This window comes from Brachypodium distachyon, chromosome 1 (assembly GCF_000005505.3).
Source record: "Brachypodium distachyon strain Bd21 chromosome 1, Brachypodium_distachyon_v3.0, whole genome shotgun sequence".
Lineage (NCBI taxonomy): Eukaryota > Viridiplantae > Streptophyta > Magnoliopsida > Poales > Poaceae > Brachypodium > Brachypodium distachyon.
Genome location: NC_016131.3, coordinates 38,360,506 through 38,432,594, shown reverse-complemented (window position 1 = coordinate 38,432,594; position 72,089 = coordinate 38,360,506). Strand labels below are relative to the sequence as shown.

The 72,089-nt window shown below is 45.6% G+C and overlaps 2 protein-coding genes and 1 long non-coding RNA gene across 8 annotated transcripts; all 3 read right to left on the bottom strand.

The window, feature by feature from the left end:
• Positions 1-18,578: 18,578 nt before the first annotated feature.
• On the bottom strand, positions 18,579-21,188 carry LOC100821586 (protein CUP-SHAPED COTYLEDON 1). Of its 2 annotated transcripts, none has more exons than XM_003563797.4 (3): positions 21,075-21,188; positions 20,402-20,902; positions 18,579-19,560 (listed from the first exon to the last, which is right to left on the bottom strand). In XM_003563797.4, exons 2-3 carry the CDS (start codon positions 20,873-20,875, stop codon positions 18,994-18,996), a joined length of 1,041 nt encoding a protein of 346 aa, XP_003563845.1. In that variant the 5' UTR covers positions 20,876-20,902; positions 21,075-21,188; the 3' UTR covers positions 18,579-18,993. The 2 variants fall into 2 exon arrangements, with proteins under 2 accessions (XP_003563845.1, XP_024313144.1); XM_024457376.1 differs by having other exon boundaries at positions 20,990-21,154.
• Positions 21,189-41,779: 20,591 nt separating this feature from the next.
• On the bottom strand, positions 41,780-43,399 carry LOC104581562. Of its 5 annotated transcripts, none has more exons than XR_002961807.1 (6): positions 43,092-43,399; positions 42,750-42,829; positions 42,528-42,657; positions 42,404-42,440; positions 42,262-42,330; positions 41,780-42,181 (listed from the first exon to the last, which is right to left on the bottom strand). It is a non-coding gene; the product is annotated as an uncharacterized LOC104581562 (long non-coding RNA). The 5 variants fall into 5 exon arrangements; XR_002961810.1 differs by having other exon boundaries at positions 42,262-42,327; XR_002961809.1 differs by having other exon boundaries at positions 42,528-42,624.
• Positions 43,400-43,880: 481 nt separating this feature from the next.
• LOC112268523 lies at positions 43,881-46,629 on the bottom strand. The gene is made up of 8 exons (XM_024457889.1): positions 46,468-46,629; positions 46,312-46,380; positions 45,018-45,784; positions 44,781-44,939; positions 44,388-44,692; positions 44,255-44,287; positions 44,074-44,163; positions 43,881-43,981 (listed from the first exon to the last, which is right to left on the bottom strand). Exons 4-8 carry the CDS (start codon positions 44,807-44,809, stop codon positions 43,881-43,883), a joined length of 558 nt encoding a protein of 185 aa, XP_024313657.1. The 5' UTR covers positions 44,810-44,939; positions 45,018-45,784; positions 46,312-46,380; positions 46,468-46,629.
• Positions 46,630-72,089: the final 25,460 nt, after the last annotated feature.

The following is a 72,089-nucleotide window of genomic DNA, read 5'->3' as shown; positions in this document are numbered from 1 at the left end:
GGTTAGTTGGAAATAAAACAACTATTTAGCAGCGGAAAGCGAAAGATACAAGGGCACATCAACACCACGGTGAGAGCGTGTTGGAATGTAGGCCCGTAACCCAAACAAGCAGAACGTACATCTTACTCGTCGTCGGAGCTTCCTGCATCATTAAACGATGCAGCCACTAGGGTCAATACATTGAATGTATTGGCAAGATTCACCAAGGGTTATAACAGACCTAACAAGTATATGCAGTATTTGGCAAGGTGGACTTCAGGCTGTTTGCGTGGAAACAGAACATAATATACCCTACTACAAAGGAATGTTATAATAATGTTAACTAATGGACACGGGGTAGACACACCCATCCTCCTATTAACCTAGAGCACATTGAAGTGGATTCATCAAGTGCTCCTACCCTGTTCAAACCATTCATTTTATTTAAGAAATTGGAATGAGTGAGACTTTCCTTACAGCTCCCAAATCTAGTTGCTCATAAATTGTCCATAACCGGGGACACGGCTAAATACTTAGTTTGACACTCTCGAGAGGTTGTACACTTTACCCACAAGAAATCAACGTGTTAATCCCTTGCTGTCCTCAGGGTAGAGTAGCAACGGCATCGATTACAAGAATTTTCAGACCATAATCACGTAGACCACCTGAGGGACCTACGTTCCCACCTACACGGCTACATCTGCACAATCCCTCGGATCCAGGATCATATGTCTTACATCCATCCTGGCAGAGCCCATATTACCATGTGGTTGTACTGGAAGCTACTAAACAGGAAACTAGTCCGGTCTCTGTTACCCCAGGTGGCATTCCACATTTGCAACGTAGGCGCTCCCTGAATCCACGGGAGAGACGTCCATGGACGATCCATTCCTGAATCCACTGGAACTCGACTCAGAGGGACCCATAGAAATGGACCTGACGCCGCTAATTCTCAAAAATCCTCAAAGCAGCCCACCCAAGATGGTTCATTGAATTAGTTGTTTTGCCTTACATCTAACAAAAACATTTCATATAGCCAACGTCATAACAATATCATAATGTAGTTATTTCCCCCACGATACTACCATAGCTTAGCATTCAACTACAATCGATGGCAATTTGGTGGCAAGGTAATGGCGAGGGTAAACTATACTACCTGAGATTTATAGCTAGCGTAGAGGTACGAGTAATAGTCCTATCAATGCATCTCTACCAACAACACTAATGCATAAGTATTTTAAAACAACAAAAATAATGGGATATGATCAAAGTGAACTTGCCTTGTCCAAGGTTGTCATAGTTCTCGCACTCTTCGCAACAACAAGGAAAACACTCCACACAATCTAAAATAAAAGAAACATGCACACAATAAACACAACATTCAATACCAAAAACCATGCCATGATGATGCACAAAAAGGTTACTTCTAAAGTGAAAAGTTTCGTTTCTGTTTTGAAAAGTTTTTCAAATGATTTGGACGGATTATACAACAACAAAGAGGTAATTAATATGCATGAACAAGGATAGGGTTTAAATCAAAAGACTGCGTGGCTTGAGCAAGATAGAGCAAGATTTAAGCTTGTATGCCATTATTATTCACAAAATAATTTCTTTTCTGGTCCTAATGGACAGAGAACAAGTTTAAATAATTTTACAGCAAGCTAACATGCACAAAACTATTTTGAAACAATTCATTTGAAATCCAAACCATATTCAACCTGGCGGGGCAGGCGGCTGCGGGCGGCGGCGCGCGCATCCGGCACGGCGGCGGGCGGCGCAGGCGGGGCGGCGGAGCAGCGCGGGCAGCGCGGGTTGGGGCGGCGGTGCACAGGGCGGACGGCGGCGCGGGGGAAGACGGCGGCGCGGCGACGGGTGGCGGGGAACGGCGCCCAAACGCGAAACCGAGCACGTCACGGTGTTCGCGCTGGAGAGAGGAGGAAGGGGAGAGGGTTGGCGCGGGCAGAAGCTCACCGAACGACGGCGAAACGCGAAAAACGGCGACGTCGGTGAAGAACTTCGGCGAGAAATGAAATCCTGACCGATGCGAAATTGGATGTGGGGTTTGGGGAAAGTGGAAGAGGAGTTCGGGGGCTTCGATATGACGCGCAGGGCGTCGGATTTGGAGTCGTGTGCGCGGAGGAATCGGAGTGGAGGTGTGGGCGGACTCGGACTGTGCCTGGCCGGTTTTCTCGGGCAGGCGGTTGGAGAAGACGACGCACGGGTCCCACTGGTCAGTGAGAGGAACCGGGCGGTTCGGGCGGGGCCGGTCCAGTTTGGTCCGGTCCGTCCTGTTTGACCGGTTCGGTCCGGTTCGGCCGTTTTTCTCCGGTTTTTCCTTTTCTTTTATCTATTTTCTGTTTTTGAACCTCAAAATTTATTCGAAGCTCCAAATCACTCCAAATAAAATGCAACAAAATTTGTAAAATCATATTTTCATATGATCTAACTTTTGGAACAAGAATTTCCTCAAAATAAAATATTTAAAAATACATTTGCCTATAAAATGGCTTTTGGGGCCCTTAGGTTATCAAAATAAATTATTTTTCAAAATAGTTTCAAAAGACAACTTATGGGATAGCTTTATATATGCATTAAATCTCTTTTTGTACCAATACCCTCATGGGTTAAAATGCAAATATTCAAAAGCCAGATCAAAGCCCAAATTCAAATAAAAGCATTTTTGCAAAAGGGTTTTCTGGGCAAATTTTTTGGGTTTTCGAATGTGGTTAATGCAGAGTGACATGATGCTTATGATATGCAATGCATATGAAGGGTTTTAAAAATTGGGATGTTACACTTAGGCTGGTGGATGTCTGCCTCATGTAGGGCAGGGAACTCAGGGATACTGTGAACAAACTGTGGAATGATAGCTCTACCCACAATCATATTGTGCTGATCAACATCTTCATTACCCTGGATCGCAGGAGGGACCTGAAAAGCAGCATCATTAACATCCATTTCAGGCAAATTAGGCTGTAGTGCAGGAAAGTTTTGGAGCTGATTGATGGATCCTTCTGATGCCTGGTCAGGAGCATTGTTGCTAAGTGTAAGAGTGATAGCACTCTCATCATCCTGGTCAGGGCCCTAATTAGGGACATTGTTAATCTCCTGCTCATTAGCTTGATTATGTTCCTCATTAAATAAATTCATGAGGTTCTGTGCCAAAAGTGGGTCCTCAGGGATATTCTGATGAGCATTGTTAGCATGTGGGGCAGGCCATGGCTGCCATTCCATCACATTTTCATTCAGATAAGGCAAAACAGGTGCATGCTGGCCATGATCTTGGTGAAATGGCAAAGCTGGCAGGGGGTGTGGTGTATCCCCATTATCAGGAGGGGCATCCTCTTCTGGTGGCTCCAGGCCCATAAGCCTCTGACTAAGGACGAACACAGGAACAGTCCATGATTCACCAGAGAAGTCATTTCAATGGGACACCTGGATACTGAATGGGATATCAGCAAGTGATTCAACTCTGACTTTGATGACAGCCCTAGTTAGATTGCTAACAGTTTTATCCCGGCTAATGAGTTTCCCCCATTGGGCCACATCAGCGTTAACATGAGCAGTTTCCCATAGGTCCAATGGCAGATTGAGGAGCATCAGCCAAACCTCTCTATTATATGCAAATGCCCTCCAGTTAATACCTCTGTTATGCTCAGTGAAGACATAGTGTATTCCATTATGCAGGTGTGGACCATGGAGAAGAAGCCAATCTCTATCGCTAGTAGCAGTGAATCGAATAATAGCATGACCTAAGGTAGAGCGCTGCATGTAATCGACACGGATGCCCAGGTGACCGTCAAGAAATGCAAGGAGATTATCTCTAGTATCATGAAACGAAGCATTCGGGTTTGGGGGAGGGAACATGCATGGTAACAATGCAGACATCCTCATTTTTGGCGGGAAGATTACCGATGACATGGTACCGGCATTGTTGTGGATGACCCGGGACTTCAACGATGTCGAATTGGCCTGGGAGGAAGGGAGCGGAGTCGATGGGGAAGTTCACCATCGCACCCGCCGCGCCGCCGTCGTTGGTGGTGAGCTTCTCTGCTACAGTGGTCTGGAGCTTCGACAGCGACGGAGAGACAGAGGAAGGGGAAGCGTCTCCCTGTTTCTTCGATAAAAAAATCCCCAACTGCGAGAAGGTGGTAAATGTTGGTGGTGTCCCCGTGCAGGTTCATTCTTAGCCGTCGATCTGAACCACGTGGCAATCTCACCAGGCTTCCAGTGTGAGATAGGAATGCCCGGGAATTTTGGCCGAAAAACAAAACCCTGATTTTTCTGAAAATGGGAATCATGCTGCTGAGTGATTTGGGCTTGCCTTTTTCTGCAGTACCTGTAAATGTGCCCCGAGATCAAGCAATAATGGCAGTGAATGGGATTAGGACAATTAGCAATGATGTGCCCATCCTGAAGATAGCGTGTGCAACTAGGCCTTGGGTTATGCTCCGCAATGGTCCTGGATTGGGCCAAATAAGTGGAAGGTTCAAATTTTGAAGTTGAGCCCCCCAAATGACTCTAACCGTAATTTGCGCCATAATCAGCATTATGTGTTCTACCAATAGCAGCATTAATCCCTGTTGAAGTGCCGGCGTAACTGTTAGGACCGTTGACCACGCCGGTCATCTTCTCCGTCGCCGGTGGCACAGGTTTGGCCGGGTCAGGCGCTGGAAGATAGTGTTGACAGGGATAGCTGACTGGTGCTTTTTCTTCAGTTTGTCAATGTGATCAAGCTTGCATTTCTCAATGTCCTCATCAGTGTAACCGGCGTCAACAAGATCAATCTCCTTGGAGCGAGACCAGGGGGACATGGGTGGAGATTCATCCAGGTCTTGTATCTCAGACGACGTCTGAAAATCCAATCGGGTGAAGACAGAGTTCTGAGAAACCGGAATGGCATTGGCCCCGGTGAGGAGGTCAGTGCCGGATTTGGCCACCTGCACGAACGACTTCTTCATGTCTCTAGGAGGCAGCGTCTTCTTGGGAGATTCCCATTGGAGATTTTCCTCCTTCTTCTAGCCAGTGAATTCCTTAACATAATCCGGTCCCCCAAAGCCCCAGAGATGGAAGAAAACCACGAAATTTGAAGAAGTAAAGCAATTCAATTTAGCAAGGTGGAAGCCAATCCTTTTGTTAGTAACTGAGAACCTGAATGTGCGATCCCGAAGGTGAAAAACCCTAAATTCTTCAGGAATGCCACCAAGACAGACATTGAGGAGATTTGCAACCGACTCAGTGAGACGAAATTTGCATCTCCCAAATGAAGCAACCATGAAGAAGTCCTGTCTTGGTGACGTCGGGACAGTGATAGGATGGTTCCATCGTCTCCACAATGATTGGCAAAGCTGCTCGCCAGAACGACGGTCAATGGAGATGTCCATACCTTTGACTGAGGCACCATCTGTTGAGCAGGGGTGGGGAGTGTCATCATCTTCAGAGCTTCCTTGGGCGCCGGACGTCGCTCCATGGTTGAGTGGTCCAGATGAGTTCTCGGTGGAGAGAGGCTCCGGGATTGTGGGTGGCGGGGGGAAGGTGGCTGCTGTTCCATGGTGGAGAGATCCATGGCGACTGGCAGGGAACGCTGCCTAGAGGGTTGCCGTCCGGCGAGTCCTAGTCCGCCATGTTAGAGGAGCGCGACGCTCACGGGCTCTCATTTGGCTCTATTCCGCTTGGGCTAACAAATTTATGGGACGTTTTGGAAGCACGTACGAGACGTTGCCGTTGTGCAGATGGATCGGATTGACCTGTTCCGGCGACTCGGCGAGGTATAAGACGATAGATTGGATGGAGTCGGAATGCCGTTGGATGCCCAATACCCATTCCCTTATCCATATCCAAACGATTGGGGCGGGTATGGGCAAGATAAAATTTACCCACAAGATACAGGGAGGATGATGGGCATTATCCATTGAAACAGTATCGCAGCTTCCTCATCCCGAAATCGCTTCGGATGATCCCAAAATCGTTCCATCCTCGAATCTCCCTGATCCCGAAATCATTCCATCCCCGAATCTCCCTGATCCCCAAATCGCTCAATACCTGATCTGGGATCTCACGCCAGAGGAGAGCTCCGCCCGTCGTCCGGGTTTGCACTGGGACGAGGGAGGTATCCTCGTCGCCGCCAACCATGGAGCTGTTGGTGCTGGCAGCCTTCTTCTTGCCCGTCCTCTTCGTGAACTTGTTGCCGCTGGACGGCGTCGGGGCGGGTAGGGTGGCTGGGTGAGGCGATGGCGAGGCTGAGGACCATGAGGAGTGTGGGTGCGCGAGGAGGACGAAGGGAGGAAGCGCAGGAGACCTTGCTAGACTCTTGGCAAGTATTGCTCTCACTACTCCAGAAAACCCCTCCAGTGGCGGTCAAAAAATTGGGTTGGTGGCGGTGATCACGCCCGCCACCAACTCTGCGTCACTTGAGATTTCGTCACTGTTGGCGGGATTTCACCCGCCACTGCTGCTCCGAGATCACCAATGGCAGGTAAAATACCCGCCACCGAAGACCCACAAACCGCCACTAGAACCTTTCCAGTGACGGTGGTGTCTAACTGCTGCTGCTATGTGTTCGGTGGCGGTGGCTTTTAACCGCCACTAGTACTATTTTTTCTGAAAAAAAATAAAAGAATTATTTATAAAAATGAATATTCCTGTAGCACAGAAATAGCAGGAATACAGCACAGCACAGATAATACCAGGAATACAGCAGCACAATATACAACACCAAAGAAACAGAAATAGCAGCAAATATATTACAAAGTTCCACACGAGTTAAACATTCAAGTCACATGCATGTGTATACAAAGTGTTTGAAAGAATGAGTCACAAATAAAAGTATTCCACACAATTTAGCCACTTTTGGCGACAATCCCACCGTCGTAGTAATCCCCGCTCGATTTGAGGATCTCCTTGTTGAGGATTTCGCCGATGTCCTTATGAGAATTTCAGAGTTGTGCCGGCGTTGGCTAGAAACCAATTCCTCACTTTTTCGAAGGTCTTCTTCCCCTTCGGCTTGAAGTCGTTGATCATCTGCTGAATAGTGTGCGCGCAATAGTAACCGCAGTAGACGGATCCTTCATGCTGTTGCTCGCAGGGGAAGTTGAAATTGTGCCTGAGGAGAGCGTTAGGACTGCGGCTGAAGCCACTCATCCCATACCATTTCACCGCGTCGCGATAGGCTGAGTCGATGACATATTTGATCGGCCCAAAGTCGCGTTGTGGTTCATTCCCCTTGCGTCTTAGTGGATCAAAATATGTGACCCGTCCCATATCGAGGCAGATGGCGATTGTCACCCAATGGCCGCTGTTTCACAAAAGGACGCACATTGTATTAGCCAAATAATATAACAAGCAATTCTTCTGACGGAAAAAGATTTATGTATTCACACGAATTGAAAACAACTTACTGTAGATCGTAAAATATCATTACAAAATGGCGGTCTCTGTGCTTCAAGATGAATTGAGTGAGGTATTCAATCGCCAACCTTGTACTTTCGGCCAACAATGGGTCTGGACCAAGCAAAGTGGCGTTGAAGAGAAGGAAGTCGGCGACGGCCATCCCATATTGCTTCACCCTATAGGCCTCCCTCGTGTAGTGTACACACCACAGTCGTAATATGGCATTGTCGAGGCACTTGCGGTTGAAGAGGTGAAACAAGTCGAGGAAGTCAATGCCGAAGGTAACGTCGTTTTCCTTCTGGATTTTCCCCGTATTGGAGTTGAAGAAGCCATAATGCTTTGGCACTCGAACCCTGATTTCCAGATTCTGGAGGTCTGCGCCTGATGATGCCACATTCATGTATTTATCATAGAGCTCTTGCATCTCCCGTGGCAGGCGATACAGGTCATCCTGGGTCACCATCGGTTGTCCGGGGTGACACAACAAAATTTGGGAGAAGCACCTGTCCACGAAATAAGACCCATAGGCAATCTATCTCCAACACGGGGGTGGGTGGGCATCTTCAGAATGTTTGGCCGCTCTTCCCAAATCCCATCTATTTGGGGCATGGTCTTTGGTTGTCTTCCCGTAGAAGACGACTCTTTCACCTCCTTCGAGGAGCCCTTGCTTGCCTTGCCGCCTGTCCCCCTTTTGTTTTTCCTGCGTCTCAGGAAATCGGAACTGTCCGATTTCTGGGGGACCTGCATTCCAGCAGGGGCACTTGGACAGCTCTCGAACGGGGCCGATTGTGCTGCAGCTCTTCGAGCGACGGGTCTTGGTGCGGATTGCTTCGGGGCTTTGGGTTTGGGCGGCGACGGAGGATTTTCGCCTGCATTATCGTCGTTGCACTCCGCTGCAGGTGAGAAGTCTCGTTCCGCGGGCTCGTAGTCGAAAGGACCGGGTGAGGCGCCAAGCGGCGACGGAGACGTCACGCGCCGGGCGGGTGGAGACGGACCGAGGCGGGGGGACGGAGATGGAGACGGCTCCGTAGCGAGGACCACCAACCTCCTAGGCCAGATGAGGTAGGAGTTGACGCAATCCCTTAGGGTCGTCGCCTCTTCGTGCGGAAGATAAGGGACCGATTCGTCCTCAAAGCCCCTGAGCACGGAGTCCACCTGCACCCTGTGTAACAGCCCGAGAGCAACTTTTACATTTAAGCCCTTGTTTGGACCTGTTTATAATTTAATTCTTGTTGCATAACATGTTACATTTTCATCCATGCCATGCCATGTCTATTTAATTGTGTCACATGAGTTTTAAATTTGCATCTCAACTTGTGGTTTGAATTCTTGTTGTGTGATTTTGCTAGAAGATTCAAATATGAATCACCCTTCTTTGAGTTTGAATTCCTTTCTCTCTATTTTGCAAATGAGATTCAAATGGATTTTGTTTTAAACCTTGAACCCCATTTGAATATTTCCAAATAGTAGTGCCATATTTGAATTCTTCTACTTCTCGGCTTTTCAAAATGGTATTTGAAATTTGAATCCAAAAGCATTTGCAAAAACAGAAAACAGAAAAAGGAAAAAGAAAAAAGAAAAAGGAAAGCCTTACCTGCTTACCGGCCCAGCCTCGCGCATTGTGCAGCCCCGCAGCACCGCGGCCCAGTAGAGCGGGACGCGGCCCAGCTTCCTTCGTGCAACGCCAGTTTTCTGTTTTCCCGCAGCGAAGGCGCATTCTCAGGAGTACGCTTTGTCTCACAGGTTTTCTTCTTCCCCTCTGCTTTTCGTTCTCCCGACCGGTGAGCCCCCCCCCCCCCCCGCGCGCCACGTCGACGCGACAGCGACGGCTCCCCTCCGCCTCGCCTACTTAAGCGCCCCCAGCGCCTCCTCCTACCGCGCTGTCACCAAGAAACCCTAGCTAGGGTTTTCTTCTTCCCCTTCTGTGCAGCGCCGTCACCCCGCTCCTTCAGCCGTGGACGCCACTGCGTCAAGCCGCCGTCTCCGGCCAAACCACGACGCCCCGAACACATCACGAACTGCGCCTCGTCGTCCTCAACGCGCACGTACAAGGAATTGGACGGAGGTCTCCTACATCGACGCCTAGGTCTTCTTCCCCATCTCCGACGAAATTCCGGCGAGCTCATCCGTGCAGTCCTCACCAGCTTCCGCTCACGTCACCGGGGTGAGCTCCTCTTCCTCCCTCTTCTTTCCGCGCTCGATTTGGGCATCGTAGCGTCGTAGCCGTGCGCCCGCGCCCCGCCGTGCCACCGGCGAGCTTCTGAGCTCTTCCGCGCCGCCTCCTCGCTGGGAGTTGCGCGGTGACCGTCGTGTCACCTAGTTCTTCTCCGCGCGCCGCTTCCGTTTTCCGTGTTAGGAAGCCCCTCCGCCGCTAGCTTGGTCGCCGGCGTCCATGCTCGCCGTGGCCGCCGCGCGTGCTCCCAAGCCGCCCGCTTGGGTTGAGTTAAGAGGGCTTACGCCCTGGATCTTGTAAGATCCAAATTGCAACCCGCCTGGTTACCTTGCTCGTCCGTTCGCTTCACACCGACCCGACCCGGGTTCGATCCCCCACGCCCGCGCGGAATAAAACCCCCCTTTTTAGCCTCTGTCCGAGACTGACAGGTGGGCCTGGTTGGTCAGCGAACGCGGGCTCCCATCCGTGTCAGCGCCACGTCAGCTAGGTCCCGGTCTCGCTTGTCAGTGACCGTGGCTAGCTCCCCTTCGGTGTAAATTGTTTTGCCTATTTGGTTTTCGTTTATAAAATCCCAGAAAATGCTTTGATCTTGTTTTATTTGTGGAATATTCATTCTAGATCCAAATACAAAGTCTATATGTTTTGGAATCAGAAAAATGCAAGGAATTTAACTGTGCAATTAGAATTACATTTTTGAGGTTTCAAATTGTATGAACTTGTTTAGTCTCTAGTTTAAAATTGGTAACCCTTCTGTAATAAGTGTAAACATCAAAGTTGATCACTGTAACTTGTAGAACACAGTAGCATACTTGGTTAGGCCACTGGTGTAGTTTAAAGCTACTGTTTACCATGTTCTAGTCACCTAATGGTTAACTTTGATGCTAAATGGAATCCTTTCACTTGCATCTTGTTGCATCATGTTGTCACATGCCATCTCATGTTGTATTGTGCATTGCACCTATGAATTGTTACTTATTTGCGTATTATGTGATTTGGATCTTTACGATAGCGACTCCGACTTACTCCGTCAACGATCCGGGTTCCCACATTTCTTCGGATCCCCTCTCTCGGTGCCCAGCGATCGGGAATCCAGACAAGCAACCATTCCTTGAACATGTTGATTACACCCAATGCCTCTCTCTCATTCTTGCATTAAGTTACGTTTTCGGTTATTGTCACGATGCCTCTAGAATTGCATAGCTTTAGTCAGCTCTACTCAACTGCCTGTTGTCTTGTTCCTTATCCTATTACCATGTCACATGTTTGTTATTGCCCTAGTTGGTCATTAGAAGTTTGCTTAGCTTGCTAGTCCAGTGTCCTTACTTGGGGTTTTACAATTGCTACATCCACATGCTACTTTTCTGTAATTAATTGCAATTATTGAACTGTGACATGTTATTACCTGCACAAGGCAACGATGGAAGGTCGTGCTAACGCATTGGTGTTTTGTTCCATCGGCGCCGACCTAAGGACTGAGTTCTCGTTTTCGCCGACCCAAGAAACTTCGTGCTAATCGCTCGTGGGAGAATATATGGGTTCCCCCTCGTCTTAGTACTCGTTCATAGCTCTTCCAGGGGCCACATAGTTCGGGCGTTCCATTTGGCATATCCCATATACACTGGTGTTGTGTTTGGAGATTTGTTGGTACTTTGCATTCATATAAGATTGCGGCACTAGTCTGGAGTGGTCATTCTGCGGACACTGAACCACTACCAGCTGTCCACGCAACTCTTGAGTCCGTACGACCCTTTTGCCGGGCTCTCATTTCGGATTAGACTCAGTTGGGTTGGTCCCCTAGATTAGTTGTGGGGTTTGGAAACGTCGTGTTCCTACTCGAGTGGCAATAAGGGTTGGACGAACGTGTACGGGTAAATTGGCACACCCTGCAGGGATAAATCTTTCGGAAAGCCGTGTCCGCGGTCATGGACGACTTGGTTGGTCATTACTTGATCATAGAGAACTCATACCAATTAATTAACTTACTCTCCTAAATCTGAGTAGTAATTAGCCTTAATCATGGATATGCCTAAAACTGCTGAAGTGTGAGTGCCTTTGGATCATTTCCTCACAAGGGGTTGAGGGGGTGATAAGAGGTTGTGTTTGTTTGGTGTTAGTTGTTAGATCATCACCTCACTTGGTAGACGCTCCTTATCCTCTTTCTAGGCGATGTCATTAGCGTGTCTCTCCAGATATATCGCTGCTGCATAACCCACATTTTATTCATCCTTTGAGACTTGTTGCATATCTAGTTTAGATCTCCCGTAAGTCTTCCAGTGCTTGTTCACCTCTGTCTTCTAGTCTTTGCCGATGAGCTTCCGGCACGAACATATTGCTTCAGCACCCCGTTGTATTGTTCGGGCCCAAACATGTTGTGCAGGAACGATGGCCCTAACAACAAGATCTCATCGGCGACGTGGACCATCAGATGGACCATAATGTCGAAGAACGTTGGGGGAAAGAACATCTCACATTCACACAATATCTGTATCATTGCGTCCCTCAGTTGCAGGCAACGGTCCACCGTGATGGACTTCTGGCCGATCGTGTCGAAGAAGTCACAGAGCTTCATGACCGTCTCTCTCACCCATGGCTCCATGCAGCCTCTTATTGCAACCGGAAGTAGCTGCGTGAGCATCACGTGGCAGTCATGAGACTTCATGCCAACCAGCTTGTGGCTCTTCATGTCAACGAGTTTCTTGATGCTGAATGAGTAGTTCGATGGAACTTTGATGCCATGGAGACACTCGCACATTCTATGCAGCTCAGCTTTGCTCAGACTGTAACACGCAGGTTTGCATCGCGTATATATTGTGCGTTCACCATCCTTGTTTTCCTGCGGTGCCTCTTCCTCTATCGGCCACAGCTTCTCCCTTATCCCCATCCACTACAGGTCCTTCCGTGCCTTTGGTCCATCTTTTGACTTGTCCGCGTGGTGCATCATCAAGCCCAACAGACTGTCGCACACGTTCTTCTTGACATGCATGACATCTATGGTGTGACGGCTCTGTAAGAACCTCCAGTAAGGCAGGTCCCAGAACACGGACCTCCTCTTGTACGTAAGGCCGCCACCATCTGGACCTGCAGCCGGCTATGCTTTCCTGGCCACGACTTCGAGGTCCCTGACAATTTCGTGTACTTCGTGTCCAGTCAGTTCCCTCGGTTTGTGTCGCCTCTCTGCCCTCTCATTGAAGTTTTTCTTATCATCCCTCCATGGGTCCTTCATCTCTAGCCACTTACGGTGTCCCATGTACACAATCTTTTTTGATTCTGGCAGGAACAACCCGTCTGTCTCGTCCCCACACTTTGTGCACGCTTTGTACCCATGTGTTGACTCGCACGATGAGTTCCCATTCACCGGGTAGTCATGCACACATGTCAGGAGAGCTGCTCGAAGGGTGAACTCCTCCTTCTTATGAGCGTCCCAAACCTTTCGACCCTTCTCCCAAAGCTCCTTGAGCTCATCCTTCAACAGTTCCAGATACACGTTCAGATCAGCTCCAGGCTGCTTAGGGCCCTGTATGAGCATTGATAGGTGGATGTACTTCCTCTTCATGACAAGCCAAGGGGGGAGGTTGTATATGAACAGGATCACCGGCCATGTGCTGTGTTTGCTACTCAAGTTTCCGAACGGATTGATCCCGTCCGTACTCATCCCGAACCTGATGTTACTAGGCTCTGCACCAAACTCGGAAAATTCGTCATCCAGAGTCCTCTATTGAGCCGCATCTGCGGGGTGTTTGAGGAGTCCATCATCGTTGCGGTACACGCCCTCAGGATCGATATCCGCCTGAGTCGCGTCGTGGTAGATGAACCACCTGGCCTCCTTCTCATTCTGGAACCAACGCTCCAGCCTAGTGCCACACGGGAGATACTAGACCGTCTTTGCCGCCGCACCACGCTTCAATTCTTCCTCCTCGCCGCCGGCAGGATTGGGGTCTTTCTTCCTGTATCGGGATGTTTTGCATACTGGACAGCTGTGCATGTCTTTGTAGTCGCCCTTAAATATGATGCAGTCTAGCGGACAAGCATGGTATCTGATGACCTCTAACCCGAGTGGGCATGTAACCTTCTTCGCCTCGTACGTGCTCTTAGCCAACTTGTTGCTTGGAGGAAGTACCGTACGTAGGTAACTCAGAATCTCCATGAATCCCGAGTCCACGATGTTGTATTTTGCCTTTATACGCAAAAGCTCGAGAGTTACTTCAGCACACTCTTATCCACGCCGGCAGTTTCATATAGCGGTGTCTCGACATCCTCCCTCAGCTTCTCGAACTTACGGGACATCCTCTCATTCTCGGGGTCATCCAACTGATTCTGCAGATGCTGATCGTCCAGCATTTCAACCATCCTACCGGTTGGAACGTCCTGTACTGGAACCTCGCCACGGTATGCTTTTTCACCAGGCTGGTCGTCAGACTCCATGTTTTCCATCTCAATGCCGTCATTGACTTCAATGCCATCCTCCCCGTGAGAAGTCCACCTTTAAATAACCTGACACAAATCCCCGCATGAGCAAGTGCATCTCCACATCCTCTTGCTGTTCCGACATCTCACACAGGGACAACACATCTTATCACCCTCTTTCCTATGCATATCTTCCATGCCGGCATCAACAAAAGTTTTCAGCCGCTCTATCCACTCAACACGTAACCTGTCCTCGTACATCCAAGCACGGCCCATCGAGCTACAACACAATTTTTTTTTAAATAAACAAATCAGCTTGATCGACAAAAATGGAAAATTTCGGCATGACATTTGCTAAAACAATAGCATTTTGCACTACGAAATTCGATACCTGCATCAAAAACAAATTACCCCCACCCACATCGGCACGACGGCCGGTATTACATCACATAAGAAAATACACGGCAAGAAAGCCGGTGTCAACACACATTTAATATGTTTGAACATGCACGTACACCGATCCCGACGTTAAGCTTAACCCTAGAGCTAACCCCCAGGGGCTAAGCTCCCCCATAAGCAGCTATATAGAGAGAGAGCTAGAGAGAGAGAGAGGGAGCTCATTCGAGCAAAATTAAAGCGAGAGAGAGAGAGGGTGGATCATCACTAGGCCAGAGAGAGATCGGGGCCGAATTTCCCGCCGGTGGCCAAGACACCATTAATGGCCATTTTGCAAAATTGGAGAAGAATAGGAGGAAGAAGGGAGAGGAAGCGGAAGGAGAAGGGGAGAGAGTTACCTTTCGGCCGCCACCATCAAATTTTAGCAGGGCTTCGCCGGCGCCAGTGAGGAGAGAGCCGCAGCTGGTCCAGACAAATGCGCGAGCTCGACCAGCTGGGGCTCGCGCAAGGGTTATATGTAGACAGGTCACCAGTGGCGGGTTTACGGATAAACCGCAATGGTGACCTCCAGCGGCGGGCAGAAAAATAAATCACCACTGAAGGACTCACCAGTGGCGGGTAATATTAGACCCACCACTGGTACTCTCCCACCAGTTTCCCCACTTTAATCCCACCTCGCTAGTTTACAAGAGTTCCGACCAGCATAAAAAGGGTTCCGCCGCACCACCTACCGGTGGTTACTACTCAGTGCTCAGTGCGTTCCCCGTTCCGGTTGAGTTCTAAACGAGTAATCGGACGGTGCTTAAGGGGTTCAGGAAAGGGCACTGAGACTGAGTAGTACCATCATGTATCGGGTGGTCTACCAGTGGCGGGTCTTTTTTACGGCCGCCACTGGTGGTATCAGGTGGTTGTCACCGCCACTGGTGGCTCTCATGGATGCCTCGAGAGGCCTCCATGGCGGTGTGTTTTTTGTCTGTTTTAACCGTCATTGGAGGAGGAGCACGGATAGAATTTTCTGCACTAGTGCCTGTATTTATTTGGGCGTGGGTAAAACAGCAAATGGGCAATTAATGGGACGTAAAGATGGGATTGATTCTTTGGGTACGGGAAGGATAGATTACGGGTAAAGTCATACGGAGGATGCTGGTGGATGGATCCAGCGAGAGCCAGTGTATTAAACCTGTATCCCCTGTCACGTACGCGTCAATCAATCCATCCTCCATCTCATCTCTCCCTGGGATCCAGCAGGAGACGTCCACGTCTCCTCGGCCATCACATAAAATAATACTGGCACATTGTGGCAGAGAGAGGGAGGGGCATGGGTGAGTGACGGTTGGAATGGACGGATGGATGGACGCATGCATGCAAAAGTGGGGCAGGGAATCATGCCGCGGCAGGGGAAAGGGCCGGGTGGACTTTTAACTCTCGGGGTACGGAACAATCCTGCTTTAGCAGGCTCTTCCCTATCCATTCATCCGGGTTCTGTATATATGCCACTTGGCTAGAGTTGCAACGAGATCCATCCATTAATATTGCATGCGCCAGCTTAATTAGCCAGGCTTTCTTGCATGCAAGCTAATTCCGTCTGGATTAGTACTCATGTTCATCACGTTTTCGTTATGGTTGTATACGCGCCGCGCGCCCCTGTGGTGATCGCTCGAATGCTACGAAATCAATGCCTTTGTATCTTGTAATGTTGCAAGATATATTCCCTCCGTACAAAAATAAAAGTGTACTTCTATTTATTGAAAAATGCAGGAACATTTATGACATTAAATTAATATATTGATATCATAGATCCGTTTTGAAATATAGTTTCATAATATAACAATTTGATGTCATATGTGTTGCCATTTTTAATAAAGTTGGTCAAAATATAATTTTTTTGACTTATGACAAATTTAGAAGTACACTTATTTGTGGACGGAACGAATACGTACGTATCAAACAATTTACGGAAAAGACGGTCCAAAGATGTTGAGGATGCACCTTCTTCATCTGCTTGTTAGAAGGGGTATTATATTAGATGCTCCTGGCCTCTACACTCTCAAATGCCCAAAGTAATGATCTTATTAAAAAATGGCATTATTCAAGAACGAACACATTTGTTTAGAGAAAGAAACAAAAATAAGTGTCATCTTTTTACTGTTTTTGGGACCCATCGTTATCCTGTTTTTGGGACCAATCTACGGAACATAAACAACATACGATCCAACACAAAAGAGCAATATTTTAGGCAACACCTTCAAGAAAGAATTTTTGTCTATACACCAAGTTCTCGAGTGCACCCAAACATGTAAAATCCTATGGAATTGCCGTCCGTCAAACGAAACTTCGAACTAGCACATTCATGTCACACTTACGGTCATGCTATCGGATCAGGAAAGATCATGGGTTTTCACATAGAGATCAAAGTGTACTTGTTGTCAAGTCTGACATGTTGTCATCCACCTACTTTATTGGGCGTCTCCTGCACTCGCGCTACAGCCAACTTCTAACATGTTTTTTTCTTCAAAAAAGGTGAATACTGCGGCTTCTGTCGATCGATGCACACAATTACCATTTTGTTGTATCTTTTATCATGTGGGATGTCCTAGGGGCACTCCTAGGTAAGCAATGTTGGTGGTGGGTCGTATCCTGATCTAAAACGTCTCAGGATCCACGTGAAAAGAAGGGTGTCCGGCGTTTGCATCCACCTGTTTGCCGTGGACCATAAAACTACCATCATGTATGGTGTGGTTTCTTCCTCACGGTTCATAACTATCTCAATTTGTTATGTTCACATTTGCCTCTTCCTCGGTCGCCAATTTTCTCTTGAGATGTGAAAACCTACATGGTTGTCTCGCATTTAGACTTCCGTTCCGTAATGCTAGAGTGATGCAATGCTCCCAAGGGGTTGGTAGCTGCATGTTTATTTAAGAGTGTTGCTATAAGTCCGAAATTTCTTACTATTGGTCTACCAACACAGTCACTATTTTTGCTTCTCGGCCGCTAGACTCCAATGGTTAGAAATATCTAGCGATCACTTTTGCCATCATTGTCAACTAAAGGACATTGTGAATAGATACCGACGACACTTGTAGTGACCTAATGTACTACTCCCTCTGTCCCAAAAATCTCAGTCCCAAAATTATTTTGGGATGGAGGGAGTAGTATTTTGGTTGTAATAGTTATACAAATAATTACCAAACAGCCTGCTTACTAATAGTTGTTGGCTAATGATATTGTTTTTTTTTTGTAGTGTCGTAACACGACAGCCGGTTAACATGTTTGGGAATGACATGATAGGAACGTACGCGGGCCTACTCGACCCACACAGTAGAGGGCGGCAGGGTTATTGGGGAAATTGGCATGGAATTTGTGTCCCAACAAAATGGGAGAGTGGTAGTTAGCCCTAATTATCAAAGTTTTATGTACTAATTTTTCAACTTTTCATTACTAAGAGGCATGATTTGGAGGCAGGTGTACACTACTTACCGTTGAGGCTGTGAGTACGCAATAAAGTTTATTTAATATTAAGAGACTATTGGACAAATAGGTGTGATGAACCATCCATCAGAATAGGGGAAATGATATTGCAGAAGAATTTTCCGTGGCCGGCTATTCAAACACGAAGGTAAAGAAAATAAAATAATCTTTGAGTCATCGACCGTAGCTTACTGCTTGCAGGGCTAAAAGAAATAGTTGTTCATCAGTTCATAGGTAATGAATAAATCGATAGGCAAAGGGACCAGGAGTCGATATCTTTACATTGCTTACTGCTTGGTGGTCGATTATTCGTTCATTCTATACCAAAGCTACTCCCTAATTTGCTAGATATATAATCATCAACCATTCAGTTTGGTACATATTTATCAAGATCTTCTGGATAAACTAGTAGTTTTTGTCTTTCGCTCCCACCCCACTCCCACCCCTCCCACAAAGAAAGCGTATTTGTCGAAGTCGGCCATTGCTTCGTAGGAATATTTAAGTAAATAATAATTATAAACAATGATCGTGCTATGGAAATATTATCAAATAAGAATGAATAATGCTACAGCCATTCAATAATTTAAAGCAGTAGCAATTTAATTATCCACGTATACTCACATCGCACACACAACAAAACGTGCTAAAAGCCGAACAGCTCATCATTTCTGTCATCACAAGGAATTAATACTGGAGATGAAAGTGGCATAATTAATAATTAATGGAGGAAAAAAAGGCAAGCATGCCACCGCGGTGGAAGGAATACGGGTACACATGTGACATTTTTTTTTTAAGAAAACACAGACGCAAACACTTAAACACGTAACACTCATTTGAGCTACATTAATTAATATTGTCTAATACTGGAGTACTACACGTCCTGTAACAAACCGGCGCGCGGTGCACGTCGATCGGTACTGATAGTAGTCTGATACTAGTACATACCACATGCACGGACTAATAATACATAAATTAACTAGGCAACGACTTAAATAGCGAGCTGGTGATCCATATTACGAAGTCGTGATCATCGATCCGGCAGCCACGATCGATCGACCACAGAGAGAGCATTACCCAAACTTAAACTACGGCATGATAACACCACCTACGTACTTGGCTAACACATGCATATACTGATAAGATAGCAGATGGAGACATACTTAGCACAGAACCAGGCAATGAGCCTAGAAGCCCCAGCCGAAGGAGCCGTCAAGCTGGCCGGGGCCGACGGCCATCTGCGGGGGCTTCATGTCGTAGCCGGACGACGTCGGCCAGTACTGAAAAGCCCCTCCGCCGACGCCAAGCGGGGACACTAGGCCGGACTGCAGGCCGCCGCCGGAGAGGAACAGGAGGTTGTCCTGCACAGAGCGGGCCGCGCTCAGCTGGTACAAGGCCGGCGGCTGCTCCATGGCCAGCGGGGCCGGGTCGTACTGGCCGATGCCGAGGAGGGTGGCGTCCATGTGGGCGCCAGTGGAGAAGCAGGGCACGAGCTCACGGCCGCAGTTGTTGTTGTTGCCGCCGCCGCAGGAGCTGCTCTCGCCGTCGGCCGCGGCCGCGAATAACGAGCTGGTGTTGGTGGTGGTATCCCCGCCCCCGCCGCCGCAGCCGATGGAGACGGAGGTGGTGGAGTCGGAGAAGCAGGACGTGTCGGCGCCGCCGGTGCTGCCCTGCAGGCCGAAGCGGGCGAGCTTGTTGCGGGCGGCGGGGAGCGCGCCGGGCTTCACGAAGATCTTGGCTATCACCCACTCGTCCTGGATACATACACATTGGTCAGCATCGAAATGGGTACTACGTGTGTAAGCAAAAACGTTGTTTAATCAATATGGCTGCTACAGCCGACGGATACTGCTGCGAGCTGCTTTCAGGTGTATGTTCTTTAGTTTTTCTATTCTGAAAAGGAAACGCCTTTATTTGAAATTAAGTAAATGTTTGTTTAGGTAGGAGCAGTAATAGCATTTTCACATGACGAAATCAATGTACCCCGGAAACACGGAAAAACATTGCTGCGAAGCAAGTCGATCGCTAGCTACGCTTTCTCAAAGTGAACACAAAAAAAAAACAAGAAAAAAGACTGTCCGATCCAGGAGACCGATTTGTTCCACAAGACGAAGTAAAAAAATGATACTCTAGTAATTCAAAATGGGCATGCATTTACGCATCTGGGAGAATATAGTAACTTGTGCATGCATACGCATGCATGCATTGAGATCACTGAGCAAGAAAAGATTCGTATCGCTGCAGCCAATCTTTCTCTGCACTTGAGCCTCTCGTTTGCCATATCTACGCATGTAATCTGCACACACGTACAGAGATTATACAGAGGCTCCTGCTCTCTGCTATTTTACTCGCCACTGGCTATAGCCCGTAGCCATGACTTCACACAAGAGTAAAGCTCATCATCGCGACTAGTCTAGTACTACTGGACTGGAGTACTTCCCCAAAGGAAAGAAGAGATTTTAAAAGCCCGGCATTGATAAGGAAAATCCTAAAACTAGAATCAGAAAAATGCAACAGTATATACGTACTAGCTAGGAGAACGGCATGGAAGAGAAGCAAAGAAAGATGAAGCTAAAGAAAATGATGAAGTAATACCCTTGTGGCGTTGTTGTTGGAGAAGAAGTGGTAGGCGCAGTTGCCGTCGAGCCTGAACTCGTGCATGACCCACTGGGTCTTGGCCCCCTTGGGGGCGCGTCCACGGTAAAACACCAAGGTCTTCTTCATGCCGACGAGTGCGCCGGTGCGCGCGCTGCGGATCTCGCGGTCTTTCCCCGTGGCCTTCCAGTATCCGGCCCCCGTGGCGCGGTTGGTGCGCAGCCCCGTCGGGTACTTGCGGTCGCGGAGGCTGTAGAAGTACCACTCCTTCTCCCCCATCTTGGCCTTGTCCGGGAGCTCCCACGGCTCGCACTTGTTGAGGTCGATCTCCGCGATGGCGCGGGCGCCCGAGAAGTTCACGTCCGCCACCTTGCGCGCGAGGTAGTAGCTGATGAGCTCCTCGTCCGTCGGGTGGAAACGGAACCCCGGCGGCAGCTCCTCCTCACGCGTGCCCAGCAGCCCGTACCGCTCCATCGATCCCCACCGACGATCTCGACACCACTGAGCCAAGAAAGAAAACGACGTACATTAGTTAATGCTGGAAGCTACACAAGGAACGAACTGATGAACTGAGCGATCAAGACGCACACGCACACAGAACGGCACAAGAACCAAAGGAATGGAAGGATCAGTAGCTGGTACTAGTGGGAGGGTTTCATTAATATTACTCTACCTCGTGGGGGCGACTGAGAGGATGGAAGAGCACCAAGTGTGGAGTAGGCTGCTGCCTCGCTAGTCGCTGCTCTTGGGCAAGCGCTTGCTTTATACTGCTGGGTGTCTGGTTCTGGTTCTGGTGTCTGCGTGGTTGGGGGAGGTGGGTGTGAGGAGTTAATGGTGGATTCGACGAATCTGGGACGTACGGTGTCAGCGACAGGCGTGTGGCCCCCGCTCGCGCGGCAGCTTGCTTCCTTCTGGGAGAAGTGGTGCTGGGGGAGTACTGCATGCGCGCTACTGTGTGAGACTGATGGAGCTGAAGCTGAGATCAGATGAGACGACGAGATGAGATGATCAGGGACAGAGACATGCAGCTAGCTGCAGCTGCTCCATCGATTGCTTCCAGCAATCCATCATATGCTCATGCGTCTATCTCTGTCTCTCGCAGCCAGCCGGCCTGCTCCAACTTGGCACGAGGTGCCTAGCTAGGGGCAGGGATCCTTTGCGGCTCGCCTCCATCGAAGCGTAAAAGGAGAACGGGATGCGGGGTTCGCTCGCAAGGTGCCCTGCGCGAGAGACATGCATGGGCGACAGTCGTCCCGGGTCATCTCCAATAATTCAATATCACAATCTATTGGTCATGGCAGTATTATCGAAATTCTATATGAGAATATATTTTAATATTTTTATGATTTAACGCCGCATTATCGGCCTGTACAACCCAAGTCAGACCGGCAATTCCCTCATATCCAAAAAAAAAAATGACAGCCCAAGCCAAGTCAAAAAGGAAAGAAAAATAAAAACAGCATGCTTTACTTCGACTTCCTTTTATTCAGATTGTCCTTTGTGACAATAACACCAGGACACAAATATCGAAGGAACTTTTTTAAAAAAAAAAAAGGTAATTTCTCATTTTCACAATGACTTGCAATTGGGACATCACGATGCACCAAAGCTAAATACAACGGCTTAACCGAGAATTGGCCATTTTTGATGGAGCGAGGTTTCCATCGAAAGTTATCCCGGTCTCCAATCCACTTGCAAATGCGTCTCAGGACCCAGGTACTTTGTTGGGCAACAAGCCTTGCCAAATATCTTCCTTGTTGACAAGCTCCAAAGCCATTTGGTCGATAAAGTAACACATTTGGCATGAAGATCTTGGATCCCCAACTCACACAGTACTGGTCTTTCGGGCGACACAGGATACACTACTACAGATCACTTCATCAGTGTCGGACGGGAATCGCCATCAGTGGTGGGCTGGCCACCCGTCACTGTATACTTGTGCCAATCACTGGCGGTCACAATGCCCGACAGTGATGAACCATATTTTCCGTGACGGTATCCCACCACGCCCGACACTAATGGATAAATAGGGATTAAAAAAAATCACATTTAATATAACCAGTCTCCATTCCAACAGTTAATCTATAAATCGTCAAAAAAAAAATCACCGGTCTCCATTGTATATCCAATACAACCATTAACACATCTCTTCCCAAAAGAAAAGTAGAAGAAAAGGTTCATTGAAAAGAAAAGAAACAGATGAACTCTCTAGAGAGCAAATGCATTAGGCATCACAGAAATTTGAACTAGCTCAAAAGCAAGAACCGAACTGCACTATAGCTGCAACATCGCTAAGTGCTCTTGAAGGGTCCTATCTGCATTTCTTTGACAGCAGATACTTTTTCTCCCTGGTGCCCGGTGAAAGAGGAAAGAGCATGTTGTTAGAACAACCACTCGTTTAAGTTGAAGCTAAAGTTCCAAGAATATATCATGAGAATAAACACCCTGGAGGAGCAGAGGAGCAGATCACCATACATGGTTCATTCAAACTAATGTTATCTTGCAAACAAAAGGAGGCAAAAAAACATTTAAGGATGAAGTGAGCTTACACGGCAAAGAAGCACTGGAGCAGTGGAGCTATGTACTCTTTTATGTTGTTATATTCGAACTAATGATATATTCCAACGCGCAACTATGTACTCTTTTATGTTGTTCACCATTTTGCAAAAAAAAAACTATAATATATTCTTTAAAGAACCTGTTGTAGGCGCCCGGCCACCAACAGACAAACAGACAAGTGGATTTATCTCTCCAGTGTAACGACACCACACTGGATCTACGAGGCAGATTGTGCTGAGTAATTAGGTAATTTCGACGAATATTTAATCTCAAAAACAATGTGTAAAACATGTAACATATTATATCATACAAACTAGACAAATTAAATAGCAAGGCACAGCAATAAAACTCATCTAATTTCATGGCATGAATAATAGAACTACTAATCAAAATCAACAAGAAAGAGCAGATTACGTACAGTGATGTACTCTTTTCTTGTGTTTGTTTGTTGAGGTCGGTGACGAGTCTGGCGGCGTCGATGTTCACGCCGGCAGTAGCAGCAGCCTTGATTACCTCCTGGACAGCGGGCAGCGCCTATGCTTGCGCCTGTGCAGCAGCAGTTGTCTGGGCTTGGAGTTGGGCAGCCTGCTGCTGTGCTTGGAGTTGTGCAGCCTGCTGCTGCTGAGCTAGAGCGGCAGCCTGAGCCGCGGGATCTCCGAGGACGTCGGCCATTGGTGACGAAGATGCCGACGAAACAGGGACGTGAAGAAGCGAGCAGTCGCGTGAGAACGCTCCCCAAAAACCTTATCGACCGTCTCCCGGACAGGATTTCGAAGGTCGGGGTTCCGGAGGCCTGCTCTCCCGGCGATCTGTGCATGCAGTCGACGGGATGGAGTAGCAGTTGGCGGCGAACAGTGAGATTGGATCGTGGACATGACGGCTAGAGTTGTGGCGTGGTCCGTCCGGAGGCCGCGGTCGTCTTATTATATAGGCACGCATGTGGACTTTGGTTCGGTTTAGGAAACCAAAACCAACTCCACAATTATCGGGATTTGTTACGCGTCCGCAACGGATTCCGACTGCCAAAAATATAAGCACGGCTCGAACTCGAACTCAAAATCAAAATCGATCCAAGAAACGCGCGTCGCGTCGCGTCGAGGCGAGCGGAGGAGGAGGAGCGCGCGTGGGGATTTTCCTTGCTCACCTGCTCAAGAGGTGAGAACCAACATACCTTATATATTGGTCCAATTCCCCCTAAACTAGCAAGGTGGGACTAATCTCACTTCCTCATCCCACTCCATGAATGGGCTTTTGAGATTTTCCAAGAATTAATTTCAGATTGGGCCTTGGGCCTAACCTAAAATTCCAACAATCGCCTACAATATCTCATAAGCACATAAAATTGCCGTTGATCCAAAACTCTGTTTTTGATATACTAGCGTTTCAGTGGAGACCGGTTAAGGTTGAACATCCACCTAAACAAATAGCTTCACTCACGCACAACTGAACAATGGACAAACCTTGAATTGTCAGTTTTGTGTTAGAGCTTCACTAAATTATTGTCTGGTACTAGGCTGCCGAATGCTACCCCGCGGTGTGGAGCATATAAGTCATTCTCCAGGCCTTTTCATGAGCTTACTAGAGACCACCCAAATCTCATAGACTGCAACCAACAGTCAGGCTCATATAGGTGTGTTCTTTAGAGACTACTCTGTAGGACAGTATCTCCCTTGCAAATTAATGCAAAGTGTTAGAACCCATTAAGTTAAACAAGCTACCATACAGTCAATGGAGTGGGATAAAGAATGTACACTCTCCTCAGTTATCCAATGACTTGTTTCTCAGGTCCTAATTCATGGGATCTCCGATCACATAGGTTGGTTTACCGCCGTGGTAACTCACGTGGGTCGCAACCCCATCTCCCTTGATGCAGATTCTATCACATTCCTTGATAGACCCTTTGTAAAGGGATTTGCCAGATTTTTAGCCGTTGGGATATATCCCAATGCTATTATTCCGGAATTTCTCATTGCTCTGACAGATTTCAGACGTCTCCTGACGTGTCTTGATGACTTCATGTTATCTTTAGAACTGTTCACTTTGACTATCATAGTTTGATTGTCACAGTTCATAAGAATCGCCGGTATTGGTTTTTAACAATCGGCAAGGCCATCAAGAGCGCACGAAGCCAGTCGGCTTCAACCGTGGATGTATCTAATGCTGAAAGTTCTGCTTCCATTGTTGATCTGGTTAAGATTGTTTGCTTGCAAGACTTCCATGAAACAGCGCCCCCTTCGAGTGTGAACACATATCCACTCGTGGCCTTTAACTCATCAACATCAGATATCCAGTTTGAATCACTATAACCCTCAAGTAGCTTGGGGTATCCAGTATAGTGTATACCATAACTCATTGTGCCCTTTAGATAGCGCATGACCCTCTCGAGTGTACTTCGATGATTATCTCCCGGATTCTTATTGAACCGACTCAGTTTGCTCACAGCAAAAGAGATGTCAGGTCTAGTTGCGCTAGCCAAATACATGAGCGAACCAATAATCTGAGAATATCTCAGTTGGTCTCTTCCAATTATGTGAGATGTCAGGTCTTTCGAAGCAGAACGCTTGGATCATAAGGAGTTGGAGAAGGTTTACAATCAGTATAGCCGAAACGACTCAAGATCTTCTCCACATAGTGACATTGCAACAATGTGATCTCACCATTGTCGCCTCTCACGAGCTTGATGTTCAGAATAACATCAGCTACACCAAGGTCTTTCATGTCAAAGCACTTCGAGAAGAAAGTCTTAACCTCTTCAATCACTTTGAGGTTAGTCCCAAATATTAGTATATCATCGACATACAAACAAAGTATAACTCTCTCACCCCCACCATGGACGTAGTATACACATTTGTCAGCTTCGTTTACAACACAGCCGGCAGATGTTAAAGTTTTGTCAAACTTCTCATGGCATTGCTTAGGAGCTTGTTTCAGCCCATATAGAGACTTTAATAACTTGCACACTTTGCCTTCATGACCCTTTATTACAAATCCATCTGGCTGGTTCATGTAAGTTTCCTCGTCCAACTCTCCGTTAAGGAAAACTGTCTTAACGTCCATTTGATGGACGATTAGACCATATGAGGCAGACAGTGATAGTAATACTCTGATTGTGGTCAATCGAGCTACAGGTGAGTAAGTATCAAATAAATCTTCACCTTCTTTCTGGGTAAAACCCTTGGCCACAAGCCGCGCCTTGTACTTCTCAATAGTACCATCAGGACTAAGCTTTTTCTTGAATATCCACTTGCATCCTACAGGTTTGCACCCATACGGACGGTCAACGACCTCCCAAGTACCATTATCCATGATAGAATCCATCTCACTACGAATGGCTTCCTTCCAATAGTCTGCATCCGGAGATGCAAAGGTCTCATTAATGGTTTTAGGGGTGTCATCCACAAGGTACACAATGAAATCATCACCAAAAGGATTTAGCAATCCTTTGTCGCTTACCCCTAATAGGGGCTTCATTGTCATACTCCTCAGGAATCTCATCAAGTGTTTGTTTAAGATTTTCCACTGGGATGGCGGGTTCAGGAGCTACACCATGATCCTGATGTTCCTCTGAACTGACGGGTTCAGCTGGTACATCATGATCCTCTCTAGATGTGCTATGCATATCTCTCATGGGAAATATATCCTCAAAGAATGTAGCATCCCTGGACTCCATAATTGTACCGATGCTCATGTTAGGTACTCCAGAATTTACAACCAGGAATCTATAACCAATACTCCGAAGTGTGCAGCCAAGAAAAACACAATCAACGGTTTTTGGTCCAAACTTACGTTTCTTGGTAATTGGCACATTGACTTTCGCCAAACAACCCCGAGTCCGTAAGTAAGAAAGTGTGAGTCTCTTCTTTTCCCATAGCTCGTATGGGGTGACTTCTTATCTTTTGTGGGAACACGATTTAGGACATGACACGAAGTCAATAGCGCCTCCCCCCACCATGCCTTGGATAAACCAGTAGTGTCTAACATGGCGTTGACCAACTCAGTCAGCGTGCGGTTTTTCCTCTCAGCAACCCCGTTTGACCGGGGCGAATAGGGAGGCGTCCTCTCATGGACTATGCCATGTGTTCTCACAAAATGAATTAAACTCACTGGAGAAATATTCTCCACCGCGGTCAGACCGCAAACATTTAATTTTCTTCTCAAGTTGATTCTCGATTTCAGCTTTATAGATCTTAAAATAATGCAATGCTTCATCCTTTGATTTTAATAAATACACGTAACAAAATCTAGTCGCATCATCAATGAAAATCATAAAGTAACGTTTTCAGCTTTGGTTAATACACCGTTCATCTCACAAAGATCAGAATGTATGAGCTCTAACGGTGCTAGGTTCCTCTCCTCAGCAGCCTTGTGAGGCTTGCGAGGCTGCTTCGCTTGCACACAAGCTTGGCACTTCGAACCTTTAGCCACAGTGATTTTAGAGATTAAACTCAGATTTGCTAATCGCGTCATGCAATCAAAATTAATGTGACAAAGTCGTGAATGCCAAACATTAGACTCAATATTAATACAATTGACGCTGTTCACGACCTTATTTCAAAAATCCGAAAGGGATAAGTGGAACAAGCCTCCGCACTCATAACCTTTACCAATAAATTTATTGGACTCAAACACTAACTTAAATCCGTCCTTGCAAAGGAGGGATCCGCTAACAAGATTTTTCTGAATGGAGGGCACATGCTGCACGTTCCTCAGCTGCACGATCTATCCTGAAGTAAATTTTAGATCCACCGTGCCATCACCATGAATAGAAGCATGGGGAGCTGAGGAGCTGATGGCCTGATATGAAGAAAACAAGGAAATATCAGCACACACATGAATAGTTGCACCTGTATCGACCCACCAATCGGTGGACTGACATACAGAAAATACAGTAAATAAATTACCATACCCGCCTGCATCCTCATTGTTGCCAATGGTCAAATTAGCAAACTTTTGCCGAATCTGTCCTCCTTTGCGTTCCTTGCAGTTACTTGCCCAGTGGCCGAGTCCTCCGCACACAAAGCAAGGATCCTTGTCCTTGTTGCCTCCTTTCTTCTTTTTCTTGAAAGTGGTAGTGTTCTTTGGACCAGCATTGTTGAATGCCTTCCTTTTCCCTTGTTGTTACTGTTGTTGCGGTTGTTCCTCCGAACCATGTTGGCAGTGGACGTACCCTCTTGTGTGTTGCCTTTGGGGCCAGCATCTTTTGCTCTCGCCTTCTCCTCAACATCAAGAGTTCCAATCAGGTTCTCCACAGAGATTTCTTGTCTCTTATGTTTTAGTGAAGTAGCAAAGTTCCTCCACGAGGGAGGAAGCTTGGCGATGATGCCCCCGGCGACAAACTTGTCGGGTAGTGGACACTTGAATTGCGCAAGTTCCTTAGTCATAGTCAGTAACTCATGAGTTTGTTCCACTACAGATCGGATTGCAACCATCTTATAGTCAAAGAACTGCTCCATGACGTATAGCTCACTACCAGCGTCAGATGCGCCAAACTTAGCATCGAGCGCATCCCACAACTCTTTGTCATCCTGATAGTGCAGATAAGCATCAACGAGCTTATCTCTCAGCACACTACAGATCGCACCGACGACTACAACACAAGCCTCAGCATACAACTGTTGAGGAGCAACTGTTTGAGTCTTCCCGTGTTGTACCGCCCACCATGCGCCCATAGCCACGAGCCACATATGACATTTATACTGCCACCTCTTAAAGTGCAGTCCAGTAAACACAGGTGGTTTCAATGCGACAGCAAATTGAGACATCAAAAATTGCCTACACGTATAAGGTTTTTGTATTGCTGAGTAATTAGGTAATTTCGATGAATATTTAATCCAAAAAAAATTTGTGTAAAACATGTAGCATATTATATCATGCAAACTAGACAAATTAAATAGCAAGGCACAGCAATAAAACTCATCTAATTTCACGGCATGAATAATAGAACTACTAATCAAAATCAATAAGAAAGAGCAGATTACGTACGGTGCTGTATTCTTTTCTTGTGTTTGTTTTGTTGAGGTCGGTGACGAGTTCGGCGGCGTCGATGTTCACGCCGGCAGCAGCAGCAGCCTTGACTACCTCCTGGGCAGCGGCCAGCGCCTGCGCTTGCGCCTGTGCAGCAGCAGTTGCCTGGGCTTGGAGTTAGGCAGCCTGCTGCTGTGCTTGGAGTTGTGCAGCCTGCTGCTGCTGAGTTAGAGCGGCAGCCTGAGCCGCGGGATCTCCGAGGTCGTCGGCCATTCATGATGATGCCGACGAAACAGGGACGTGAAGAAGCGAGCAGTCGCGTGAGAACGCTCCCCAAAAACCTTATCGACCGTCTCTCGGGCAGGATTTCGAAGGTCGGGGTTCCGGAGGCCTGCTCTCCCGGCGATCTGTGCACGTAGTTGGCGGCGAACAGCGAGATTGGATCGTGGGCGTGACATCTAGGGTTGTGGCGTGGTCCGTCCGGAGGCCGCGGTCGTCTTATTATATAGGAAACCAAATCGATCCACGAAACAAGGTGCGCGCGCGGCGTGGCGTGGCGTGGCGAGGCGAGGAGGAGGAGGAGGAGGAGGAGCGCGCGTGGGGATTTCTCTTGCTCACTTGCCCAAGAGGTGAGAACCAACATACCTTATATATTGGTCCAACTCCCCCTAAACTAGCAAGGTGGGAATAATCCCACTTCCTCATCCCACTCCATGAATGGGCTTTTGAGATTTTTTCCAGGAATTAATTTCAGATTGGGCCTTGGGCCTAACCCAAAATTCCAAGAGATCGCTCACCGAAATCCAAGATTTAGAACCACTCAATATCAATGCTAAATCCAAGAAGAGAAACAACTCTTTGTGTGGTGGCAGAGTTCGAAAAATTGATTTTCTGGTTTTCAGTTCCAGTTAGAAAAAGACGTTCCATAATTCCATTCCCCACCACGTGCAAACAACCGAGAGGCTCTCGCTGATTTGGTACCAAGCGCACCCTAGCACCTCCTTTTAAAGACCCTCGTTCCACGGCCAAACTACTCGGTGCCACCCCACCTATATGCCCCCACGATAAGTACCGACGGATCAGGATCCAACGGTGTCCAAAAATCGTTCGGTTCTGTAGGTGGCTACCTGATGGGACAATTTTCCTAGCCCTGCCGCCTGTACTGCTCTCGCACAGTTCCTAGTCTGGTCATTTCATGTGGCCCACCATGCTGTCAGGCGTCCTATACCGCCCCTGTACTTCCTGCTCGGTAGTGGGAGGAGATATTTCTTTCTCCGAAGTTGTCTTTCGTTCCAAGCTTTCTCTGTCTCACTCGGTTCTGTTCTTCTTCTTCGGCTGTCCATCACCAACTCGCATCTGGATCTGCGACTCTTTCGTCCTCCATTCAACTCGTTTCTGCCATTGTTGTGTTTCGTCCGACCGTTTTTTCGCACGACCATTTTCTTTTTGTGAGGAGACCATTTCAGTTCTTTTGTACATAATTGCTCTGTTCTTCACTTCTTTTAGTACATTTGTATTCAGTCTTTCCTCTTTCTTTACGTATGAGGTTTCTCTTTTCCCAGAACGATGTAGATTTGACAGGTACTTCCATTTGCAGTATCCGCCTATTACAGTCCTTCTTACATTTGTTCATAATCTTTGTAAAACACTATGTACCACTCACACGTCTCATTTCGTGTTACAGGATTTCAATATTCTGCACTCGGGTGTTTGTTCTTCCCAAACCAAACGACGAGTCTTTCAAAGGTATATAAACTTCTTATTTCTTCTACGCTCAGTCCATGATGATGTACCCCAAATCTAGGTTTATGTATTCTTCATTCCTAATCTTGGTTTATGCACTCTTCATTCCTAATAATGTAGGTTCATGTACTCCTCATTCCTAATCATCTAGGTTTACGTACTCTTCAATCCTAATCTAGGTTAATGTACTCTTCATTCCTAATCATCTATTTTCATCCCAGCATGGTTATGTACTCTTTGTACCAAATAATACCCTCCTACCTCTTCATAAGTGGGAAAACTTTTATTCTCTCTGCTGCTTCTTATGACTGTTGTAGCTTACAATTTAACCATATCATGTACTTCAAATTTCCTTCACAATAAAATTTATTTGAAACTTGCGGTCCAATGCTTACTTTCTCTGCCTCTGATGGACTTAGGACTATAATTGATTATTCCTGTTCTACTATCATTCTTCTGCTCTCAACCATGTTTATATTTGTTTCAATCATGTACTTCAAATTTGCTTGCCAATACAATTTATCTCAAACTTGCGGTCCAATGTTTACCTTCTCTACCTCTTATGTACTTGTTTTTTTTCTGTTACGACCTCATTCTGCTGCTTTCCAATCTAATTCATTGTAACGCCTAATTACCTAACCATGTTTACATATGTCCTTACTTACAGAATCTACCTCATGTACATCCTTTTCGTTTCAATCATTTACCGGTAACACCCATGCCTCAAACTCATCTCCCTATTTATTTCCCATTCTTTCTTAATAAACATGCATATGTCATTTCCTGTACCTCATGTACATATAGTTACGGTACTATCATCTACCTCATGCACCATTTGTGCCAAAAACTCTCCGAATTAACACCATTTTCTTTTTTTTCCTAGCTCAAAGGGCATGCTGCCAATTCTGATCCTCTCGGTACAGAAGACGTAACACAGTATGATAGCAATGAAGAAAGTCAAAGTACTTCAACTACCAAGTCCGCAACATCAAGGACATCCGCAAAGACTCTTTACCGGATTATCAAGAAATTCAATCCTATCAAGAGACAGTTAATGAGGACATTCCACATGTTGATACACCCGCAGCACCTACAGTCACATTACAAGGACCAATCACAAGAGATCGTGCACGCCAACTTAATTATCAGGTACTTTCGTTTCTTGGAACGATTCTTCACATACATGAGAATATGATGCTGCCTAAATCAGATGTGTTTGTCACACTTAGGAATGATGGACCTAGCATGAATGAGAGGGACAAGCATTGAAGCATGATCACGCATGGAGATGAAGGCAGCAAGTGTGTCAGGATTGAAGATGGCGCCGCAACGGGAGATTTCAGAACATTGAAGCCACCATAATGAGAGATGAAGACGTGGGCGAAATATAGAGCTTTTCCCTTCAGATTTTCGTCCACATAATTATATGGTGTTGCATCACCTTTTAAGTTTGGGCTAGGCCCATGTAATTTTCGTCCACATACATGGGCTGAACTTTTAGAGTCCGTATAGGTGAAGGAAACCAACCTAGATTGGGTTTTGGCCTTCTTTCCCAAGGCTGGCCGCATACCCCTCTAGTCCTCCATATATACCCCCGTTCGGTTTTCGTTTAGACTCGGATTTTGTTTAGTTTAAGACTTAGCTATTTGCTACTCTTCGCCATAGGCACAAGTGTCGAATCGACCTTCTGTACTACGCGCTTGCAGAATCCCATCAATAAAGCTTCCTCTTTATTCGCAATATCTTGATTGCATCTATAATTCTTGCTTGTTCTTCGGTTGCATGCAGGGATTGATCCTTTGTGATCAGGTTGATCTAGCTCCGGCGTGGTCAATAACCTCGGAAGTTGGTGTAGCGATCGCTAAGGCGCAACGTCTCGCACGTTTGTAGCTGGTTCGTCAACCTCGACATCCACCCAAAAATCGATAGCTATCTTCTCATCGAAAGATCGGGCACCTTTACCCCTATCAAGTGGTATCAGATTTCAGGTTTCTCGGTGAGATCTTACCGTTTTCCTAGATTAGTTGCATCTGATTTATTCCTACAGTCCATGACAAAGCCAAAAAAAAATTAGGGTTAGATCTTGTCCTACAAACAATTTCGAGCCTTTGCATCTTTTCTTTCATTATGTGCATTGTTGAATTTTAGTCTTCATCGTCGTGTCGAGTGCTGGTTTTAGAGTCTAGACCTTTAGAGTTTCGAGTTCTATTCATACAATTTAAGCATATGCAACAATTTATTTTCTCCCAAGATAGGAAAATTATCACAAGCAATGCAAATTTCAGGCACCCAAAATTTATTGTTCACATCATGTTCTCCAATTAATTGAATAGTGTATCCATGAACATTAGGAAAAGATTTTGAAATTGTTAACTCAGAAACTTTATCCATTGCATGTGACAAATACATAGGTGTATCAAGTGTAATATAACACAATCAATTAATTGGTGGATCCTTATCAATCACTCCATGTCTAATCAATTCGACACAACCTAAATCAAATTTATCTATCTCACTTGTTTCTCCCAAAACATTAGTTATTTTCTCGTATGATTCGTTCTCATTAATATCAAAATTATATGTGCACTCAAAATCATTAGAAGAATTAATTTCAGCAGTAGGTGCACTCAAATCAGCATGTAAATCAACAATTTCACATGGTGCAGAAAATTCAACGGGTATCTCATTTATTTCATCACATGTCATATTTTGTTCAGCAACACAATCATCTTTATCATTATCTTGTAGGCTCGACTCATTTGTAGTAGACCTTCTTTGTAACTTCCTCTCAGCTTCACGAGCAAGATTAAGCAAACACAATAGAGAGTTGTAATCTCCATATTCAATCACGTAAGAAATTTCAAAATTAAGCCCATAATAAAACCTATCCATTTTTCTTTGGTCGGTTTCATCTAAACCAGATCGCAAGGTTAAAATTTGGAACTCATGGTAGTAATCATCAACAGTTTTATCATCTTGTGTCAAACGTCGTAATTTGGAACACAACTCATAAGCATAACTTGGAGGAACATATTTTTCTCTCATGATTTTCTTCATATCAATCCAAGTGTGAGGTATTTTGTTTTTTCTAACTATCTCACTCCACCATGATAGTGCATCAAAACGAAATTTACTACTACCAATTTGGACCTTACGACTATCTAGTACATGGAAGCATGTGAATTGCTCAATTAGAGCTATTTCCCAATCAATATAAGCTTCAGCATCATTATTTCCATCAAAGAAAGGTCCAAAACAATTATTGACATTACAAGGATTGCGATATACCTTTGCTTTCCCAATGTCAACAAAAGACGAGGAGCATGGATGTGGTGAAAAACGCTCATGTCGATCACTTGATAGCATAGGCCTATTTTCCATCCTTCATGTAAGTTCTGTCATGGTTAGTATAAGACAAGAAACAAAACACATGAATATGTTCATATCAACTAATAGGATGTGGCTACAAGTCGCTCAACTCTCAAGCTAAAAATCAAGTTCTTACAAGTTCTTACCATGCAAAACAAGAGATGGCCAGCGGCGTGACCAAGCCCTCCGAAGATTAAATGTATCGATGCCTCGGTAACAAACCAACCTAGGTGTAGAATCTGTGAAGTTTGGAGGCTTTTGTGAGTAGCAAGGAATAACAAATAATTAAATCAGCAATGCAAAGTTGAAAATATGCTCAATAATGCTAGTCCTAACTGCTGGAGTCGATAAGAACGAATTACAGAAATAATCTAAGCCTAGATACTGAAGAAGGTAGGAATAGATAGATCAAAAGATGGCACAACAAGTAAATCCCTAGGATTTTTTTTCTTTTTTTTTTCCCTTTTGTGGCCTTCTGTTTGGCTTCTTCTTTTTCTTCTCCTTTTTTTTCTTTTTTTTATCCCCAGAAACTCACTCAAAAGAAGGACCGGAAAACTGTACGTCGGTCTGTCAAAAAACAGCAAAGGCTGCAGTAAGGAAAATTCAGAAAAATATGAAAAAATATGGGTTAGAAGTGTATAGACAAAAGCTTTACAGCAAGGGCAACATCACTCAAAATGGATGTCGGACGGTGGAGAAAACTGAAAAACACCGGGCTGCAGCGACGCCGAAAAACGGATGCAGAAACTTGGAAGCTCCGAAAGTCTACCTTAGAAGCTGAATTTGAGGGTCAAAGTGAAGGGCAACACCCTAGATATTTCCTGACACAGCTCGTCGTGAGCTTTCCAAAAAGTCTAAGAACGTCCAAATCCGACTTCGTATGTAAAAGATACGCCTGTTTTAGTGAACACAGGTCAAACCCACCCGAAACTATAATTCTACTCGGAACTCGGGTCCGAAACTGACTCGAACTCTTTCTCTCTCTTTTTTTTTTCTTTCGTTTTTTTTCTTCCTTTTCTCTCCTTTCTTTTTTCACAACTTTCCGAACAACTTGATTTCTAAACAAAATTCAATCTATTATGAAACACTTTCCAAAAGCATTCTCGATAGGCGCGGACGGAAACTGTGATCCAAAACGAAACCGATGGAGATGAAGATATGATGGTGGCAGCGACGGATTAAAGGCGTTGAGGTGGTGTGGCAGGGAGATTGGCGGCGGAAGATTGATGAGGGAACCTGCGTCACACGAAGAACAAGAAAACCAAAAACAAGTTTGATCTACTAGAAAAAAAATCTGAGAAACGATCCGATCTAATCCAGCAACTCGACACAACTAATGCAGCAAAGATTCAACAATGCAAATACTAATGTGAAAATTGCAAACCTCAGATTGGTTTTAGGACAAGGTAACTAATCTAAATTTCTTTTTGGCTTTTTCTGGACGATAGGTAAAAACAGATCTAAACTAGGACTATATTGAAAGATCTCACCGAGCAACCTTACGCTCTGATACCACGTGATGTGGGTCGGGGTGGCCCGATCTTTCGATGAGATTGGAACTCTCGATTTGGGTAGGAGGTGACGTTGACGATCCGACTACGGCCTAGGAGGCAACGTCTTAGCAATCGATACACCAACTCCAAAGGGTTATTGATCACACGGGGGCACGATCAACCTGACCACGAAGGTCTTTGTTCCTGCAAGCAATCGAAGAACAAGCAAGAACAAGATAAACAGCGGATGCAATCTAAAATTGCGAATATACTATATCAAACCAATGTCTCAACGAGACGATAAGTTGGGGTTCCGAAAGCGGTAAAAGAGGTGATCTAACCGACACACGCGATTACACGAAGTAGTAGCGATGGCTAATTTTTAACTAAACAAAACCCAAGGCTCCTTAGGGGGGCTCATGAGGTATATAAAGGAGGAGGGAGAGATATTTTCGTCCACCTTGAGTAAGGAGGCCGAAATCCAACTCTATCTCTAACTTTCCTAACAAACTACAACTCTTTAGGAAACAGAAAAACAGATCCATTTTGTTTTGTCTGCCACGGTTAGCACGAGTCGAATCTCTTGATGCGGCCAGATCCGTTGGAAAGTCCTTGTAATTACCTTTCCAACAAGTATTTGTTTGCTTGATTTGGACTTCGGATGCGGCCTGGGTGATTAAAACAAATTCGGGTCTCCTGACAGCTCGGACCCGAATCGGATTCAACTTTAATTCGTGATATCTTTCTAGCAAGCTCCGAATCATGTGTCATTTGATTTGTTGGAAAGTAGACTTGATAGGCTTCACTTTGAATCTCCCTTTGCAGGCTATCACACTTCATCTTCACTTTGGACTTGTAAAGTTCAATAAGATGCCTACATAATAAGATTACACAAGATAGTAGCTCCGCCTCTTTGCAAATAACATATTGAACACATCTATTAATTGAATTAGCCTGATTATAATTGTTATAGAATACTCCAAGAATTTGGGTTCTGATGGTCATATCCATGGTGATCATGTCCATAGCACAGTTGGTCAAGGAAATAGGTTTTGGAGGCTTACTTGAACTGTGATAGGGGTAAAGGTGCCCGATCTTTGGGTGGAAGTCGACGTTGTCGAACCAGCTACAAACGTGCGAGACGTTGCGTCTTAGCAATCGCTACACCAACTTCTGAGGTTATTGACCACGCCGGAGCTAGATCAACGTGCGAATAAATGTGAAGCTTTCTTGATGGGATTCTGCAAGCGCGTAGTATAGAAGGTCGATTTGACACTTGTGCCTATGGCGAAGAGTAGCAAATATCTAAGTCTTAAACTAAACAAAATCCGAGTCTAAACGAAGACCGAACGGGGGTATTTATGGAGAACTAGAGGGGTATGCGGCCAGCCTTGGGAAAGAAGGCCGAAACCCACTCTAGGTTGGTTTCCTTCACCTATACGGACTCTAAAAGTCCAGCACATGTATGTGGACGAAAATTACATGGGCCTAGCCCAAACTTAAAAGGTGACGCATCACCATATAATTATGTGGACGATAATATGAAGGGAAAAGCTCTATATTTCGTCCACGTCTTCATCTCTCATTATGGTGGCTTCAACGTTCTGAAATCTCCAATTGCGGCGCCATCTTCAATCCTCACATGCTTGCTGCCTTCATCTCCATGCGTGATCATGCTCCAATGCTTGTCCCTCTCATCCATGCTAGGTCCATCATTCCTAAGTGTGACAAACACATCTGATTTAGGCAGCATCATATGCTCATGTATGTAAATAATCGTTCCAAGAAACGAAAGTACCTGATAATTAAGTTGGCGTGCGCGAGCTCTTGTGATAGGTCCTTGTAATGTGACTCTAGGTGTTGTGGGTGTATCAACATGTGGGGTGTCCTCATCAAACTGCCTCTATGGAATTCAATTAATCGCATCTTCAGTACTTGGCTTCTTGGCCAAGTTGATTGCATAGACTTCGCAATTGTACTAAATGCAGCTCGGAGGCTCCAGTTCACAGCACAGGACGTGAACAAAGTATTTGGTATCCCATGCGGACAACGTGATATACTAGGACCAGAAACTCAAATCTCTGATGCTGCAATGGTTTACATACGTGAACAAGCTGGTATATCTATGAGCAAGATTAGCCTAAAAAATGCCGAGAAGATAGTCCTTATGGACTTGTCAGAAAACATCACAAGATTACAGAAGGATTCTTTCAAAATGGCATTTGTTATCATTGTCATGGGTCATCTCCTGTCACCATCAACAAAGTACTATCACGTTAACATTGACTTCCTCGGTGCTTTGCGTTGTACTGAGGAGATTGGTCAATACAACTGGTGTGCATATGTTCTGAAAGGTATCATTGAGGCAGCTCAGAAACTACAAGCTGACTTATCCATGAACAAAGTCGTTTCCAACATATTTGGTTGTCATATATTTCTGCAGGTACATAAAACAAGTTTTGTAACCCCCACATGAGTGCTTAATTCTCTTATGTATTAATAATATATCTTACAATTCTCATATACACTATCTTGATAATCTGGTACTTGGACCACTGCAACGTCGAAAGAACATATACCCTCGTATGGTGGCTTTCCCCACTGAAGTACTTAACAAACTCATATTAGCTGATACTAAGCCTGGAGGGGTTTATGGAGCAAACCAGGTAACTTGTTAATCTTGTTATTGTTCATGTACTCTTTCTTGCTTCTTGTACCCTTGTAACTCTTCATAACTACGTCCAATGTAACCGTCTCATGTACTTCTAATTTGATTGGCAAATCTAATTTCTCTCAAACTTGCCTTCCAATGCTTACCTCTGTACCTCTAATGTACTATCCTTCTTATGCTCTCCAATGTACTGTCCTTGTTACTACTTAACAATGATTTTTTTCCTCCTACTTACCTTATGTACCTCCTGTTATTATGCGGATCTATGGGACAAGAACCATATGTACATCTTCTCATTACCAGAAGTACTTCCTGCCATGCAGTTTAATGCAAGGGGTACTGTTCGTCATGCCAACATGTCAGCCACTACAGCCCAACCACTTGCTCTGCCTGCTGGATCGGGACAAAGCCCTCGCCTTCTGCATTCTGTCCCAACTAGCTCCGGTACCAGCCATCAAGTTACCGCAGCAACATTGCCACAATTCTTCCGAGAAAAGTACCCTACTCTGGTAACAACCTAAACCTTTCTATACTTTTTTCAATCCTGTACCGGTATGTACTTACATCAGTATGTTCACATATAAATAATATTCACCAGTGCAATACAAGGCTGGCAAATGATTTGAACCAACACAATGCAAACATGGCACGAGCAATGAACGAAAGGCACACAGCTGAGAAATCATGTGCTGCACCAAAATTTATGGCTTGCACACAAGATATGCAGCTTCATCTCATCCAGCCCTTTGCCACCACATCATTCAGCTTCATCTCATCCAGCCCTTTGCCACCACAACATTCAGCTTCAACTGCAAGAACACAAGGTACATATTAACTTTCCATTATAGCCGTCACAAAACATAGCATAATGACTTCTTCTCCGCCGTTAGCTTCCGGAAGTAGCTCCATTAAAACAGGACATAGCAAAGATAAACTTGCCTCCTAGTACGAAGGTACTCAATTACGTAACTTAACATCCTAAGCAGTTCAATTTTAAATTTAACAAAGTTCTCACCGCTTTACTCATAATGTAGCCGACAGCAAGGAATGTACCTCACATGTCCGTACAATGAAATCCCTAGAGGACACGCCAAAGAGGTCAACATCACAACTACTGGATGCAATCAACAAGAAATCAAAAACACATGGCTCAGGTACCTCACCCTAATAACTTTTACAAATACTACCTATGCTTCCCAACAGTATTTATCTTAATTCCTTTCATACATAGATGGCGTTCACACCAGCAGATCTATGTTCAAGAACATGGACTTTGAACCACCACCTTTTGATCTTGGCTTCAATTCTCTACCTAGCATGACTCAACAATATGTACCAACCTTCGCTGTTTCAGACGATGACTCCAAGAAAAAAGAAGAAGCAGCACCACTCGCACCATGTTCTCCGGCTACTACCAAGTTATATATGGAACATGCCGTCGTAGATTTGATGATGAGGTCAGAAGACATAGAGTGCGCCAACAGTAAGATACTGTTTGGTCATGTCTCTTCTTCACCACCTTGCAAACGTCGAACCAAGGTTGGTACATTTGCACCATCGCCTTGGTCCGAAGGATACATTCATCCTAAACCAGATGGTGATGTCATGGTTTCTCTTATGGAATGGTGTGTTGACGCGCCTCCACACTATTTGAAAATGTAAGTACACATACGATCATGGTTTCAGAGGTTCAATTTATTTTACATGCAAATTAATTACATATTTCTTCCAGGCCATGGGTAACCACTGAGTTCCCTGGGTACATCTCAATCAATGGGACTGTAGTACGACAACAGATTGTTGGTACCGATGTTCTTGACTTCAAAATGTGTGACCTCCTCGTAAGGCGGTTAACGCAATTAGACACAAGGATGGAACCAACCAGCAGCAGGGTGCATTGGCGTCATCTCCTGGAGAGTGATTTCTCCGTACGTCCTCACCTCATCTAAATCATGTTACATATCCTCCAAAAAATTATATCGTCAGAAAGTCACTACTGTACTTCAACAGGTATGCGCGATAGCAGAAAATGACTTGACATCGTTCATATCAATCCAGCAACAATTCATTGGCGAGGACATAACATACAACATGTCGTGCACTAGAATGGTAAGAACTTCATCCAAAATTCCTATGTTCGCCGGACTTAATGTACTCATTTAATAGGTACTTACTGTGTACTGTCATACACTCAATATGTACCTTCCACATACGCTCAATATGTACTTACTCGCACCTCTTTCTTTACCTTTCACATACACTCAGTATGTACTTAATCATACTAAAATTGACTTGTAATACTTACTGTAGTTCGCCGTACCTTCGTTCATTGAGGAATCCTGGTCTGCGTACATGTTTGACATGAAGGAAGAGGTTATTCATATACTTGATCAGTTGGGTTAGCATGTGGAATCGGCAACAATTTAGGAATTGCATGGTCATTCTGCTAACCGCATTCAACAAAAGCTTTTTGATTGCTTCCACAACTATTATGAAAATTGGAATCCCCAGAAGAAACAGTGGCCTCATGTGTATCCATTGCTGACAAGCGACAAGTTCAACAAGTAAGCAAAATAATTGAACCCCTTGTTTCGGATGCATTAGTACCCCTTGTTTGGTTGCAATAAATGTGTACATTCTTAGCCTTGCAATAATTTTCATAGCCATGAAGCAAATCATGTGCCTAATCTGTTCCTTACAATGTTTGTTTCAACATCAAATCATTAGCATCTCCAACATTCTACTTCATTTGTACCTCCTATTTCTTGTACCTTATGTACGTCCTATTTCCGGTCTCAGGAATCAAAGTGGATTATGCATGTTACATTGTATCCGTAATTACTATGGGTTGAATTGGAGCAGCCGCTCACGCCGGTAACTTCTGCATGTTCAAACAATTATTGCATCCTTCATTATTAGTAATGTTTAAATGTTTCATCTCTTTTGTCCGCACAACAAGGTTATTCAAGGCTGCAACATAACTTTCTTCACAAACTGCTCACCATGGAGAATAACAAATCCAGGCTCCCCTTCCCCATTCTCAAGATCATTGACCCACCAAATTCGAGACAAGTCTAGCCGGTGAAATGTTCTACCAGAATTGTATGAACATGGAGAAGTCTAGTCTTCTATAGGTCCAAGTTCTGCATTATGAAAACTTGTTTCTCTGGTCACGTTGAATGCCTTTTGGTTCTGAACTTCTTTTCTGTGCCTTCATGTACTTATTATCTTCAGTGCACTGCCTGTAATTACGGTTCTCAACTTCTTCAATACCATCGTGCCCGTACTTTACTACAACTAAGTACCTTCATGTACTGATGTTATTCATTCTATGCCAGCTTATTTTCTCTTAATATGAATTATCGTATCTAAACTACCCTCACTTACTTCTCATGAAGCATCTCCATTGATGTTACAACATAGTACCTTCATGTACTTCTGTTCTGAACCAAAAGTTATGTACGATATGTTCCTGTATAACTGGTACAATCCATACACATAAATCGGTACATATGGATAGAATAATTCAGTGTGTACCCACAATGTACTTTACTACTTCCTACACATAACCGTATGTAATTACCAAACACGAATATACTTTCTGCATATCCACAAAGTACTTCACTACATCGCTGTACAACTACGGCGATAAGTTCTACAACAATCGAAACCAACAAACAGGTGCCATTGTCATAACCACAACAATACGTACTAAACAATAGCATAATACGAAATAAAACAAATCAAGTTCATCCGGCATGGTTGTTCCAACATCCATATCAGTACTTAGGTACCTCAAAACGTCAACATACTTCCTTAAATCATCCTAAAAAGTAGTGGGCTGGTACAATACAGCTTAAACAGACTACACAGTCTTTGCCCCTTCCTTGCAAACTGTTGTGCTCCCCCCTTCCTCCAACCTGTTCAATCTCTTCGTCCTCAATTTCCTTCTTTCGTACACCTTCATATGTGAGATTTCATCTGCACATATGAATGTACAATGATGTAGCAGAAATTAACAATCTCTGTAACCTGATGACCTTCCAAATCTCAGTTCAAACCTGTTGGATCCTCCGCTTCTTTGTCCACCCACATGTCATTAGCAAAAGTACATTCAGCCTTCCCTTCTGCTGCATGTTTCACAAGCTCATTACATACAAAAATATAAATGCTGACCAAACTTACAATTCTAACAAACAATACCTTGAGGTGTTTGATCAAAAACAGGACCGTCCGGGGGCTGCCATACAGAAAAACCAGTTCATGTTTCAAGAACAATGACTTTTGAAGAATAACTTCCAAAATGTTAACCAAAACTAAGTAGTACCTGGCAGTTTTTCCTCCACTTGTGGTGTCATCAACAAAGTGTTAACTAAGTCATTCACATTCCCACAATTCGTACTTTCCGATTGTCCTGTCACAGCCTGACCAACATTACAATTGTTCTCACAAGTCTCCTACGCACGAAATACGGGAAGCATCGTATGTGATACAATACATTATTGGTACACTCGTTCATACGATATTAACAAGTACATATGGTACATACCTTCTATTTCTTGTTGACTTCGACCGGTCCCTGTTAAAGGCACATCAACAACTGGTGCTCTAGGTACTTCAAAGGTTGTTCTGCAAAAAAGCACATTCTTAAATTACAATCATGTGTACACAAATGTACTTCACCAATCACCAAGTAAAACTTATGTTACCAATGTACGATGTACTATCAACTAATTCTAACTACGTCAATAAGTAAGGTACCACTTTGACAATTCTTTTCCTTTCTGCACAACATGTCTACTATCAGAGAGTACACGGAGCATGTCATAGCACGCTTGCAGTTTAGGTCCACAAAATTTATGGGATTAACATAGGTCATCGAAGTACTAACTTGATTGGACTGGAACATGAGTATTTGATGCTGAACCAGCACCGTCATCTTCCTTTTCCTTCTCCTCACCTAATTGTTGTGGTCGTGGACCCCTAGTACCAAAATTGTTTCAATAAGTTAATGTACCCATGAACTAAATATGACAACACATGACTGCTATTTAGCTGAAGGCAATTGCTTTCTTCAGCTTTCTCTTCTCAGGAACTTGTGGAATTCTTGGAGCTGTAGCACATGAGTCCTTCAGCAGCCCAAGTGCTTCTGGAACAATAATCTTTATAGAAGAATGTACATCAAAATTATTACCTTCACCAACGGCTGTACTTGCATATGAGAATAGCATCCGTAATTAAACTATTTATTACTTTCCGAAGTAACCAAAATATTATAACATAAAAATATGTACGTGTCGTCTCATCATTATTGTTATGTTCTGCCTCAACCTCTTGAATCTGGTCATGTCCTTCCGGTCCTGTTTTTTTTGGGCATAAAGCAGCTATTTAATACAAATAGTTACCTGTGATATCATTTTTTAGGTACCATACAGTACATTGTGAGAACAAAACAAACTAACCTGGGCCATGAATCTTTCCAACATTTGTTCCTATATTATCTCCCGACGCAGTACCTTTGCATCTATAGAAAACAACATATTCCATTATAATTGCCCATTCATAAATTTCTTTTATAACATTCTAACCGTGCATACCATACCTTTTAGATGATTGGCTACCTGAGTTATTTGGACCTACGAAAACAGATAATTACTGTTAACAGGATAGATTTCCAATACTACACCTTCCGAAATTTAATACCTTCTGCACCTCTCTTGTCTCCAACTTGACTCATGTTGCTCTCCGCTTGAACGTTCAAAGAATTAACGGACGCTTCGACTGTACATTCAGTACGACCATCAGTACATTCCAAACGGCTAAGTACATCACACCATACATTCTGAACAAATACAAAAAAGGTACTACATTACCTTCAGACCCCTCCTTCCTAACTTCTTTTGTCCGTTGCCAAACACCAGGAGTTTGTGGCAGTCGGTTCGGCCTCTTGAACGAAGGATTAGCTATGAAAACAGAACTTCAGCTTCATCTTCATCAAACTCAAATAAGTGGAAATATAAAGAGACGAGGTACAGTACGTAGTACAACTCTAACCTGATGTGGCGTCATCATGGAACGATTGTTCACCTCCATCGACATCCGGTTAAAGTACATGTTTGTCTTAACCATTTTGGGAAACATCAAAGATCAATGAACATTCCAATTATAAATAAAAATCCAAACATACCTTCAGCCACACGTGTTTCAGATGTCGTATCTTCCTCACAACCTTCGGATGAACTCTCATTCTCCAAATGATATGCTATCAGGTGTAGAAGAAGATTTTTCCTCTTCTGCATCTCTCGTATCAAGTCTTCAATAAGATATGAATCTGCAGCATGGTGCTCTTCTACGACCTTCATTAAAGCACTAAAACGCTTCTCTCTCCTACACTGCCTATCACTCTTGTACTTCTTTTTCTTAATCCTTCTGGATCCTATGGCTACGCCTTTCCCTTTGTCTTCAGGCTTGGGAAGCTTCACTCTTGAGTACCTACAGCAGGTAAGACACGTCAGAACACGGATTTCTTCTTACAAGTATCGGACCATTAAATTGTACTTTCAAATATTATAAGAATTACCTCGTAGTAACCGTACCACTGGCTAACATTAACAGTATGAAAGTTCTTATCCATACTAATAAGCAAATCTAATTTTGCCTTTCCATAAACCCTGATTCGTGGAAACAGGCCTGACGGTGCTTTGTGAATGCCAAAATCGATGGAATCCAAATAAAAGATCTGTCAAAATTAAACACATAATACACAATGTGCTCCATCAGATATTCTCATATTAAAATAAGGGGTACTAATTCTAACCTGAGGTACAATGATGCAGCCACCAACTATGCAAGTGGAATAACCACCTCTCTTCACCTCCCGAACCTTTCGAGCGGCAATTGAAAGGATGTCAAGCACACACCTTGAATAGTTAACTTCCTTCAGTTTACTGACACTTGTAAGGTACGGAAGCAGAAAATTTGGTATCTTGGGGTCCCGATCTCGGCAGTCAAGCATATATGCAAATGCTACTATGACAACAGCGATTTGGAAAGCATCTTTTTCCTTCTTCGTGCTGTGCTGATCAATAACACCTTCAACAACATCAGACACACTGGAAATACTTAACTCACGAACCCGCAGTGCCCTGCAAACTTCATCCACTACCGCATCTGGAACATCCTCATCCTCTACAGATATATGTTTCCCCTCAGCTGGGACGCCTAATATATGATGTACGTGTGAGGGGTACATGGGTAGTCTAGTACAATTACAGGTCTCAAACTCAATGGGATCTCCATCTGTATTTGACTGATTCAGACAGTACAGAGAGAATTGTCGGTTCCATGATCGATATTTCGGCATTTTTGACAACCCATGGAAACTGATCTCTTTCATCAAAGATAGCTTGTGGCTATTGAATTTTGCAAACATCTCATATAGGATGTTTGGTTTCTGGCAACCAAACAGCTTCGGGTTCCATAACTCATTATCAAGTAAAGGAACGCTGCGTCCTCTTCGGCCACGCCCTCTACGAAAAGGACCAGCGGTTCTTCCTCTTCGGATCACTGAACATGATTCCATATCTAACAAAAATGTCAGATGTAGTTAGTAAGAATAAGGAAAGAAGACAAATATCTGAAGGAAAACCTTGTCCCAAGTACTGAAACCATAAGTACAGCAATTAGTACTTAAGAATGGAAGTATTACACGGTACTTCTTATTAGTAAGCATTAGTGTACAAAACTAACTTAAATAGATATAAAGTAGTCCATTAAATAACAATCGTTACTGCACAAGTACGATAAAAAATTGATTTAGTCCTTCGTTGTGAACCTGGAACAATTTATGTACATAAACATCTGTACAAAATATTTAATCCTTTCAACTCACGAAAGGTACATAACCATACGTACATGCAGGTACATAACCATTGGACTGTGTACTCAGGATTTCCTTCGCTAGCTTTCCCGAAGGGAAGAAATAATAAATTTCCCATACTTCATAGAAATAAACCTATGAACAGAAACCAGATAATAGAATTTACGAGTACAAGAAAGCACCAATTAATGGATCTAACCCCTGTATGAACAAATGCGTTCTCCCTAGGTACCTAAAGAAATCGATGGATATAACCGTTGTCCGTAAACCGAGAATCAAAAGGCTTAGGTGCAGGGAGCATCTGCATTGAAAGTGAGAGATCAAATGATAGAGGAATACGGACAAGATTCAAATGTGGATGGGGAATCGATGTACGGTCTTTACCTACCTGATGATTCGCCGCCGAGATTAGCAGCCGCACAGAAATTACGGCGGCGGCAACGCTGCAAGTCGACCGGAAATCCAGCTAGGGTTTCCACGTCGCCCAGACGGTCCTCGCTGCCAGTCCTTGCCAAGTCCACGAAGTAAAATGGATTCTAATGTACTGACAACACAACACGGGGGGACTAATAAAACATGTATCTCTGGTGGTCCCCACAAATTCAGGTTATAATGGGAAAAAAATTGACAAGTAAAGCTGGAAGACGGATTCCCCCTAATCTATAAATTAATATGGCAAAACAATAAATTGAAATACTTGATTCAAACTGAGTCAACGAAGAGCATTGATCCATTAATGGAGATGAAAGATCGATTTCATATTAATTTTTGGAATAATAATCTTCACAACCTTTGATCCAAAATTCACCGTACATATACTACCATCACCTTGACAACCATTGATCCAAAATTTAAACAATTCCAGATCGATCACCTACGTACTGAACGTTCCTAAGAACTTTGTACATTCAGGTACTTCCAAGTACACAACGTAGTACACTAACAAAACAGAGTTCACCCAAATCTAACTCACTCCATAAGCTACTCCAGCTACTCCATCTTCCGCCTCTTCATGTCTCCACCATCAGTACCGACTGCTTTCCCCTGAACTCCAACTTTCTTAGTACTTTCGGTGGTTGAACCTTCATCGGACAGATGCCCAACATTCCCATCTTTCCTTCCAGTACCTTCTTGTTGTTGATTTCCACTAGGTCTACATCTCATTTTCAGCAACTTCTTCCTGTAGGTCTACAAAGTATGGTGCATCCACCGGATGAACCAAATCTACCTGAAATTCGTGCTCCTAAATATGAAATTAGGTATGAGCATTGTACAAACACAAAAACAAATGAAGTACAGAAGGTACGGGGACTTACAAAATTTGATTCCTCATCCAAGTCGGGTTGAAATTCGATCTCATCATCTGTTGCTCCATTCACCTCCTCCAAATCACCATTATACCCAGCTTCATCCTCCGAGTTCAACGAGGACGAAATAACCTAGAAGCGAAATGTGAGCAGGAAACTGATATCACGAGTGGAAATGGAAAGATGTACCTCCGAATGAGCAGGGGAACGTCCATTGACAGAGGATGATGAAGAAGCACTAAGAAGAAATAATTCTTGAGATGACATGGGAGGTAATGGAAGAGGCCAGCTTTTTCAGTGCAAATGAGAGGAGATAAAGTGACACAACAGACACAGTACTATATATATAAGGATGTTGTTTACCCTCCCACCTATTCAAATTCAAAGGAGAGATAATGTTGTCTATATTTTCGGTTTCCCCCCAAAACAGTTTTTTCGAATGGATAGGACCCACTCAAGTAAGGAGCACTATGTGCGAACTTGTACGACCAAACAATATAAATGTTCGTCAATTATTCTGTATAACTAATAGCGTCTACATTACTTATTCCACCCCAGTACCATGAGTACTTTGTTTTTTCCCAATGCACAAATGTTATTGAAGGATGCAACACACATTTTTGTACAATGTACTAATCTGATGGGTCAAGCGGGTACATAACTTATTCCATTTTGGTACCATGAGTACTTTGTTTCTTGTCAATGCACAAATGTTATTGAAGGATGCAACACACATTTTTGTACAATGTACTAATCTGATCGGTCATTAACTATAATTCTTTGTTGTGAATGCAGAAAAGTTGTTCAACAGTGTAACAATATGTACATAATCAGACGGCCACACATTTCATACTCAGCGAGGAATCATAAGTCGGCATGACAAATCTGACAATTGATGTAACAACGAGTACAAAAAATACCTAATTAGACGGACCTCATGACCACATTAGTAGAAAGTTGGCATGACATATGTAACATAAAGTACGACCAGCTGACCCCTTGTCTGCATAACAGAGTAGTCCATTTTGCAAAACAACGTTTTCACGCACACCAGCATCAAGTACTTAAATACAACACAAGTTTTCACCCATACTTAAGCACACAGTTAACATAAATATTCTTATCGAGGCCTTGCAGGTCCTACAAAGTCTTTGGTTCTTCATTGCTGACAACCGATCCCTTCAAAGCTTCATCTTGCATCATCTTGACCAAAGTTCGGTTACCCGTGATTCTTCTTTTGTACACTTTCATATCCACTGAACCATCTGCAGCCCAGATGTACCATAAAACAAATTGTCAGACATATGGATACAGATTGAAACCATATAACATCATATATATTCCGTCTCTTCTAACCTGATCCAGCATTCTCTTCCATAGATCCATCAGCATCTCCCTGTGTGGTTTTCTTATCGGTCGTGTTCTCAGCGTAATCCATTGCATCTATGTTGTGACCTGTAAAATTCAAATATTAATTGTACAGAACATAGGTATTAGTCATCCATGAAAGTACTTGGGAAAACAAGAACTCACATTGGGGAGTCCCGTCGAATAGAGGAAGTTCAGTACCATCTACGCCATCCATCCTGCTCACCTCATCTGCATAGAAGGAAAAAATGTTCACGCACAACATCAGAAATTGCAAATTAATTTTGAAATTACCTTGAAAAACAGAATTACCTGCCACATTGTGCTCCTTCGTTGGTGTCATCAAAAAACTATTAACTAGGTCAATCAGATTGCCATAATGTGTACTCTCTGAACCTGCAGTCACACCCTGCCTGACATCCAATATTTCGTCACCTACATCTCCTGTACAATCGAATTATATAAATAACCCAGACTACATTAAGTATTACATGTCACCATAACCAAATGGCAGGATAGGACAAATACCTCTCATCGATGACTCATTTTCCGAGGTACTTCGCTAGCTAGTCCTGCAGGAACAAGTTTAACACATTTGTTCATATCCATACACAATTTTTGTTTCAACAAAGAATGTACCTTCGGAATAAGGTTCATCTCCTTCAGGAATGGTATATTCACAACTCTGAATATCTACAAACACCTCCTTTATTATTTCATCTTCATTTCCACTGTCACCTATATTTCAATTATGAAAACATAGTTCAGGTACATGGTACTTGCATTGTACAGGAATATCATTGTAGCGCTACGGTACTTTCAATTGTACCTGAATTGCGTTCATCCTTGCTGCAATCCAGATTATCTAATGAAAATGAATATTATGTCAAAAATAATTCTATTTAATCCAACATATACGCACGTAATCATGTACAGTTACTACTCACTTGATTCAACTGGAACATCATTGTTGGAAGCTGATCCAACCACATCCGTACCACCATGTACTTGTTTGTTCGTCTCCTCCACCACTAGTGGCGTCCGTCTAAACCTAAAATATAATACACTAAGTTCTAAGGTAGATGTAACGATAAGGAAGTAAGTGGACCAACATATATGAAACTTACCTCCCAGCGAGTCTCTTTTTTGGTCGCTTAAATCCAGCTTGAGGTGCACTCCTTGGAGGTGCAACCCATGAGTCATTGAGCAACCCAATTTATTTTATAACAATAATATATATTTCATTGTGTAAATCTAAATTTTACCTGCTGAGGTACTTCATCTGCAACTGCAAAATACAATTCAACAACAGTCAGATATTTTTTTACGTCAAGTCAAAATGAAATTACCTGAAATTCCAAATTAGGAACCTGTTGTTTCATGAATTCTATTGTCTCTTTGGTCCATCTCTAGAAGAAGAGAAGGTCCTTCAGCTCCTGCAAGAATAATGTACAACCCAATTAGTATTATGTACCTTCAAGTACATGTCCTTTTCTTAACAGACTAACCTTCGGCCCGAGTGTTGACAAAATTTACTGCTACGTCACCTTCCTTCCCATACAGTTTACACCTGCATATCATCCAAAATAATGTACATAACTTACCTAACTATAAAATAATTGAATAGAAGACAATGCTCGGAAATTAAAGGACCTTTTAGAGCTGCCTGAATTCATTGCACCTACAGAAAACATAAATTGTTCATTTGAACACAAAGAAGAACAATGATATGGACATGCTAACCATGGATACGACTTTTGGTACCCTCAATTCTATAATATTTGACAAGATTTATAATCAGGTGAATTTAAGTAGTAATTGTTTTCATTTTCATATTTATGAAGAGGCGGAGCTACTACTATTCTGTCTCGTTTTATTATGTAGGCATCTTGTCGAGCTTTTCAAGTCCAAGGTCAAGATGAGACACGATGGAGGCGAACGGGAGGGCCAACAAGAATCAAGCATCCATACAGCTGAGAAGGAAGGATTTCAAGTGTACTTTCCAACAAATCAAACGGCATATGATTCGGAGCTTGCTAGAGAAAGATATCACGAATTAAAGTTGAATCCGATTCGGGTCCGAGCTGTCAGAAGACCTGAATTTGTTTTAATCACCCAGGCCGCATCTGGAGTCCAAATCAAGCAAACAAATACTTGTTGGAAAGGTAATTACAAGAACTTTCCAATGGATCTAGTCCCATCAAGATATTCGACTCGTGCTGACCGTGACGGACAAAACAAGCTGACGGATCTGTTTTTCTGTTTCCTAAAGAGTTGTAGTTTGTTAGGAAAGTTAGAGATAGAGTTGAATTTCGGCCTCCTTACTCAAGGTGGACGAAAATATCTCTCCCTCCTCCTTTATATACCCCATGAGCCCCCCTAAGGAGCCTGGGGTTTTGTTTAGTTAAAAGTTAGCCATCGCTACTACTTCGTGTAATCGCGTGTGTCGGTTAGACCACCTGTCTTACCGCTTTCGGAACCCCAACTTATCGTCTCGTTGAGACATTGGTTTGATATAGTATACTCGCAATTTTAGATTGCATCCGCTATTTATCTTATTCTTGCTTGTTCTTTGATTGCTTGCAGGAACAAAGACCTTCGTGGTCAGGTTGATCGTGCCCCCGCGTGATCAATAACCCTCTGGAGTTGGTGTATCGATTGCTAAGGTGCTGCCTCCTAGGCCGTAGTTGGATCGTCAACGTCACCTCCTACCCAAATCGAGAGTTATCAATCTCATCGAAAGATCGGGCCACCCCGACCCACATCAAACAAGTTGACGCATATCATATACTTCGCAGCAGGAATTACCTTCTGATCCTCGTTTATCTCCTACCTGACTCATGTTGCTGTCCTCACGAACATTGTCGTCGTGTTGTGACACTGGTACTGTTCAAACATTAACACTCATATAATCAGTAGCAAATTTATTTCTAATACCAAATTAAACATAAGTAAGGAACATACACACACACATATAATTAGTACCTTCAGAACAGTTGTTTGCAACTTCTTTTTCCCTTTGCCAGACAGCAGGACTTCGGGGTACATGACTCGGCATTCTAAAAGATGGACTACCTAAACAAATGTATGAAGCAATTATTATTTTAGGTACCACACTTCATTGAATACAAAAACATTTTTTCGGTAACTAAAATAACCTAACAACGCATCTTCATTAACCGACTGATGTTGACCGTGCTGACCTGTCAAAAATATAATATATGCATTGAGTTCTTGTGAATCACACATATGAACTAATAAAAAAGTTGGGAAACAGTTCTGTACGTACCTTCCATCCCATGTACATCACTTGTCGTATGTTCCTCTGGTTAGAGCTCTCATTTTCCATATGATTTGCTATCAGATGGAGAAGAAAGTTCTTCCGCTTTTGAATCTGTTTTCTCAAATCTTCCAGAAGGAACACATCTCTATTCTGATGATCTTCAACAATTTTCAAAATCTTACTGAAACGGGCTTGTTTCCTAGATTGCATGTCATTTCTATACTTCTTGTTCTTAGTCCTTCTAGATCCTGTTGCTTGACCTAGGCCTATGTGCTCAACCTTAACCTGATCATGCCTCTATAAAATTTAATTGACAGGTGAGAACAAAGATGTGTACAAAATAAATATAAACGGAAATATGGTACAACAGTTACCTTATGATTACCATACCACTGGCTAAGATTTCTACTATGTGGATTCCTATCCAAATTTACGAGAGAATCTAATTTCTCCTTTCCATAGCACTTGATCCGGGGAAATACATTGTTTGGCGCATTGTATACCCCAAAATCTACTGAGTCTAAATTAAAAATCTGTACATCAAAAGTAACACAGTCAATACATGCTGTACAACATTTTAAAAGATTATCATCAGGCCTGCCAAAAATGTAGAAAATGAATTTGACGGTTATACTTGATGTAAAAATGTACTACAAGGTACATAATACTACTTCAAAGTACCTGGGGTATGAGGGCACATCCACCGACTGTGCAAGTTGAATAACCACTTCTCTTCACATCTGCAACCTTTCTAGCAGCAATACCAATACAATCAAGCACACACTTTGCAAAGTTCACTTCTTTCAGCTTCTCAACTTTAATCAGATGTGGCAGTAGATATGTTTGCATCTTGGGATCCCGTTCTCTACAGTCCAGCATGAATGCAAATGAAATAATCACAACTCCAATATGGAAAGCGTCTTGGTCTTTCTTAGGCCTGTGTTCATCAATATAACTTTCTACAACATTAATGACATTGCTGAGATTCAGTTGCTTCACGCGTAAAGCCCTGCTTACTTCTTCCTCTATCGCTTCTGGGACATCTTCATCCAGTACACAAATATGTTTACCCTCATCTTTGACTCCTAATATTTGTTGTACGTGCGATGGATAAATTGGTGCTCTTGTACTGTCAGAGTACTCAAATTCAATGGGCTCCTCATCTGCTTTTGTTTGGTTGAGCGTCCAAAAGGAGAATTGCCGGTTGCATGATTGCTTTGGAATGTCAACCATCCCATGGAAAATGATATCTTCCAACAAATGTAACTTGAATGGGGTGAATTTTGAGAAGACCTCATGCAAGATGTTTGGTTTCTGAGAAGAAAACAGCTTTGGAGGAGGTGGTGGAATGCTGCGTCCTCCACGACCTCAACCTCTCATGGTAGAAGTACCTCCTGTGCCTCTTCTAATTGTTGAAGATGACTCCATATCTAACACAAAATTGGAGTTAAACTTAAGGTGACCACGAAGTAATTACGTAACACTCCATATATAACATTTTCATACTTTATTTCGGATGATTACAATTTGTACTTTCCTAGAAATATGAAAGTACAGAATGTACCTGCTTGTACACTTTTACTTGCAGACCCACTGGTACGTCCTCTCAACGGCGAAGTAACCATCTGTAGACAAGACATTTGAAAATAAAATTAAGAACCTATAAGCACCAGTCATTACATAATTGAACTATATATTGTCATACATTTAAAATCCTGATATACCTAAATAAATGAAGTACAGATCTGATATAACAAATTACTATTTTCCTTCACCACTGGCATATACAGTGCGAAATAAAATTGTGCACAAAACTGTAAGACAAATTATTTGGAAAGTAAAAAAAGTATTCTACCATCTGGTCATGCAGAGATACTAATGTAGCAACCGATTCATATAATATAGCATGGTTCTACGTTTCTTCGCCAGAGTAATATAGATGTTACGTAACTAAACATCGGTCCACAGGGATAGACACTACATTCAGTACATTCCAACAGACAGATGTACATCATGGTACAACATGGAAACACACACAAATCCGCACAAACTCGGCAACCAAATGTCGAGGTGCTCAAAGATTGAAGAAAACAAAAATAACAGAAATTGATTTAATCACTGATGCAACAACAGATCTTGAGTGCTGCAAACAGGAAGTACATCTCTGGTACCTCGCAGCGGAGCAGCATACTAGAGTATAACCACAAAGGTACGGAGAAAAACAGAGACATTACCTTAGGAGACCTTGATTCTCGTCGCAGGTATTGATCTTCGCCCAGCAACAGATGTAAATCTGGCGGAGAAGATGAGGCGGATTTTTCGTCCCCCCAATCTGTCTTCGGCCAGTCCACCAAGCGACGATCGCTTTTCTTCCGCCGAAACCTAATGTACTGCGGGGTTCGAAAGGAAGAGGAGGTGAAAGATATTATAGAGTTACCGCATCTGGGACCCAATATTTTATTGGAAATAACAAGTCACGGGTCAAAGAGAAGCTGCCGATTAATGAGAATCAATAATACCTTGAAACAACCGTTATGGACTAAATGAGTTATGTTGTCACAATATTAGAAATCAATAATATGAAACTGAACTTCATGTACCAGTACACATGAACTGAAACAATGATCCGGCAGTTAGTATATGATATGGACATGCTAACCATGGATACGACCATTAGAACCCTAATTGTTGGTGTCTCTAATAATTATAATCAGGTGAATTCAATTACAAAATGTTTTCAATATGTTACTTGCAAAGAGGCGGAGCTACTATCTTGTGTAATCTTATTATGTAGGCATCTTATTGAACTTTACAAGTCCAAAGTGAAGATGAAGTGTTATAGCCTGCAAAGGGAGATTCAAAGTGAAGCCTATCAAGTCTACTTTCCAACAAATCAAACGGCACATGATTCGGAGCTTGTTAGAGAAAGATATCACGAATTAAAGTTGAATCCGATTGGTGTATCGATTGCTAAGGCGCTGCCTGCTAGGCCGTAGTCGGATCGTCAACGTCACCTCCTACCCAAATCGAGAGTTATCAATCTCATCGAAAGATTGGGCCACCCCGACCCGTATCAAGTGGTATCAGAGCTTAAGGTTGCTCGGTGAGATTTTTCCAGTTTATCCCTAGTTTAGATCTGTTTTTACCTATCGTCTAGAAAAAGCCAAACAAAAATTAGAATTAGTTACCTTGTCCTAGAACCAATCTGAGCCTTGTAATTTTCACTTTAGTATTTGCATTGTTGAATCTTTGCTGCATTAATCGTGTCGAGTTGCTGAATTAGATTGGATCATTTTTCAGATTTTTTCTACTAGATCGAACTTGCTTTTGGTTTTCTTGTTCTTTGTGTGACGCAGGTTTCCTTCATCAATCTTCCGCCGCCAAACTTCCTGCCACACCACCGCCATAATCTCCCGCCGCCACCATATCTTCCACCGAGTCTCTCTTCGAGTCCTACACCGAGTCCCTCTTGGAGTCCTACACCGAGTCCCTCATCGAGTCCTACACCAAGTCCCTCTTCGAGTCCTACACCGAGTCTCTCGTCGAGTCCTAAACCGTGTCCTACATCGAGTTCTACATTGAGTCAGCAAGTTATAGTTTTCAGCCGCAAGTTCGAGTCCGAGTCCAATCAAGAGTGCTTTTGGAAAGTTTTCATAATAGATCGAATTTTGTTTAGAGATCAAGTTGTTCGGAAAGTTGTCAAAAAAAAAGAAAGGAAAGAAAAAAAAAGGAAAGAAAGAAAAAAAAACGAAAAAAAAAAGAGAAAGAGTTCGAGTCAGTTTCGGACCCGAGTCCGAGTAGAATTTTAGTTTCGGGTGGGTTTGACCCGTGTTCAGTAAAACGGGCGTATCTTTTGCGTACCAACTCGGATTTGGACGTTCTGGGACTTTTTGGAAAGCTCACGACGAGGCGCATCAGGAAATATCCAGGGCTTTGCCCTGCACTTTGACCCTCAAATTCGGTTTGTAAGGTGGACTTTTGGAGCTTCCAAGTTTCTGCATCCGTTTTCCGGCGTCGCTGCAGCCCGGTGTTTCTCAGTTTTCTCCACCGTCCGACATCCGTTTTGAGTGATCTTGCCCTTGCTGGAAAGCTTGCGTCGATACCCTTCTAACCTATATTTTTTCATATTTTTCTGAATTTTTCTTACTGCAGCCTTTGCTGTTCTTCGACAGACGGACGTACAGTTTTCCGGTCTTTCTTTTGCGTGAGTTTCTGGGGTTAAAAAAGAAAAAAAGAAGAAAAGAATAAGAAGCCAAACAGAAGGCCACAAAAAGAAAGAAAAAAAGAAAAAAAATCCCAGGGATTTACTTGTTGTGCCATCTTTCTATCCTACGTTCTTCAGTATCTAGGCTTAGATTATTTCTGTAATTCGTTCTTATCGACTCCAGCAGCTAGGACTAGCATTATTGAGCATATTTTCAACTTTGCATTGCTGATTTGATTATTTGCTATTCCTTGCTACTCACAAAAGCCTCCAAGCTCCACAGATTCTACACCTAGGTTGGTTTGTTACCGAGGCATCGATACATTTAATATTCGGAGGGCTTGCTCACGCCGCTGGCCATCACCTTCCTGTTTTGCATGGTAAGAACTCGTAAGAACTTGATTTTTAGCTTGAGAGTTGAGCGACTTGTAGCCACATCCTAGTAGTTGATAGGAACATATTACTGTGATTTGTTTCTTGTTTTCTACTAACCATGACAGGACTTACACGAAGCATGACAACTAGACCGATGCATTTTATTATAAGTTCAGCACGTTCCTTAGCATCAAAGTTAACTTTTTCAGAAGTTGGCAAAGGTAACAAATCAATTGGTGCACGAGGTATAAAACCATAAACAATTTCAAAAGGGCACAATTTTGTGGTTGAATGCAGGGAACGATTATAAGCAAATTCAATATGAGGTAAACATTCTTCCCACATTTTCAAGTTCTTCGTTAAAACAGCCCTAAGCATAGTAGATAATGTTCTATTAACAAATTCAGTTTGTCCATCTGTTTGGGGATGACATGTAGTACTAAAAAGCAATTTAGTCCCCAACTTAGCCCATAAACATCTCCAAAATTGGCTAAGAAATTTGGTGTCACGATCTGAAACTATAGTATTGGGCACACCATGCAAGCGAACAATTTCACAAAAGAATAAATCAGCAACATTTGTAGCATCATCGCTCTTATGATAAGGTATAAAATGTGCCATCTTAGAAAATCTATCAACAACAATAAATATGCTATCCCTCCCCTTCTTAGTTCGAGGCAATCCCAAAACAAAATCCATTAATATATTTTCCCAAGGAACATTAGGAACAGGGAGAGGCATATATAAACCATGAGGATTGAGTCGTGACTTAGCTTTTTGACATGTAGTGCAGCGAGCAATAAATCTCTCAACATCCCGTCTCATCCGAGGCCAAAAGAAATGATCAGCGAGCACATCTTCGGTCTTCTTCACGCCGAAGTGACCCATCAACCCTCCTCCACGTGCCTCTTGTAACAACAAAAGACGAACGGAGCTATCTGGGATGCATAGCTTGTTAGCATAGAACACAAATCCATCATTAATGACGAACTTGTTCCATGTTCTGCCCTCTTTACAATGCTGCAAAACATCCTTAAAATCTGCATCATGTTCATATTGTTCTTTTATAGTCTTCAATCCAAATATCCGAAAATCAAGCTGAGATAACAAGGTATAACGACGTGATAACGCATCAGCAATAACATTATGTTTACCCTTCTTATGTTTAATAACATATGGAAAAGACTCAATAAATTCAACCCATTTAGCATGACGACGGTTCAGCTTTGCTTGACTACGAATATGCTTCAAAGATTCAGGATCAGAATGTATAACAAATTCTTTGGGTCATAAATAATGTTGCCATGTTTCTAAAGTCCGAACGAGAGCATATAATTCCTTATCATAAGTAGAATAATTCAGACTAGGCCCACTCAATTTTTCACTAAAGTATGCAGCAGGTTTTCCATCTTATAACAACACACCTCCTAAACCGATTCCACTAGCATCACACTCCAACTCAAAAGTCTTATCGAAATCAGGAAGTTGGAGTAAAGGAGCATGTGTCAACTTATCTTTCAATATGAGAAAAGCTTCTTCTTGTGCAGGACCCCATACATATGGAACGTCCTTCTTTGTGAGCTCATTAAGCGGTGCAGCAGGGGTGCTGAAATCCTTTACAAAGCGGCGATAAAACCCAGCGAGTCCAAGAAAGCTCCTCACTTGGGTGACCGTTGTTGGAGTTGGCCAGCTTTGAATAGCATCGATCTTGGCCTTATCAACTTCTATGCCCTGTGGAGTGACAACATAGCCAAGAAACGAAACTCGATCAGTGCAAAAGGTGCACTTCTCAAGGTTACCAAACAAACGTGCATCTCTCAAAGCATCAAAAACAGCACGTAAATGATTCAAGTGGTCTTCTAAAGAGCTGGTGTAAATCAATATATCGTCAAAATAAACCACCACAAATCGTCCTATGAAAGCACGCAAAACTTCGTTCATTAACCGCATGAAAGTTCTAGGTGCGTTAGTAAGACCGAAAGGCATGACTAACCACTCATATAGTCCAAACTTAGTTTTAAATGCTGTTTTCCATTCATCGCCTAATTTCATTCGAATTTGGTGGTAACCACTACGTAAATCAACTTTAGAGAACACGGTAGAGCCACTTAATTCATCTAACATATCATCAAGTCTAGGAATTGGGTGACGATAGCGAATAGTAATGTTATTAATAGCTCTACAATCTACACACATACGCCAAGAACCATCTTTCTTTGGTACCAAAATAATAGGAACAGCACAAGGACTAAGGGATTCACGGACATAACCTTTGTTGAGCAATTCTTGAACTTGTCATTGAATCTCCTTCGTCTCCTCTGGATTGGTACGGTAGGGCGCACGGTTGGGCAGCGAAGCACGAGGAATTAAATCATTTTGATGTTCAATCCCTCGAATAGGTGGTAATCCTGGTGGTACGTCTTGTGGAAAGACGTCGGAATACTCCTGCAAAACATGAGTAATAGCATGGGGCAAAGAGGGAGGCATATCCTCAAATGAAAACAAAGCCTCTTTGCAAATGAATGCATAGCAAACAGAATTATTCGTATCTAACTCAGAAATATCAGATTTACTTGCAAGCAAGCATGCACCTTTCAATTTAATTTCATTAACATGTTTCGGTTTAGATTTGCTAGTAGACGCTTGGTGCTTAAATTCTTTAGCGACATTCTGGTTCTCACTCTTATCCTTCTCTTTGCTCTTTGCTCTACTAGCTCTAGCAAGATCATCTTTCACAATTTGTTCAGGAGTCATAGGTTTCAAACCAATTTTCTTACTAGCATGCATAAAAGAATAATGATTAGTTCTACCATGATGAACAGAATCTGTATCATATTGCCATGGACGACCGAGTAACATAGAACATGCTTGCATAGGTACCACATCACAATCCACAAAATCAGAATATGTACCAATAGTAAAGTGTGCACGGACTGTTCTAGTTACCTTGAGCTTACCGCTGTTGTTAAACCATTGAATGTAGTAAGGGTGGGGGTGCGGCCTGGTGGTAAGAACAAGTTTTTCCACCATCTCCGTGCTGGCCAAATTATTGCAACTTCCCCCATCTATGATGATACGAACAACGCGCTCCTTGATGACCCCTTTTGTTTGGAACAAGTTATGCCGCTGATTTTGTTCGGCGTGGCTCATTTGGACGCTTAAGGTGCGTTGTGCAATCAAACTCAAGTACTGATCAGCGGCTTCAGCTCCCATTAACTCCTCATCATGGTGGGCAGCGGGGTCTTCTTGCTCTTCCTCGGCAATGAGAGCATAGGTAGCTTCGTCAAAATCACTGGCTGAATCATATACTCCATCTTCACGTATGATCATAACGCGTTTGGTTGGACAGTCCCGCTGAAAATGCCCGTATCCTTTGCACCTACGACATTGGTTATCTCCGGTCCGTCCGGTGGAAGCAACGGACGCTGCTGAACTTTGTGCAGAGGCAGCGGGTGTATTTCTTGTTGCTGCTGGTCCAACCTTTGCGGATGTAGGTGTAGAGGTACTTTGCTTGTTGGTGGAAGTAGTCGGAACAGCCGGACGTGTAGGGGGTGCAGCTGGGCGTGTGGAAGGGGCAGCGGGGCTGCGTGCTGCCCATGAGGAAGTACGACCTGCAGAAAAGTTAGTCTGCGCGTTTGCGTGTCGTCCCTGCACTTTCCTTTCAGCTTTGCAAGCAATGTGAAACAATCAATTGATAGAATTATACTCCTTATAATCAACAATGTCAGCAATTTCATGATTTAAACCACCAAAGAATCTAGCCATAGCAGCTTCATCATTCTCAACTAAATTACAACGTAACATGTTCTTTTGCATTTCTTGATAATAATCTTGGACAGAATTACTACCTTGCCTTAATTGTTGTAGTTTCTTTAACAAGTCACGCGAATAGTATGAAGGAACATATCTAGCGCGCATAATTCTTTTCAAATCATCCCATGTTGGTGGTATAGCGTTAGGATGTGCAATACAATACTCATGCCACCAAACAGAAGCAAAATCAGTAAACTCACTAGTAGCAGCCCTAACCCTCTTATTAGCAGGAAAATCACGGCAAGTAAATTTTTGACTCAATTCTAATTCCCATGTAAGGTAAGGATCAGGGTCATATTTTCCATCAAAAGGAGGAACCTTAAGTTTAATGGAATGCAGCGAGTCATGTTCCTCTCTTCGAGGTCGTGCCGGTCCCATACCTCGGCGGTTGAAACGAGTTCGGCGATGATCACGGTCGTTGTGATGGTTTACGGCCCCGTCGTGTTCCGTATCCGCGGAGTAGTCGTCGTCGTTCTCCTCAACCTCGCTTGCGAAGGTACCGCTATTAGCGGTCCGCTGGTTGTGTGTATTGTTTCCTCCGGGTGTAGCGATGGTCGTTGCAGCAAGTGCCACTAGTTGCGTCGTGATTTCTGCCAGAGAAGTACTAATGGTAGCAACAGAATTCTGTAAAGATGTTAGCTTGGTAGTTGTTTCAATGTGCGCGCTCTCCAAGGTTCCAAGTCTCTCATTCGCAACCCGAACGTCCTCATCCAGCTCCTCCTTACGGAGCCTAAGCTTGCGATCAAAATGTGAATAATGCCCTTTGTGCGTGGAGAGTGGCCTTGTAAATCATCATAAGAACCTGCCATCGTTAGGAGAAAACAAGAAACAAATCACAAGGAAAAGTCCCTATGCACTACTAGGATGTGGGGTTCCAAAGATCACTCCACTCAACTTTTAATCAAGTTCTTACTCGTTCTTACCCAGCAAACAGGAAGGTGATGGCCAGCGGCGAGAACAAGCCCTCCGAAGATTAATGTATCGATGCCTCAAGGCAAACCAACCTAGGTGTAGAATCTGTGGAGCTTTGAGGCTTATGTGAGTATCAAGGAAAAGCGAATAATCAAATCAGCAATGCAAAGTTGAAAATATGCTCAAAAATGCTAGTCCTAGCTGCTGGAGTCGATAAGAACGAATTACAGAAATTAACTAAACCTAGATACTGAAAAAGGTAGAAAGAAAAGATCAAAGGAAAGGTAAAACAAGTAAATCTCTGGGGAATATTTCTTTTCACTTTTATTTTCTTTTTGTGGCATTCTGTTTGGCTTCTTATTCTTTTCTATTTTTTTTTATCCCTAGAAACTCACGCAAAAGAAGTTAAGACCGGAAAGCTGCACGTCGGTCTGTAGGAGAATAGCAAAGGCTGTAGTAAGGAAAACTCAGAAAAATATGAGAAGATATGGGTTAGAAGCGTATCAAAAGAAGCTTTCCAACAAGTGCAAGATCACTTGAAACGGAGGTCGGACGATGGAGAAAACTGAGATATACTGCGCTGCCCCGGTGCCGAAAAACGGGTGCAGAAACTTCGGAGCTCGAAAAGTCCACCTTAGAGGCCGAATTTGAGGGTCAAGGAGCCGTTTATTTTAGAGGATGCGCCTCGTCGAGAGCTTTCCGAAAAGTCCTGGAACGTCCAAATCCGACTTCGTATGCAAAAGATACGTCTGTTTTAGTGAACACGGGTCAAACCCACCCGAAACTCTAATTCTACTTGGACTCGGGTCCGAAACTGACTCGAACTCTTTCTCTCTTTTTTTTCGTTTTTTCTTTCTTTCTTTCTTTCCTTCCTTTCTTTTTTTTTCACAACTTTCCGAACAACTTGATCTCTAAACAAAATTTGATCTATTATGAAACACTTTCCAAAAGCACTATTGATTGGACTCGGACTCGAACTCGCGGCTGAAAACTATAACTTGCCGACTCGATGTAGGACTCGAAGAGGGACTCGGTGTAGGACTCGAAGAGGGACTCGGTGTAGGACTCGAAGAGGGACTCGGTGGAAGATATGGTGGCGGCGGAAGATTATGGCGGCGGTGTGGCAGGAAGTTTGGCGGCAGAAGATTGATGGAAAGCCTGCGTCACACGAAATCAAAAGACAAAAACAAATTCGATCTAGTAGAAAAAATCTGAAAAACGATCCAATCTAATCCTGCAACTCGACACGATTAATGCAGCAAAGATTCAACAATGCAAAACTAATGTGAAAATTGCAAGGCTCGGATTGGTTCTAGGACAAGGTAACTAATCTAACTATTTTTGGCTTTTTCTGGACGATAGGTAAAAACAGATCTAAACTAGGGATAAATTGAAAGATCTCACCGAGCAACCTTAAGCTCTGATACCACGTGATAGCCTCGAGGGTGTCCCGATCTTTCGATGAGATACCTAATTATCGATTTGGTAGGAGGTGACGTTGACGATCCGACTACAACCTAGGAGGCAGCGCCTTAGCGATCGATACACCAACTCCAGAAGGTTATTCATCCCGCGGGGGCACGATCAACCTGACCACGAAGGTCTTTGTTCCTCCAAGCAATCGAAGAACAAGCAAGAACAAGATGAAAAGCAATCTGAAATTGCGAATAGGAGATATGAAGGTTCACGAATCTGAATACTCAATATTGTTGGAGTCTTGATGACGGTAAAACAGGTGGTCTAACCGACACACACGATTACACGAAAGTAGCAAAGGCTAAACTTTATCTAATCAAAACCCAAGGCTCCATGGGGGGGCTCATGGGGTATAAATAGGAGAGGAACTAGGTGGTTTTCGGACAGGCCCTTGAGGGACTCCGAAACGGCCTAGGAATCCTTCTAAAACACAACGAAAATATCTAAAAATTGGCTGGACCCTATTACATGGCCTTAGGCCCAATAAAGCAAGGTTATAACTCTCATCTTTGGCCCATAGATACCCATTGGAGGGGGAATCCTCCACTTGGCCGAAATCCCATTGATGAAGAAGATGCCGCCTTCTTCTCATCTCTCGTTACGGCGGTTTCAATGTTTTGAAATCATCACTTGAGCTAGCTCCCGCCACCTTGCTGCCACCTCCATGGTTTGCTGTCCACGCTGATCCTTGAGGTCCAGGCTAGGTCCTTCATTCCTAAAACACATAAAAGAACCCATCTTAGGTAGCACAATATTCTCATTAATATTAAATGAAGTACTGAGGAACAAAAGTACCTGATAATTTAGTTGTCGTGCACGAGCTCTAGTAATTGGTCCATGTATCTCTGGTACTTGAGGTGTAGGTGCTGTAGGGGCTGTGGTTGTATCATTAGTTGGGATGTCCTCATCACATTGGCGAAGTCAAAGTCGAGAACCAGAATAAGAGAAACACCTACTTCGGCGGGTACCCGGGAACCCTGGTCCCGGAAAGTGGAAAGCATACTGCCCCGGCAACGGACTGGGCGCCCTCACCGGGAAGGGGCTCCCCGCAACTTACGCCCGGGCCCGCAAATGGGGCCGCGGAGCAGTGAAGACAGGACGAGACATCGGACGCAGTGCATTTAATGCACCGACAGGGGTCACATCGGCAGCGCTAGTCTTGCTCAGCAAGGCTAGAGCGGCTACCCTACAATTCCTTTTATTTACCGTGTACAGTGGCCTGGGCGCTGCATGACGCCCAGCGTGGATAAACAATAATGTAAAGCTTGTGGCGAGGACACGCGGATGGGAACGTGTCACACTGCATGCATGGGCACCTGTGGTATCCCCTTGTCCATAAAAGGAGGGCCAATGGCACCGGTCAAAGGGTTCCAACTTTTAGTCAAAAGAAAATAGCGTAGCATTCACCTAAGTAGCCAACTCGAGAACCCCTCGGGCGATCTGTAAGCACTCTAATTCGTGAATACAACTCACAGCAGGACGTAGTGTGTTACACCTCCGGGTGGCCCGAACCTGGGTAAATCTAGCTGTCGACACTTCGTGTCTTTAGTCACGACGGCGATCGCCGAAGCGATCTCCTCGCCCTCCACCGAACCAAAAATGGGGTGTCCACCATCCCCGGTGCCGGAGTCCCGTGCTCCGACATCTGGCGTGCCAGGTACGGGGGCGTGTAGAAAACTTCAGTGACCGCCGGCATCATTGGCTTTGTCACCATCAACAACGTCTTCATCAACTCACCATGCCGCCCAAGAAGGCAGACGAGCCCTGGGTCAACTTGCATGACACACTCGCCATGCGCACTCGATCCCACGACGCCGCGCGTGCGTCGCAAGGTCACGGGGACCAGGGGTCCCCGCCCCCCCCCCCCCCGGTCAACAACATCAGCCGCAACCACAGCTGACACCGCCACCCCCTTGAGCGTCGACGGACAACCGTCCGAGGGGACCTCCGACGCCTAGCGCCGGAGCCAGCTGCACCGGTGACCTAAGCGTCGCACGTGCCAGCCAGCGAGGTCCCTCGCGGGCTGAGGACGTGCAACAACAGCCGCGTCACGACCAGAGCACGTCGCGTACGACGCTAGTTGGTTCTTGGCCCTCTTAACCGAGGTGTGAGACGGGGGGACGGCAGCAGGTCTGAGAACCGGCAGCCTCCCGTCCAGACGCCGGCAGAAGCCATTATCAGAGCGCGTGTCATGGTGCGCTACGAGCCCGGCACACAACGTGTGGAGTGTGGAGCTGGAGGCGCTCCTCGCGCTCGCCGCCCAACAACCACAAGGTGAGAGTGGCCCGGTCAGTTCCGGTCGGGGCCAGAACCCGGGACGTGGGGATGCTCTCCGCGCCTCGGAACAAGGAGAGCGTCCTCCACCCGCGGCAGGACAAGATGGTGAGAATCCCGAGGATTACTCGGAATCATCACTAACCATCACGCTAGGTGACGCGCGAGGCGTCCTGAACGCCCGCCAGCAGGAAGATCTCCGACAGCGCTTGCAGCGCCGGCGCCGGGGCGAGAGAGAGCGCCAGCGTCCCGGGGAGCAGGAAGATGCTCCCATGGGCGCCGATGATGGCTGCGCCGCATTCACCTGCGAGCTGTGCCGGGTGACATGGCCCCGCAAGTTCCGAGCGTCGAAGCGCTCGGGACGTACGATGGGACCGTGAATCCCCAGGATTTCCTCCGGACCTACACGTTCGGCATGGATGCTATCGGTGCCGACGACAAGGTCAGGGCCAACTGGTTCCCGATGGTCCTGAAAGGATCAACGAGAACTTGGTTGCTGAACCTGCCCGCCGGGTCCATTGCCTCCTGGGCGGACCTGCGGGAGCAGTTCATGAACGCGTTCCAAGGCGGCTACAAGTGCCCGGAAACCATGGCAGAGCTACACACGGTGGTGCAGAAGCCGGGGGAGACGTTGCGGGACTTGAACAACAGGTTCTCCATTATCTCCTACTCCATCCCAGAGGCGGAAGCGGCCGCCATCATCAACACGTACGCCATCAACGTCCGTGACCCGAACATGCGTGAGAAATTGAACACGGACCGGATCCAGACTACCAGGGATCTGCACGCCCTCGTGCACAAGTGCGCGATGGCCGAGGAAGGGCGCTTAGCGCCTGAGCGTGCCGCCAAAGCGGCGGCAAATCCACCAGAGGGCTCCGGGAAGAAGGGTTCCGGAAATGCGGCAGGAAGCAAGTGCTTGCTGCGGAACCGGGTGCTCCCAAGAGGCCAACCAAGAAGGCGGCATCGGTAGGTGCATCGGGTACTAAGCTGGCAACGGCCGCACGCTGCCCCATCCACGCCAACGCCACCCACGACGCGCAGGACTGCCGCAATCTCCAGACCATCAAGGAGAAGCGGGAGCAGCGCCATGAGGAATGTCGTGCTACCGAAGCCGTCTTCAACTGCGGGGACATCGGGCACCTCTCCCGCGACTGCTCAAATAACCCACGCAACAGAGTGGGCCACGGCGCGGCCAACAACGGCGACAAGGGGGAGCCTGCGGGCGGTCGCGGTCAAGGCCGTGGCGGCAAGGACCGGCCTCCCCGGGGACGCGACAAGCCTCGCGCTGACCAGTGCAAGGACGACTTTAGCGACGATGTTGACGAGTCCGGCTGGCCAGGAGCCCTGCGATGTTTCCTGCATCCACGGGGGAGTGTACGCTCTCACGTCTCACTCCGCCGTGAAGCGGCTCACCCGTGAGGTGTGCACCCTCCACCCCAGTGTGGAGGCACAACAGCCATTGAGGTGGTCGCACGTGCCGATCACCTTCAACTCGGACGATCATCCGATTCGTCTCTTGGGGTCAGGGGTTCTGCCCCTCGTGGCGTCACCGATCATCAAGAATGTGACGGTGACCAAGGTTCTAGTGGACAATGGAGCGAGCCTCAACCTCCTGTCCGCCAAGTTGGTGGAAAAGCTTCAACTGCCCCTGGAGTAGATGAAGCCCACCGACCCGTTCCGGTGGATTAACCCCGGAGTGGTGCATCCCATGGGGCGAATCACGCTCCCTGTGACTTTCGGGTCCCGGGAAGCGTTCCAGACTAAGCACGTTGTCTTCGACGTGGCTCACACCCCGTTGCCGTACAACGGGAGATCGTTGGTCGGGCAGCGCTGATCAAGTTCAAGGCGGCGACTCATTCCGCCTATGGCGTAATGAAGATGCCGTCAACATACGGTGTACTCTCCATCAAGTGCGACCTGAAGGACGCTGCTTGGTGCGTGGGTGAGGTCATGAAGACCTCCGCAGTGGCGGATTCCGGCGACTTCGACGTGGCCAGGAACGAGGATCCACTTGCGGGTGAGCAGCCCGCACAGAAGAAGGCGCGAGCTACCCCCGGGTTGGTGCCGGGGGCAGTACCAGCTCTGGCCCGCGCGTCAGCAAAGGTGTGAAGCTGAAGGAGGGGGGTGCCAAGGTCAAGAAGGTACCCCTGCAAGCTGGCGACGAGGCGCGCACCGTTTCCATCGGTGCGAGTCTCAGCGACAAATAGGAAAGCACCCTCATCGCCTTCCTCCGGGGAAATTCAGACGTGTTCGCTTGGGACCCGTCGGATCTTCCCGGAGTCCCCAGGGAGGTGATCGAGCATCGGTTGGTGGTGCGACCAGACGCGTGCCGTGCCAAGCAAAAGGTTCACCGGCAAGCACAGGAACGCAAGGACTTCATCCAGCACAAAGTGAAGAAGCTCAAGAACGCAGGGGCAATCAGGGAAGCATTGTACCCTACTTGTCGCAGAGTGGACCTCCATGGGAATAGAAGAAGAAGAGCCGGAAGCAAGCCTTCCCGACAAGCTAGATGAAGGGTACTGGGTCATGTACTTCGACGGCACCTTCAGCTTGCAGGGTGCTGGTGCTGGAGTAGTGATCGAGTCGCCCACTCAAGCCCTGCAAGTCATCCCGTCCTCGTGGCCGTTTGCATTCTGGGAACTGGATATCGTCGGTAAGATGCCGAGAGCTGTCGGCGGCTATAATTATCTTCTCGTGGCCATCGACAAGTTCTCGAGATGGGTCGAGGTGGAGCCTGTGCGAGCTGTCATGGCACAGGATACAAGGAATGAAAGCCAGAAACAAGTTGACTCCAAACTAGGAAGGCCCTTTCCGGGTAGTGCTGGTGACCAGACCGGGGGCTGTCCGGCTAGAAAGCGAAAAAGGCTTGTCGTGGCCCAATAGTTGGAACACTGTGCACTTGCGCAAGTTCTATCCGTGAAACGGTGGCGCCTTACCCACAAATGACGCTGCGGCAGCGTGCCTCTTTAAGCTAGTGTAGCCGGGCAAGGCCCGATTGTAATCGTCTAGCACAAAGATGAATAAAGATAAGTGTTATTTCAATTGATATTGTGTTTAGTGTTAATGTTTGCTTCTGTCACCTGCTCTAGGTGCACAGAATTGTCTCCTCATCCTTGGCTGTGAGCAGGGTGCTGCCGGAACCCTGAAAAGCAAGCTCGTTGCCGGGTTAACCCGGAACGAGGCCTAGCAGTTGCCGTTCTCGTCCGCAATGTGATACGTGCTAGCAAGGCACCATGGATGTATGAAAGTTCTCACCCAAGTCTGAGATCGACTCTTTTGTGCCCGGGGGCTGGGAGGCAGGAGGTTATCCAGTTTGTGCTGTTTTTCGTGCGTTTCGAATTTTTTTTGTTATGCACCTTGGGCACTGTGAGAATCTGACATACAGGATAAAGATGGGGACGAAGGCACACTGTGATCATCTTGCGAGTAAGTTGTGCATATATGGCAATTACTTCAAGGTTTGATGCAGGAAACTAAGACAGGGCCAGTGCCTCCACGCGTCCACTGGTGGTTCCGCGTGCGTGGCGGCAAAGGCAGCGCTTCGTCTATTTAAAGACCGGGGCAAGCGCGATACCAACAACATGCAAGAAGGCAAGGGATGCCACAGAGAGGCGATGGTGGTGCATCCCTCTGCGACAAGCGCAGAGGGTGGGAATCCCACCATCGCTGCCCTGCCACATCACTTAGAAGAGAACACCAGAGATGGAAACACCAGAGGTGAGAGGCGTAGCGAAGACGCGGTGGTGATGCATCCCACGACGTGTACCGCTGTAGAATGCATTGTCACCGCGTCCTTGCCGCGACTCTCTAATGGGTGCTTAACGTTGAGAGAACAAAAAGCTTAGTACTTCACTTCGAGTCCTTAGTTCTTTCTTTGATAGCATTGGTTAACCGGGGTGAGCTCAGTTCCTGTGTAGCCGGAGTTTAAGAAGGACATTTGCGGGGGGAGGACGCTCCCCACACATGGCTTATGGGTCCGTCCCGGAGGTGTGTGCGCTGGGGTAGTCAACCCGCAGGTGGAGTGACGGACCGCTGCTGTCTGGCCCCAGGTCGGCACTGCGGGTCCGTCCCGGGTCCTTGGTCTAGCTAGGCACGCAGTTGGCAAGTCCCCGGGTACACAAGGTATAGCATGTGAAGGACAGAGGCCCTCCCCGGCAAGTAAATTGTCATTGGATAAAAACGAAGATGTAACAAACGAGTTCGTGAGTTGGACATATAAAACGATTGGGGCTAACACAAAATAAGTTGTTAGGCGCCTCGCGCCACTTGCAGGAAAATAAATAAAAAGGAACAAGCGGTATAACTATGTAGGAGGTGCTCCTGGAGCAGCAGTCTTGGCGGCAGGTGCCTCCTGGACGTCGGGACCCCCTCTGGCGGCTTCTTCGTCAGCAGCTTCAGCTTCATCAGCCTTGTTCTACATCCGCGCCACCATCTCATCCACGACGCCTTGTACCGCTTCCCGGTGGGTCTTGGCCTCTTCTTCTTCTGACCAGGCGTCGAACTGGGTGAGGATTTGCCCGGTGACGGGCTCGGCTGCAAAGCCGACTTGCCGATCCCCTAAAGCCGTGACGCACTTCTCCGGGCCGTGTAGTCGGCCAACGAAATCTGCGAAGAACGAGGTGAAGCTGCCGATGTTTGCCCCGTCGAAGGAAGTCACGGGGCCCTTGCAGCGCCTCCACCGCTGAGTCCGCCAGCCTCTTCAGCCTGGCTGCCTCCTCCGTCCTGCGGGCCCGCAGCTCGGTGCATGCATCACGAGCCTCCTAGGCCTGCAGCTTGTGCTCGCGGCATTCCGATTTCAGCCTACCGATCTCGTACGCTTTCATGGTATTGTCCTCATCGATAAAGCGAAGCTCTTGCCACGCCATATTGAGCTCGCCCTGAAGGGATGAGCCCGCCTCCTGGGCAGCCTTGAGCTGCCCGCGCCATAGCGAGCCTGCTCCTGCAACTCCTTCTCCCGGCGCGCCGAGGCTTCGGCTGATGTCGTAGCCGCTGTCTCCAGCTCTCTGACTTCGCGCCGGAGGTGCTGGATCTCCAGGGAGTAGTTGGACAGCAAGTCCGACTTCTCTCGGAGACGCTCCTGGAACGAATGCAGGGCCGCCTGGTGCTCTTCCTCACCCTTGGCATGCGTAGCCTTCAGCAGCTCGAGCTCCCGCTCGTGCTCTTGCTGCAGGTCCTACAGTTGCCGGAGGACCTCGGCCTCCGGAACTCCATGCACGGTGGGCGCTGCCCTTGCTTGCTGCGGCTGCTGGAGCTCCTCCCGGAGCCGTTGCAGCTCTGCGCGCTGCTCCTCCACCTCCCGGCTTCCGGTGCCCAGCTCCGCCACCACGCGAGCGTGGTGCTGCTCCGCGTCGTTGAAGAAGTCGATGAACATCCGCTGCTACTGCTGGATGTTGTTGATCACCTGGTGTCCTTGCAGGAACACGCTGGGGTCGAAGGTGATTCAACCCCATGATCACCGGGCGAGCTACCCTGCTCCCAAGCTGAAGGCAGCTCCGGTGGAGGAGGACCCCGCCGCGACCGTCTGCGACCCCGAGGCTGCGTCAGGGCTCAGCGACGCACCTCCGACTTGTTCGAGCCCCAAAGCTCCCTGTCCGCCCAAAGGAGGAGGCCGGGTGCTCGGGGGCTTCTCCAAGGCGCCACTGCTTGCCTCGACAGGCATAGGCTGTCCCACGTTACCCACCGTGGGCAGCTCCATCTACGCGGTGTCACCTGCGGTGGGCCGTTGTGTCCCCGGCAAGCTCCGGGGCGGTTTGTTGAAGGGCTCTGGCAGAGGCAACCTCCTCCGGAGCGTCGTCAACGGCCTCGCCGATGAGGTCGATCACCCGCACCTCGGTGGGCGCAGGTGCAGTTGGAGCATCCCCGGCGACTGCACATGGACACTTGCTTCAGCCCAGGAAGTGATTCAGATTGGCGTAAGAACCATTACAAAGAATGAAGTAATACCTTGCCGTGTCCCGTCACTGGCCTGGTGTGCGGCTCCATCAGCCGCTTCCCCGCCAGTTGCCCGGATGCTCCCGCCGGCTACCATTGATCCCGCGTTAGGAAGTAGTAGTGAAAATAAATTAGAATGAGTGGTGCTCGGTCTCCGGGATACCTGCTGCCAGGTTGGTGCCCAGCAGGTTTGGGTCGGGGACTTGTGTGTCCCCAGCAGCAGGTGCCGCCGTATATCCGCCACGTCTGCGGCGTCCTTGTCACCGCCGCTCAATGTCGGGCGGGGTTTCTTGGCCGGGGCTACCGGCGAGGTGCTGGTGTCGTCGCACGGGGCTCCGACACCGGGGGCGTGCGGTCATGCCCCCTTTTTAGGTTCGGCAGGGGCGTCGGGGATCGCTTCGGCGATCACCGGCGTGGATGATGGGCCTACGCAACCTGCAAAGTAATGTACACCGGATGTATGCAAGCTAAGAACACATGCACACACGTTTTTACCCAGGTTCGGGCCACCCAGAGGTGTAAAACCCTACGTCCTGCCTGTCTGAACTGGGATTGACTATAGATCAAGTGTTTACACGTTGCGGGGGGGAGCGACCCCGGGCGTTCTCTTTCTGGCTAAGTGCTCTTCACTGCTTTAGGGTACTGCTAATGGCTAAGTGTGAGTCCATTTACCCGTCAGATTGTGGAACCGTGGAACCCTTTGACCATCGGCGGGGCTCCTCCTTTTATACTGAAGGGGATATCACAGGTGCCGCGGTGCATGCATTACAAGTGTCGATCAGGGAGACATGCAACTCCCCCTCGGTGAGTTGGTGGCGTGCATGGACGCCACCTCCGCTGCTAGGGGTCTAAAACCTTAAAGGTAGGATTGGACAGCCACTGTTCACCTGATTTGGACGGGTAACGGCCCTCCTGTCGGCTCATTTAATGCACCGTGCGCCTCACTCCTCGTCCTGCTGAGACTGCGCACCCGACGCCTGCCACGCGCCCGCGTGGCGCTGTTGCTCTGTCCGCTGGGCCCCACCTTTGTGGCGGGAGCCTGCGCCCGGGAACTCGTCCTCCCGGCC

What these genes read in the sequence shown, in the direction of transcription:
- LOC100821586 (XM_003563797.4), bottom strand. Translation starts at nt 20,875, where the DNA reads ATGGAGCGGTACGGGCTGCTGGGCACGCGTGAGGAGGAGCTGCCGCCG. An exon ending in CCAACAACAACGCCACAAGG is followed by an intron (nt 19,561 to 20,401) that starts GTATTACTTCAT and finishes GTATGTATCCAG; the next exon opens with GACGAGTGGGTGATAGCCAA.
- LOC112268523 (XM_024457889.1), bottom strand. Translation starts at nt 44,809, where the DNA reads ATGTTAGCCAGTGGTACGGTTACTACGAG. An exon ending in AGTGGTACGGTTACTACGAG is followed by an intron (nt 44,693 to 44,780) that starts GTAATTCTTATA and finishes TACCTGCTGTAG; the next exon opens with GTACTCAAGAGTGAAGCTTC. An exon ending in TAGGAAGGAGGGGTCTGAAG is followed by an intron (nt 43,982 to 44,073) that starts GTAATGTAGTAC and finishes CTGAATGTACAG; the next exon opens with TCGAAGCGTCCGTTAATTCT.